We start from the raw sequence: 72,089 nt of genomic DNA, 5'->3' as shown, positions 1-72,089 counted from the left end.
TTTGTTGTACGTTATTAAAATCTATCTAGAGTTAATTATATGTATGTTTTAATAATCCCAAAATTTATTTTTAATTAATTAAATATAGATTTAATTAATTTAAAATAATAAAATCCCTAATATGATTAGGGTAACTTGGATATAAAAGGATTATTAAATTCTAATTAATTAAATATAGATTTATTTAATTTGAAATAATAAAACCCCCAATATGATTAGGGTAACTTGGCTATAAAAGGGTGTGTTAGGTCTAGCAACCGTTTTAGAGAACACACACAAAACCTTCAGCCGTTTTTCTCTCAAAATGGTTTTGGGGAAGAAAATTATTGCTCTCAACCGGGTGAACTAAGTAGAGGACGAGACGTGATTTCGTGGAGGCTTACGATTCAAACTGATATACTCCACCATATTCACTATTGTTCTTATGTTTTCAAGGAACCCGTGTAGGTATTTGCATCCCTTCCTCCCGATTTCAGTTTTTCGTTCTTGGATCGCTTGTGAGACTGTCGAGCTTTGTTTCGCTGCGCCATGGGGTGTGTCGACGGTCCCAATAGAAATATCAATAATCAGGTAAAATCAATTCATCAGTATATCATGACTATTAAATAAAAATTTATTGTTTTAAAATTATTATAAGTTCTTTGGGGTGCACACGTAGTGCTGATACGTTCATTCATAAACTCATTATGAATTCTGTGGGTTGCATACTTAGTGCAAATACAGTCGTTCATAAACTCATTATGAATTCCGTGGGTTACACACTTAGTGCCGATAAACTTATTATGATTTTCGTGGGTTGCACACTGAGTACCGATACGGTCGTTCATAAACTTATTATGAATTACGTGGGTTGCACACTGAGTGCCGATACGGTCGTTTATAAACTTATTATGAATTTCGTGGGTTGTACACTTAGTGTCGATAGTACACATAATACTGATATAAAAATGCAACACATGCATTTAACAACATGAATCTATAACACTTAATGTACATAATAAATGCACTCATCTGGTATGCCTCGCTACAATGCTATAAAGATGTCCGATTATTCGACAACTTTATCCTTGCCCTTTTTTTGGCTTGACTCTGGAGCTTGGTTACGATCTACACAAGCATCCATTATTACACATAACATACAAATGTTAGTATACTCTCTAACATTTATACTTTAATAATACTCAAAAGTAAATATTATTTTCAATTTTATTAAAATTCATCCTATCTAAAACATTTCAGGCTCAATAGTATCGGTACCCCTAGTATTGTATCGATATTTCTATGCTATGGTACCAATAATCTCTTCAGTATCGATACCATTTCTTCATTCTGGAATCCATGTTATCGATACCTTCCTCTTAGTATCGATACTAATTGCATCAGTATCGACACTGTTTATCCTATTTCCCCAAATTTAAACCTATAGTATCAGTACTGTTCTTCCAGTACCGATACCCTTACCCATATTTTCCAATTTTCAACTTGATTTTTACCCAAATTTCATTAAATTCTCTTACTTTTACCTCTAACAATACTATTAAACTCATCATTACTTAACCCAACTAACTTTCCTTCATTAATCTTCCTATACCATCCAAATTCTCTAAAGAACACTCCTAACCAAGAATCACACTACTTTTTCCAACATGTTTTAATCACATCCAAGGCTTCCAATATCTCACTTACTTCTATGACAAGTCAAATTTACTTGTAAACCTCAATAAAAACTCATATTTCACTATATCACTCAAAAACCCATTTTCTTCAATCTCAAATAATTCACTAATCACTTAGTTTTAATCATCCTTGAACCTTTCTTAAACCTCTATATCACTTAAGGTTTCAAAACCAGCCCATAAACTAAAAGAAAAACCAACTTGAAGAAAACTCACCTTTGGCTATGGAGGAGAGCACGAGACGAGCAGATGGAGAAGAGAAGATGACTTAGTTTTCCCCCTCAACTTATCCCCTTTTCTCCCATAAATATATCTAATAAACTAAATTTTAAAATCCATTTCCCTCTAAAGGACCAAAATGTACCTTTCATTATTTCATTCTTACTAATTGGTCTTAAACACAATTTCTAAATCAATTCTTATACTTGACCATTTATTCAATTTAATCCTACAAATTTTAAATCCTTTCAATATAGTCACTGACCTGATATTTGGGGTATTACAATTCTCCCCTTAAGAAAATTTTTCCTCGAATTTAAAGAAGTACCTGATATAAAGAGGTGTGGAAACTACTTCCTCAAGTTCTCTTCTCTTTCCCAATTAACTTCTTCTACCTTATGATTTTTCCAAAGCACTTTAACTAAACGGATCTTCTTGCTATGCAATTCCTTGTTTTCTCTAGGAAAGATCAGCACTGGTTCTTCCTCGTAAGTTAAATATGGTCAGATCTCTATTTCTTTGGGTGTGATGACATGGGATGGATCTGATCGATACTTTATTAGCATCGACACGTGAAAAACATTGTGGATCTTGTCCATATCAGGAGGCAAAGCTAACTGATAAGCTACTGGTCCTACCCTTTTCAAAAACTCATAAAGTCCAATGAATCTCGGACTCAGCTTTCCTTTGTGCCCAAACCGTAATACTTTCTTCCAAGGCGGTACCTTTAGAAATACTTTATCTCCCATTTGATATTCAATCTCATTTATTTTTAGATCAACATAAGATTTCAGTCGATCAGAGGCTATCTTCAGATTATCTTGTATAATTTTCACCTTCTCCTCCATTTCTTTCATCAAATCTGAGCCAACCAGATCTCAATCTTTTAATTCAAACCAATTTAATGGTGTTATGCACTTTCTACATACAAGGCTTCATACGGGGCCGTCTTAATAATCGATTGAAAACTATTATTATAAGAAAATTCTTCTAAAGGCAAATACCTTTCCCATGACCCTGTGAACTCAATCATACATGCCATTAGCATATCGTCCAATACCTGAATAGTTCGCTCGGACTGCCCATCTTTTTGCCAATGAAAAGCCGTTTTGAAATTTAATCGGGTACCCAATGCCTCGTGCAATGACTTCCAAAATCTTGAAGTAAACCTTGGGTATCGATCGGACACTATCGATATAGGCATTCCATGCAGTCTAACTATCTCTTTTATATACAACTCTGTATACTTATCTATCGAGTAATCTACTCGAACAGGAATAAAATGAGCCCTCTTGATCAATTGTCCACAATTACCTATATCTAGTCCTTTTTACTGGGGGTCCAAGGTAGCCCTGAAACAAAATCCATTGTAAATCGCTTCCTCTTCCACTCAGGAATGGATATCGATTGTAAAAATCTGGAAGGTACTTGATGTTCAACTTTTACTTGCTGACATGTCAGGCATTTAGCAACAAAATCTGATACAGGTCTTTTCATGCCAGTCCACCAATAACGACTCTTTAAATCCTGATACATCTTATTCTCACATGGATGCATTGTCAAAGGACTATAATGTGCATCAGAAAGAATATCTTTCTTCAGTTCATCATTATCGGGAATGCAAAGTCTTCCATGATAATATAAACATCCACCAGTCCTCATTTCAAAGCCTTTAGCCTCACCTTTTTCTACTTGCACAATTTTTGCCAAGCATTTTACATCTTGTCCCTGTAGCTCCTTTACCCGATCCAAAAGCATCGGTTTTAACTTAAGCTCTACAATCAATGTACCATTTTATTTAAAATACATACGTACATCCAAAGCTCGTAGAGTTGAAAAAGACTTTCGACTAAGTATATCCGCTACTTCATTAGCCTTCCTTGGATGATAATCGATGATCAGATCATAATATTTTAAAAGCTTGATCCATCTTCTCTACCTAAAATTCAGTTCTTTTTGAGTCAACAAATACTTTAGACTCTTTTGATATGTATATATATGGCACCCCTCACCATACAGATAATCACGCCAAATTTTCAAAGCAAACATGACCACTGCCAATTATAAGTCATGTGTCGGGTAATTTCTCTTGTGATTCTTTAGTTGTCTCAAGGTATAAGCACACACATCCCAATCCATTATGGGATGCACCTCTAAAAAAGACGTAATCTTTAACCGACTCAGGTTGTAAAAGCACTGACGCCTCTGTTACAATCCTCTTTAGCATTTCAAAACTTTCTTGACATTTCTCTAACCAAACAAAAGACACATGTTTCTATAGTAACTTAGTTAGCGGCAAAGCTAACATTGAAAATTCTTCACGAACCTTTTATAATAACCAGCAAGCCCCAAGAAACTCTAAACTTCAGTAACATTCTTTAGAGGTTGCCAATCCATTATGGTTTAAATCTTTTAAGGTCTACTCTTATGCCTTCTGAGGAGACTATATGATCAAGGAAACCAATCTTAGCTAACCAAAATTCACACTTGGATAATTTGGCATACAACTTCTTCTCTCGAATAGTCTGAGAAAAACGTGAAGATGGGCATCACGCTCTTATCTTGACTTGGAAACACCAAAATATCATCGATAAATACCATCACAAACTGATCCAAATAAGGTTGGAATACTCGGTTCATCAAGTCTATAAATGCTGCGGAGCATTAGTCAATCTGAATGGCATCACCACAAATTCATAATGTCTATACCGAGTTCGAAAAGCTGTTTTTGAAATATCATCCTTTTTAATATTTAATTGGTGGTGCCCCGACCTCAGGTGTATCTTAGAGAAAACTGTTGTGCCTTTCAGTTAATCGAATAGATCATCAATCCTCAGCAGAGGATACTTATTATTTATGGTTACTTTATTTAACTGACGATAGTCGATGCGTAATCGCATAAACCTGTCATTCTTTTTCAAAAAGAGTACATGTTCTCCCCAAGGAGAAACAATAGGTCCGATAAATCCTTATCAAGTAGCTCTTGCAATTGGGATTTTAATTCTCTTAACTCCGTTGGAGCCATTCAATACAGAGCCATAGAAATAGATTCAGAACCCGGGTAAACCTTAATCTAGAATTCCACCTCGCGGTCTTGAGGTAATCTTAGTAACTTTTTAGGAAAAACATTCGGAAATTACCTAACCATGGGAATAACATCTACTATCGCTTCCGATACTCGAGTGTCTATCACGTTAGCTAGAAAGGCTATACACCCTTTTGACGTCATTTTCTTTGCAGTAATGGTTGATATCACATTGGATGGTGATTTCACTTTTTCGCCAATAACTACTATTTTAGAGCCTTTCGCATCCTTAAAAATAATCGCTTATTGCGACAACCAACACATTCATGATGTGGAGACAACCAATCCATGCCCATAATGATTTCAAAACACGTCGAAGGGCAAGTCCATCAAGTTTATTGGGAACACAACCCCTTGAATCTTTATCGGGCATTTTCTACACACCCGCGTTACTCTCGCACTATGGTCTATAGGGTTTACCGCTATCATCTCGCTAAAATTGGTTCTAAAGGAATTCCTCTACCTCTAACCAACTTTGTACTAATATAAGAGTGTGTAGAATCAGGGTCAATCAAAACAAATACATGTTCATCAAAAAGATGAAATGTACCTGTTAAAATCTCCGGGTTATCACGATCTTTATTGGTCTTAATATTATAAATTTGGGCCACTCCTCGAGTCTCTTGTTGTTGGTTTGACTCAGATTGACCGCTGGATCTTCCTCTTGCTCAACTTCTACTAGATGCTGCTACTGATCTCTCAGTTTGTACTGATCTATTTTTGGATCTCTGTGGACAATTTCGAACATAGTGACCAGTTTCTCCATAATGGAAACAAGTTCCAAAGAGCAATCTACATACTCCCCGGTGAACTTTTCAATATGTCTAACATGGATTAGTTCTTTCTCCATATGCTCTACCCGAGGTAGCAACAAAAGATTGTGATTATTTAGTTTTCTGAGAAGTATTAGCAGAACTATCTCTATCAGTATACTGGGAACTCGAGCCCTTGCCTCTCTTGGCATGATGGGAAGTTGAAGGCATTCAAACTCTTTTTCTTGTCTGCATACTCTGCTCTGCTGCTAGAGTCTCCTCTTGAGCTCTTTCAATAGCCTCATCTCTTTCATCTTAGGCCTCAAACCTTCATTGAACCAATCACAAAGGGCTTTATCATTGGAAACTACCTCAGTAGCATAACGACTAAGTTTGTTATATTCAGCCTCACACTCATGCACTACTCAATCACCTTGTTTCAAATTAAGAAACTTCAATAGTATTGACCACATAAACTGCTTCCCAATGTACTTGTTCTTAAACTCATCTTGAAAGAATTTCTAGGTCACTTGCTCAGGTGGTGCATACGTTGTAGTGTTGGTCCACCACACTCGAGCTAATCCCCTAAGTAAAGATACAACTCCGCCCAACTTTTTAGGATATGAGCATTGAATAATTTCAGGCATCATCATAACGTTGTTTAACCATAAATTAGTATCCATCGGACCTTCACCCTCTTCTCCCCGGAACTCAAGAGCCCCCAAACTTCTCAATCTTTTGGATTAACATCCTCGGTGCTGAAGGAATAGGGGGAGGCGGAGGAGGTTGAAATCTAATCAAGATTGCATCAAGAGCCTGCATAAAAGCTCCAAACTTTGGCATTGACAAACCCTGATGTACCGATGTACTAGCATTTTCGGACGGAATCGGATGCTCACTATTAGCTTCATAGCTCTCACTACCCGACCTTCTCTAATTTCTTGACCAGATGCTCTTCGTGAATTCGTAGAATCCGATTTAATACAACATACATATGGATCACACTTAAGTTATTAAGGAGTGACATCAATCCTATTCTAACTATACCCTATCAATAACCTTGACATCTTAGTGGTATATAACCCTTTTTACAGTAAAATACACCCAATTTCAGTCGAGAATTGACTAAACCTGTAGCTCAAATACTAATAAATGTAACACCTAATTTCCCGTATACGTTTTCATACAATAGTCATAGATGTCACATCACTTTTAAAACTTTCAACTTTTGAAAAACAATAAAAATTTGTTTTCAATCATAAAACATTTTAATTTAATAAACTAAAACATTCATTTACTTAAGATATGTAAATAGATCTTAAGGGTTCGAACATCTTTAAGTTTTTACATCATCCTAGTTTAAGAATACTTTTTAGAGCATTATAATAAATCTATTACATGCCAGATAACAACATCAAAAGTGGACATAATTGTCTTACAATTACTGATGAGGTGACCCTTGAATGACAATGTCATATGTACTCCTTACTATGCTCGCTAAAACCTACAAGTGAAATAAACACACGTTAAGTATTTACTTAGTGAGACCATATCACTAATGAGGTAAAATCAATACATCAGTATATCATAATTATCAAATACAAATTTATTGTTTTCAAATCATTATAATCTCTTTGGGGTGCACAAGTGATACCGATACGGTCGTTCATAAACTCATTATGAATTTCGTGGGTTGTACACCTAGTGGTTGTTCATAAACTTCTAATGAATTCCGTGGGTTGCACACTTAGTGCGATACGATCGTTCACAAACTTATTATGAATTCCTTGGGTTGCACACTGATTGTCAATATGGGCGTTCATAAGCTTATTATGAATTCCATGGGTTGCACACTAATTACCGATATGGTCGTTCATAAAGTTATTTTGAATTCCGTGGGTTGCACACTTAGTACCGATAGTACACATAGTACTGATATAAAAATGTAACATATGCATTTAACAACATGCATCTATAACACTTAATGTACATAATAAATGCACTCATCTGGTATGCCTCGCTAGAATGCTGTAATGATGTCCGACTACTCAGCAACTTTATCCTTGCCCTTTTTCTTGCTTGACTTTGGAGTTTGGTTACGATCTACACAAGATATATTATTACATATACCATACAAATGTTAGTATACTCTCTAACATTTATACTTCAATAATACTCAAAAGTACTATTATATTCAATTTTATTAGAATTTATCATATCTAAAACATTTCAGACTCAATAATATCGGTAGTATGGTATCAATACTTATATACTATGATACTAATACTCGCTTTAGTATCGATATCATTTCTACATTCTGGAATCCATGGTATCAATATTTTGCTCTTAGTATCGATACTAATTGCATCAATATCGACACTGTTCATCCTATTTCCCCAAATTTAAACCTATAATATCAGTACTGTTCTTCCACAATAGATACCCTTACCCATATTTTCTAATTTTCAGCTCGATGTTTACCCAAATTTCATTAAATTCTCTTACTTTTACCTCCAACAATACTATTAAACTCATCATTACTTAACCCAACTAACTTTCCTTCATTAATCTTCCTATAACATCCAAATTCTCTAAAGAACACTCCTAACTAAGAATCACACTACTTTTTCCAACATGTTTTTAATCACATCCAAGGCTTCAATATCTCATTTACTTCTTTGACAAGTCAAATTTACTTGTAAACCTCAATAAAAACTCATATTTCACCATATCACTCAAAAACCCATTTTTTCAATCTCAAATAATTCACTAATCACTTAGTTTTAATCATCCTTGAACCTTCCTTAAACCTCTATATCACTTAAGGTTTCAAAACCATCCCATAAACTAAAAGAAAAACCAACTTGAAGAAAACTCACCTTTAGCTATAAAGTAGAGCACGAGATAAGAAGGAGGAGAAGAGAAGACGACTTAGTTTTCCCCCCTCAACTTATCCCCTTTTTCTCCCATAAATATCCCTAATAAACTAAATTTTAAAATCTATTTCCCTCTAAAGGACCAAAATGTGCCTTTCATTCTTCAATTCTTACTAATTGGTCTTAAACACAATTTCTAAATCAATTCTTATACTTGACCATTTATTCAATTTAATCCTACAAATTTTAAATCCTTTTAATATAGTCACTGACCTGATATTTGGGGTATTACAATTCTCCCCCTTAAGAAAATTCATCCTCAAATTTAATGAAGTACCTGATATGAAGAGGTGTGGAAACTACTTCCTCAAGTCCTCTTCTCTTTCCCAAGTAGCTTCTTTACCTTATGGTTTTTCCAAAGTACTTTAACTAAAGGAATCTTCTTGCTACGTTATTCCTTGTTTTCTCTAGCCAATATGAGCACTGATTCTTCCTCGTAAGTTAAATCTGGTCGGATCTCTATTTCATCGGGTGTGATGACATGAGATGGATCTGATCGGTACTTTCTGAGCATCGACACGTGAAAAACATTATGGATCTTGTCCATATCAGGAGGCAAACTAACTGATAAGCTACTGGTCCAACCCTTTTCGAAAACTCATAAAGTCCAATGAATCTCAGACTCAGCTTTCCTTTGCGCCCAAACCACAATACTTTCTTCCAAGGCAGTACCTTTAGAAATACTTTATCTCCCATTTGATATTCAATCTCCTTTATATTTAGATCAACATAAGATTTTAGTCGATCAGAGGCTATCTTCAGATTATCTTGTATAATTTTCACCTTCTGCTCTATTTCTTTCATCAAATCTGAGCCAACCAGGTCTCGATCTTTTAATTCAAACCAATTTAAAGGTATTATGCACTTTTTCCCATACAAGGCTTCATACGGGGCCGTCTTAATAATCGATTGAAAACTATTATTATTAGAAAATTCTTCTAAAGGCAAATACCTTTCCCATGATCCTGTGAACTCAATCATACATGCCATTAGCATATCGTCCAATACCTAAATAGTTCGCTCGGACTGCCCATCTTTTTGCCAATGAAAATCCGTTTTGAAATTTAATCGGGTACCCAATGCCTCGTGCAATGACTTCTAAAATCTTGAAGTAAACCTTGGGTCTCGATTGGACATTATCGATATAGGCACTCAATGCAGTCTAACTATCTCTTTTATATACAACTCCATATACTTATCTATCGAGTAATCTACTCGAACTGGAATAAAATGAGCCGTCTTGGCCAATCTATCCACAATTACCTATATCGAGTTCTTTTTACTAGAGGTCGAAGGTAGCCCTGAAACAAAATCCATTGATCTCGCTTCCACTTCAACTCAAGAATGGATATCGGTTGTAGCAATCCAGAAGGTACTTGATGTTCAGTTTTCACATGCTGACATCTTAGGCATCTAGCTACAAAATCTGATATATCTCTTTTCATGCCAGGCCACTAATAACGACTCTTTAAATCCTGATACATCTTATTCCACCTGGATGCATTGTCAAAGGACTATAATGTGCATCAGAAATAATATCTTTCTTCAGTTCATCATTATCAGGAATACAAAGTCTTCCACGATAATATAAACATCCACCAGTCCTCATTTCAAAGCCTTTAGCCTCACATTTTTCTACTTGTACAATTCTTTCCAAGCATTTTACATCTTGTCCCTGTAACTCCTTTACCCAATCCAAAAGCATCAGTTTTAACTTAAGCTCAGCAATCAAGGCACCATCTTCCTTAAAAGACATACGTACATCCAAAGCTCATAGAGTTGCAAATGTCTTTCGACTAAGTGAGTCTGCTACTACATTAGCTTTCCCCGGATGATAATCGATGATCAGATCATAATCTTTTAAAAGCTTGATCTGTCTTCTCTACCTCAAATTCAGTTCTTTTTTAGTCAACAAATTCAGTTCTTTTTTAGTCAACAAATACTTTATACTCTTGTGATATGTATAAATATGGCATCGCTCACCGTACAGATAAGGACGATAAATTTTCAAAGCAAACACGACCGTTGCCGATTCCAAGTCATGTGTCAGGTAATTTCTCTCGTGTTTCTTCTGCTGTCTCGATGTATAGACGAAACTTTCCCTTCTTGTATTAGCACATATCCAATCCATTATGGGATGCATCACTGAAAATGGCGTAATCTTTACCCGACTCAGGTTGTACAAGCCCTGACGCCTCTGTTACAATCCTCTTTAGCATTTCAAAACTTTCTTGACATTTCTCCAACCAAACAAAAGACACATCTTTCCATAGTAACTTAGTAGCGGTAAATCTAACATTGAGAAGTTCTTCACTAACCTTCTATAATAGCCAACAAGCCCCAGGAAACTCCAAACTTAAGTAACATTCTTTGGAGGTTGCCAATCCACTATGGCTTAAATCTTTTTAGGGTCTACTCTTATGCCTTCTGAGGAGACTATATGATCAAGGAAAATAATCTTAGCTAACCAAAATTAACACTTCGATAATTTAGCATACAACTTCATCTCTCAAATAGTCTGAGGAATAACGCGAAGATGAGCATCATGCTCTTCTCTTGACTTGGAATACAACAAAATATCATCGATAAATACCACCACAAACTGATCCAAGTAAGGTTAGAATTTTGTTCATCAAGTCCATAAATACTGCAGGAGCATTAGTCAATCCGAATGGCATCACCACAAATTCATAATGTCTATACCAAGTTCGAAAAACAATTTTTGAAATATCATCCTCTTTAATCTTTAATTGGTGGTACCCCGACCTCAGGTGTATCTTAGAGAACACTGCTACGCCTTTCAGTTGATCAAATAGATCATCAATCCTTAGAAGAGGATACTTATTCTTTATGGTTACTTTATTTAACTGACTATAGTCGATGCATAGTCGCATAGACCTGCCCTTCTTTTTCACAAAGAGTACAGGTGCTCCCCAAGGAGAAACACTAGGTCTGATAAATTCCTTATCAAGTAGCTCTTTCAATTAGGATTTTAATTCTCTTAACTCTGTTAGATCCATTCAATACAGAGACATAGAAATAGATTCATAACTCGGGTAAAATTTAATCTAGAATTCCACCTCGCGGTCTGGAGGTAATCGTGGTAACTCTTCAGGAAAAATATTTGGAAATTCCATAACCATGGGAATAATATAATCTCGCTTCTGATACTCGAGTGTCTATTATGTTATCTAGAAAAGCTATACACCCTTTGACATCATTTTCTTTGCATTCATGGTTGATATCACATTGGATGGTGATTTCGCTTTTTCGTCAATAACTACTATTTCAGAGCCTTCCGCATCCTTAAAAAATAATCGCTTCTTGCGAAAATTAACACATTCATGATGTGAAGACAACCAATCCATGTCCAAAATGATTTCAAACTCGTTGAAGGGAAACTCCATCTAGTGTGTCGGGAACACAACCCCTTAAATCTTTATCGGACATTTTCTACAAACCTGCGTTACTATTGCACTATGGTCCATAGGGTTTACTGATATACTCTTGCTAACAATTGGTTCTAAAGGATTTCCTCTACCTCTAACCAACTTTATACTAATATAAGATGTGTAGAACCAGGGTCAATCAAAACAAATACATGTTCATCAAAAAGATGGAATGTACCTGTTAAAATCTTCGGGTCATCACGATCTTTATTCGTCTTAATATTATAAATTCTCGGACCACTCCTCGAGTCTCTTGTCACTGGTTTGACTCAGATTGACCGTCGGATCTTCCTCTTCCTCTACTTCTACTTGATGTTACTATTGATCTCTCAGTTTGCACTGATCTATTTTCGAATATCTGTGGACCATTTTGAGCATAGTGACCAGTATCTCCAGAATGGAAACAAGCGCCAAAGAGTAATCTATGTACTCCCTGGTGAAATTTGCAACATGTCTGACATGGATTAGTTCATTCTCCATATACTCTACCCAAGCTAGTAACAAAAGGTTATGATTGTTTAGTTTTTTGAGAAGTTGTAGTAGAACTATCTCTATCAGTATATCGGGAACACGATCCCTTGCCTCTCTTTGCATGTTAAGCAGTTGAAGACATTCTAAATCTTTTTCCCATCTGCATACTCAGCTCCACTGCTAGAGTCTCCTCTTGAGCTCTTTCAATAGCCTTACCTCGGTTAATAACTTTTTACAAGCTAGGCAAGTTCAAAGCCAACATCATCTCTTAAAACTTAGGCCTCAAACCCTCATTGAACCAATCACATCGGGCTTTATCATTGGGAACTACCTCAGTAGCATAACGACTAAATTTGTTATATTCAGCCTCACACTCATGCACTGCTCAATCGCCTTGTTTCAAATTAAGAAACTTCAATAGTATTGACCGCATAAATGCTTCCCGATGTACTTGTTCTTAAACTCATCTTGAAAGAATTTCCAGGTCACTTGCTCAGGTGGTGCATACGTTGTAGTGTTGGTCCACCATACTCGAGCTAATTCTTTGAGTAAAGATACAACTCTGTCCAGCTTTTCAAAATATGAGCATTGAAGACTTTCCAGCATCAACATTACGTCGTTTAACCATAAATCAGCATCCATCAGACCTTCACCCTCTTCTCCCCAAAACTTAGAAGCCCCCAAACTTCTTAGCTCTTTTGGGATTAATATCCTCGATGCTGGAGGAATAGGGGGAGGCAAAAGAGGTTGAAGTCTAGTCAAGATTAATAAGAGCCTGCATAAGAACTCCAAACTCTGGCACTGGTATACCCTGATATATCGGTGTACTAGCATTTTCAGATCGAATCAGATGCTCACTATTAGCTTCATAACTCTCGCTACCTGGCCCTTCTCTAATTTCTTGACCGTCGCTCTTCGTGAATTCGTAGAATCCGATATTTAATAGAACATACATAAGGATAACACTTAAGTTAGTAAGGAGTGACATCAATCATATTCTAACTATACCCTATTAGTAACCTTGACATCTTAGTGGTATGTAAGCCTTTTTATAGTAAACTACACCCGGCTTCGGCTGAGAATCGGCTAAACCTGTAGCTCAGATACCAATAAATGTAACACCCAATTTCCCGTATACATTTTCGTACACGAATCATATATGTAACATCACTTTTAAAACTTTCAACATTTGAAAAACAATAAAAATTTTGTTTCTAATCATAAAACATTTTAATTTAATAAAATAAAACATTCATTTACTTATGATATGTAAATAGATCTTAAGGGTTCGAACATCTTTAAGTTTTTACATCATCATAGTTTAAGAATACTTTTCAGAGCATTATAATAAATCAATTACATGCCAGCTAACAACATAAAAAGTGGACATAGTTGCCGTACAATTACTGATGAGGCGATCCTTGAATGACAAGGTCAGATGCACTCCTTACTCTGCTCACTAAAACCTACGTGTGAAATAAACACACGTTAAGTATTTACTTAGTGAGACCATATCACTAATGAGGTAAAATCAATACATCGGTATATCATAACTATCAAATACAAATTTATTGTTTTCAAATCATTATAAGTTCTTTGGGGTGCACACGTGATGCCGATACGGTCGTTCATAAACTCATTATGAATTTCGTGGGTTGTATACTTTGTGGTCGTTCATAAACTTATTATAAATTATGTGGGTTGCACACTTAGTGCCGATACGATCATTCAAAACTTATTATGAATTCCGTGGGTTGCACACCGAGTGCCGATACGGTCGTTTATAAACTTATTATGAATTCCATAGGTTGCACACTGAGTGCCGATACGGTTGTTCATAAACTTATTATGAATTTTGTGGGTTGCACTCTTAGTGCCGATAGTACACATAGTACTGATATAAAAATGCAACATATGCATTTAACAACATGCATCTATAACACTTAATGTACATAATAAATGCACTCACCTGGTATGCCTCACTAGAATGTTGTAATGATGTCCGACTACTCGATAACTTTATCAATCCCTTTTTCTTGCTTGACTCTGGAGCTTGGTTATGATCTACACAAGCATCCAATATTACATATACCATACAAATGTTTGTATACTCTCTAACATTTATACTTTAATAATACTCAAAAGTACTATTATATTCAATTTCTATTAAAATTCATCATATCTAAAACATTTCAGGCTCAATAGTATCGATACCCCTAGTATGGTATCGATACGTCTATGCTATGGCACCAATACTCCCTTCAGTATCGATACCATTTCTACATTCTGGAATCCATGGTATCGATACCTTCCTCTTAGTATCGATACCCATAACAGTATCGATACTAATTGCATCAGCATTGATATTGTTCATCCTATTTCCCTAAATTTAAACCTATAATATCAGTACTGTTCTTCCAGAACAGATACCCTTACCCATATTTTCCAATTTTCAGCTCGATTTTTACCCAAATTTCATTAAATTCTCTTACTTTTACCTCCAACAATACTATTAAACTCATCATTACTTGACCCAACTAATTTTCTTTCACTAATCTTCCTATAACATATAAATTCTCTAAAGAACACTCCTAACCAAGGATCACACTACTTTTTCCAACATGTTTTTAATCACATCCAAGGCTTCCAATATCTCATTTACATCTTTGACAAGTATAAATTTCTTGTAAACCTCAATAAAAACTCATATTTCATCATATCACTCAAAAACCCATTTTCTTCAATCTCAAATAATTCACTAATCACTTAGTTTTAATCATCCTTGAACCTTCCTTAAACCTCTATATCACTTAAGGTTTCAAAACCATCCCATAAACTAAAAGAAAAACCAACTTGAAGAAAACTCACCTTTGGCTATGTAGGAGAGCACGGGACGAGAAGAAGGAGAAGAGAAGATGACTTAGTCTTTTTCCTCAACTTATCCCCTTTTTCTCCCATAAATATCCCTAATAAACTAAATTTTAAAATCTATTTCCCTCTAAATGACCATAATGGCCCTTTATTCTATTCTTACTAATTGGTGTTAATCATAATTTCTAAATCATTTCTTATACTTGACCATTTATTCAATTTAATCCTCTAAATTGTAAATCCTTTCAATATAGTCATTGACCTGATATTTGGGGGACACAGGAAAAAATTGAAGGAGGGAAATGAACATAAAAATGGGGTGGTAACAAAAACGAGAATGAAAAGGAAGGCAGAGAAAAAGGAAACAAAAATTAGTAACAAAACCAGAGAAATCAAGGCAGAGGAAAGAAACGAAAAAATCAATTTTTTTCATCAACCACATAAAGTAAAGAAAGAAACCTTAAAGTTTTTTTCTGTTTATACCGAATCATCAACTAACAAGAAAAAGACCCAAAAAAGAGAAACCTTACATTTCCAGTAGAAAAATCGTCATCACCGTCCTCTAAGAGCCGCCCAGGGTAATTTTTTGTGATTCCTAACCACTGTTGAGTAGTTTTTTGGGGTTAAGGGTTTGGTTTGGAAGAAGTTAGGGTCTCAGGATCTAGTTTTCTTAAGCGAGCTTTGGATGAGGTTGGTGGTAGGTTGGGTTTGGAACTATTAGCTCCTCATCGGAGCCCTCGGGGAGCTTGTAAGCCATGGTGGCTGATAGTTCTACTGGGTTGAGAGGCACAAAGAGGGAGAGTATAGAGAGAATGGTGGGGGTGGTTTATTAAAGGAAAAAGAGGCTAAAATTAAATGGGATTAGGGTTAGATTCATACCCAAAATAACTATATATACGACTGCCAGAACGTCATCATTTGAGCAGCTACCAAAATAGCAATATTTTGGGAAATAAGAGAACCCGTGTTTTGAAAAAAGGGTAATTGCGTGTGAGCTCCCTTAGTTCTTAAACTATTGTATTTCGGTCCTTGAAACGGATATTTCTGAGCCTTTTAATTTTGTCTTAATATTTCATGCGCTTTTTATCTTAGTCCTTTGTTAGGTTATTTTGACTTTCATTTTTTTTACATTTGATATGTAGTTTTTTGTTATTTTATTTATTCTCATGTATTTCCTTGGTTATATTACGTTTGCAGCGTCTAAGATTTAAGATTTCTTACACTTGCTATCCTATTGTTTGCTTTATTTATGATTTTGAATTTAAATCTGTCCCCTTAATATTTTAGTCAATATTTGAGGTCCTTTTAATGCTTATGTAAGTAGGGTTTGTTTAGATTTGTTTTTAATGTATGCCTGGCCACCCATCTTGTGAGATTAAAATATATGTAAAATCATCTTTTTGTTTGTTAATGAACGTACGATGAAAATTAAACTTTCTTAGGAATAAGATTATTCTATGTATACATGGGTGAGAAAACATGAGTGTAGGCTAATCACATGTTTGAACTATTATGATATGTATGCATGTACACATATTTATTTTAAGCATGTTGTTTGTACGCATATATTTAGGTGTAATTTATCCTTTCAAAATTGATGTGTGATATCTTCATGTGCATAATTCGACCCATATCAAATAATCGGAATAAGGGTAATACACTTCCATTTTAAAATCGTTGTGAGGTGATTGTCTTAACTTATAAGATGTCGCTTCCGATAACTTTAAACAGAAAGTGTATCCCGTTAAGTGAAGCCCTAAAATTTTGTTTTCACATAAAATTTGGGAACGAAAGAAAAAGAAATATTTGTTTGTTTAAATTCTTCGAGAAAAGATTGTTATAACTTATCTAAGGTCCGATCTCGACATCTTTAAAGAATTGAATATCCTTATTCTTTTTTAAAAAGTATTGGTAATTTTAAATTTATTTTGTTTTTGTGCATTTGAATATTACGATGGAACTGTAATATTTTTTATTTCGATTGGAGTAAGAACTGATTGCCTCAAGGTATGAGGGGTAATTTAATCTCAATAAGAAATAATTAAATATTATTAGGTTTCATTTTAAAATTCATAAAGTTTTGTTTTGTGGGATCATAAGCTAAATTAATTTCGAATTTGTGAATTTAAATGCAAAGACAATTAATTAATCGACTAGTATCGATTTAGGGCACTATGGGGGTGCTAATCCTTCCCCACACGTAACATACTCCTGAACTCAATTTTCTGGTATGCAACTATAAATTCTCGTTTTAATTAAAATTATTATTTTTATTAAAATAAAATATTGTTTTTGGGTGCCCAATCATACCCTAATCAAAGATTGGTGGTGACTCCTCAAACCATATATTTATTTTAAAAAGGAATCTCAAATTTTTCGAAGCGAGATTTTTTAAAATCACATTACTTTTTTAATTAAAAATAAATCAAAAGAGATAAATTAAAAATGTGTTTTTTAAAATCTCGAAAAGAAAGAAAAATCATTTCGACAGCTTGGTGACTCTGCGGGGACTTTTTTAGAGAGTCAGGCCGATAGTTGATTAATTAATTGTCTTTGCAAATGAAAGATACAAGTTCATTCTAATTTAGTTTTTAATCCCTTGTTTGATTTAATTAATTTTTTTGTTGGCAATTTGATTAACCACTAAATAGTTGTACTGACTTGTTTGTTAATATTTTCAAATTAATTGTGTTCTTTTGGATTTAAGGAATGAGTTTTGTGTGTTGTGTGATTGTGTGTTTTTCGCTTTTCGTATACACCATGCACTCGCATTATCATAACTTGAGCTAAAACCCCGCTCTATCCTATTTAAGTAGGAGTGAAGCTACTCCCTCGTGTGGCTTTTACCTCCGCATGGGATAGTGAATCGCTCCTGGAGCTCACGCCTTATGTTCCTCGTGATGGTATTCACCTCCGAACGGACATAAGGAGGTGTGTTCCCTCGAATTGAACTCAATCCAAAATCCGTGATGGGCCAGGGTTGAGGGTCTGGCAACCCAAGGGGCACCGAAAATGACAATTCGAGAACCTATTACTCTAGAGCCAAACCCAATATATAATAAACTAGAAATCTAGCCTAGTTAGAGCCTAACACAAACCTTAAAAATCCATGAGAAAGAGTATACAAGGAAAAGCTTTTTGAGTCATTTAATTTCACTTTCCGAATAAATGTATGCGAACTAGAAGATCATGTGGTTAGGTTTATTTTTCTCGAATAAGCTTTCAAACTAGATAGCATGAGGTTAGGTTTTCATATTCAAACAAAGCATGAGGGTAGATATCATGTTTGGGTAGGATATGCTAAAGCATGATTGGGTAGCCAACGTGTGAGGGTAGGATTCATTAACAAATTATTATCCTTGATTAATTTCTTTATGTTTACTAACCGATTTTCTTTTGTCTTTTCTTTATTTTGTTTTGAGAAAATCGCCTCAGTGACCAAAAATGTCTTATAATATACGATTTTAACCAACTTTTTTTGGATTTGCCAAAATGACCAACAAAATCGCAATGCGATCTCTAATTCGCAACGCGATTTTCAGTATCGCAAATTCGCGTTGCGATAGTTGAAAATCGCATTGCGATAGTCTACAGTGTCGTTGCGATTTTCATTTCGCGTTGCGATAGTCTACAGTGTCGTTGCGATTTTCCATTTCACGTTGCGATAGTGTACAGTGTCATTGCATTTTCCATCTCGCATTGCGATTTTCCATTTCGCGTTGCGATAGTCTACAGTGTCGTTGTGATTTTCCAAATTCGTTGCGATAGTCTACAGAAATTAAAAAAAGATTTTGTTTCTTAAGAATTTTCTCTAAAAAGATAGTATGCGTGCGGACGTGTCGAAGACACGTATTACCACGACCACGACCACGACCACGACCACGACCCGACCCGAGACGAGACGGCGGCGGCGGCGGCGCGCGAGAGTCCCCCTTGTTCTCTTTCACTCAACAAGGAAATGGGAAATTCAAGCCTTAAATACACTTCCCAATAGTGTTTCCAATACTATGTGGGATTGAGCATTACTCAACACTTCAAAGAAAATATAGCAATTTTTGTAGCATGTTTCCCACTTAATCCATATCTAAAACATTTTATCATTTTATCAAGAGAATTAAAAGAGTTGTAGATATCTACATTTCAATTCAAACTTATACATATAGTTTTAATATGATAAAATGTTTTAATATTTTTAGATATGGATTAAGTAGGAAACATGCTACAAAAATTGCTATATTTTCTTTGAAGTGTTGAGTAATGCTCAATCCCACATAGTATTGAAACACTATATGGAAGTGTATTTAAGGCTTGGATTTCCCATTTCCTTGTTGAGTGAAAGAGAACAAGGGGGACTCTCGCGCGCCGCCGCCGCCGTCGTCTCGTCTCGGGTCGTGGTCGTGGTCGTGGTAATACGTGTCTTCGACACGTCCGCGCGCATACTATCTTTTTAGAGAAAATTCTTAAGAAACAAAATCTTTTTTTAATTTACTGTAGACTATCGCAACGACACTGTAGACTATCGCAACGCGAAATGGAAAATTGCAACGACACTGTACACTATCGCAATGCGAGATGGAAAATCGCAATGACACTGTACACTATCGCAACGCGAAATGGATAATCGCAATGCGATTTTCAACTATCGCAACGCGAAATGGAAAATCGCAACGACACTGTAGACTATCGCAACGTGAAATGCAGCGCGAATTTGTGATACTGGATATCGCGTTGCGAATTAGAGATTGCATTGCGATTTTGTTGGTCATTTTGGCAAATCCAAAAAAATTTGGTTAAAATCGTATATTATAAGGCATTTTTGGTCACTGAGGTGATTTTCTCTTTTGTTTTTTTCATTGCACTATTCATTTCATGGTGTTGATTCGTGATTGATGTCCATATAGAAGGCTAGTAATATGGAACGAAGGGTTTAAAAAGAGGTTGAAGATAATGCAGATGGTCTGAGATGGTCTGAACAGTCCAAACTGACCAATGGAGATCATTTGATGCCAAGATACGTGTTAGATTTGGTTGGTTACACACATATCAATATACATCAAAACAATCTGAGCAAGCTAAAAGAAATTTGGGGAAGATGGAAGCAGTTGATAAGAAATTGTTTTATCCACTATATGGCGATATCTCTTATCTCTTGGATGTTCCAATTGACCGAAACATGTTTAGAGCCCTTGCGCAATTCTGGAATGTCGCTTATAGCTGCTTTACTTTTGGAAGAGTGGATCTAACGCCTACCATAGAGGAGTATCGAGATTTGATCCGTTGTCCGAGGTCCCAAATGGACAGAATATACACCAAATCACCAAACACTCATTCTTTCAATAAGAAATTTCTCTTGATGACTGGAATGAGTGAAGAATGGGTTGTTATAAACATCAAGAGGAAAGGGGATAGCGAGTGCATTACTTGGACTACTCTGAACGAAGTAATTAATCGTCATCCTGACAAGAGGGAGAAGTTGGACTTGTTTGCTTTAGGAATTTATGGGTTTGTCATTTTTTTGAAGGTGTTGGGGTGTGTGGATGTATCAGTTACTTGTTTGAGAGATTAGACAAGCACATAGATCATGTTCTAGCCATTTAACCAAGACATTTCGTTCTTTGAATTCTTGTAGACGAGAAAGATAATGACACTTTATAAGATGTGAGCCCTTGCTACTAGTATGGATCCTTAGTCACTTCAAGCATGTTGAAAGAGCACTTGGATGAGTGTTCATAGATGGTTTTCACCTTTGAAATATGTTCTTTCCTGAAAATGGCCTGGGGATTTTATCGAAGATAAATGGATGGCTATCTTGAATGATATCAGGGATTATGACATATTGTGGCGAGCTTCATGGAATGTCTCTTTATATAAAATATACAGATGTGGAGAGCGAGATTGGGTTCCTTTTCTAGGTATTTGGGGTTCTATAGGGTATGAACATTTGATAGTTTCTAGGCAGTATGAGTCAAGGCAATTTAATCTTGCAACATGGGATTTTTCAAGGTCAGAGTTTGCATTCAAGGGAAAAATATAAGAGTAAAGTTAAAGGTGTTGCTTATGCATGCAAACAGACGCGTCGTGTGAATCTCTTCAACTTTGATATGAAGTTATCTAAGGAGTACGAACAATGGAGAAGCAATCGAGTTAATGATAATATTCCGATGGTTAATCCCGAGAATATTCAGCCTATGGAAGAACATATGAGAGTGGTGCAATCCCCGCTACAGCTAGCTAAGCGCGACTTCTTGGTGGAAAGAAAGCAACGGAGAGAAACCATGCAAAAGTTAGAGGATGAAGTATGTCAAAAAGAGGTGGAGATTGATATTCAAAAGGGTCAGCTGATCAAATTGAAAAGTTGATAAGCAACTTCGACTAGACTTTGATGATCTTCGACTATCCTACCAGCGAGTGGTGAAGGCTCAGATGGCTTCCAGCTCAAGTAAATCACATGCTGAATGGAGACAAGAAGTGGCAAGCCTAAAGAGAGTCTGGAGAAAGTAAAGAAGAGCTCAAGAAAAGTAGACATCAAGTTAAGATTCTATCGAAGGAAAAGAGTTCTTTAGAGCAACGATTACAAGAGAATCAAGGCCAAAATGAGAAGCTGAAAGGGAAGATCTTGAGTTTAGAGGTTGCATTATGACGATACCGAAGACGAAAGGTAGCTCGATCCGTGGAGATATTGAAAGTCTGAAGAAAATGAATGAGTTTGAGGCTATGGTTTAAGATTTTTAGAGGAGGACAAATGAACTTCCGATAGTTCCTTACAAGGGGTTATACAGTGGCATTATCATTGAGCAGGCTCAGTCGAGAGTTAAACAAAGAGATGACCTCATCGCTAGTCACCTAGAGCATGCTCAAGGAATAACTCAATATTTGGTCAAACTGTCTCATGAATCTGTTGCTGTAAGTGAAAGAATGGAGCCCGAATTGAAGAAGCCCAGAGGATCATGGAACTTCTTGCACACATACATCAATTAGGAGAAATAGTGCAAATCTATCTATGATATTTTCAAACCTTGTAATCGAACTTCGTTTCTAATATAAAAAGTTATTCTAAAGAGTCGTTCCAGGATCAACACCTTTCATTTTACATACACATTTTTAGTTTTCGCAATGCATTTTAATTTCTGCACGACATTTTTATTCATTCATAGTCATAAAATCAAATTGATTAATAAAATATTAACTTTAACAAAAAAACTATGTGAAAAATACTGAAAACTTCCAAGCATCCATATAACACCAAGAAGAAAGCCATGGATGACAACCCAAATTGAGAGAATTCAACTATAGATACAAGAAAATATGAGAAAGATACAAGAAGACATGTTGAATGCTTAGAAAGAGATATTTGCTATGTTTGCTAGACTGCTTGAAGGAATGAATCCCACGTATGGAAAGAGGCCTGTGCCTGAAACTGTAACTGAAGGACCACTCTACCAATCTGGGTTCACCCCAGCTAAATTCTAGGCTGGTCAAGAAACTCCTATTCATACTGGGAAGGTACACATCAATCCAGTCGGTGCCTCAATGATCTTATATCTTGATCTAGTTCGCATCATGAGAACATCAATATCGCCAGGCTCCAGATCTTGATGAAGAAGGTATGGTGGAGTAAAACAAACAAGCGGAAGAGAAGTGGAAATAGTTAAAAGGGGAAATCAAAGATATGAAAGAAGATACCAGTGTTTATGGACTCAACGCCAAAGAATTTAGTTTAGTTCCTGACTTGGTGTTGCCCCTAAAATTCAAAATTCATGACTTTAAGAAATTTGATAGTACCAGGTGTCCCTATGCTCATATTACGATGTTTTGTAGGAAGATGATTGGATATATAGGGGATAACCATTTGTTGATACACTACTTCCAGGAAAGTTTGACAAGGTCAGCAATTCGATGGTATAAACAACTGAGTAGGACTAATATCATGTCGTGGAAGGATCTGGCTAAAGCCTTTCTTGAGCAATATAAACATGTGAAAGATGTAAGGCCCAACATAATTATGTTACAGAGCATAGAAAAGAGATCTAATGAGAGCTTGATAATACGCTCAAAGATGGAGGACGTGGATGTGCAAGTTCACCTACTATTAGAAGAAGAGGAAACAAACATGTTTTTTATCAAAACTTTGAGGGATCCTTTTATCACTCACCTCATTGGTATTTCTTCTAAAATCTTTGTTGATCTGGTTATGGCTGGGGAAATGATTGAAATGGCAATCAAAAGTGGAAGGCTCGATGGAGGTGAGTTTAACAAAAGACCACAGATAAAGAAAAAGGAAAATGAAGTCAACAATGTGAGGCAGTATGACTCTAATAACATCATTGTGTCCCGATCTCAAGGCATAAGGTCATCAACACAAAATACCAATAGGCAGGGGGCAAGGGAGCCAAGGAAAGTGAGAAAGGCCTCAATTCGATCCAATCCCTATGACTTATAAGGATATGTTCCTGATATTGTATGATAGACCTGTAGTGTCACCTTATCATGTGTCACTTCAAAAACCTCCCTACCCTATGTGGTACGATGCTAGTGCTCTATGTGAGTATCATGCAGGGGTTCCCGAACATTCTATTGAGAACTGTATTGCATTCAATAAAGTCGTCCAAAGCCTGAGAACAAAGAATATCATCAATTTTGTGATAACGAACAACCAAATGTGGCCTAAAATCCATTGCTGAACCACGTAGGAGCAGAGATTAATGCAGTTATTGAGGAGAAGGAAAAGAAAATTATAACGAAGGTTAGCGAGGTGGAATCGCCTATGTATTGGGTGTGGATTCAAATGATCAAGGCTAACCTATTGGTGCCCAGTCTGGCAGCTGAACAACTCAACAGTGAAATACATGCCATTACCACAACCGCGAATGACACATTATACAAAAGTGTCCTGATTTCTGAGCTTTGGTACAAAATATAATGGATGATAAAGAAATTGAGTTTTTCAAAGAAGTTGTAGAAGAAGAAGTAGAAATGTGTGCCTATGAGGGTTCATATAGAGGGGTTTACAACACTAATTGTCCTTTAATCATTATGCCAAGGACTCGCGTATCAGAGCAAACAACTCCAAAGGTTGTCATCACACCTCCATTCTCGTTCCTGTACAAAGATAACAAGTAGGTACCATGGAAGTATGACCACAAGATAGAAGAGATAATAAAAGAAAATGAATAAGTAGATGAGGTTAGACATTTTACTAGAAGTGGAATATGTTACTCTCTTAACCAACCTAAAGAACCTGAGAACAAGGCTATCGTTGACAAATGAAAGAATGTTAATTTGCAGTTAAGAGAAGATGAACCTATCATCAATGAGCCAATAACTAAGAAGGAAGTAGTGGAATTCTAAATTTTTGAAACACAGTGAATACAATATTGTGGATCAATTACATAAGTTGTTTGCCCGTATCTCGGTCTTGGAACTTCTACTGAGTTCCGAGGCACATCGAAACACCCTGCTAAAAGTTTTAAACTAGACTTTTCTGCTGAAGGAGTTGTCATAAACAAGTTGGATAGATTAGTTGCAAATATACAGCTGACAACTTTCTTTCTTTTTTCCGAGGATGAGATCCCCTCTGGGATAATCGACAGTCATAAAGCCCTACACATCAAAGTTAAGTGCAAAGGACATATTCTGTCTAGAGTGTTAGTTGATAATGGATATTCTTTAAACATAATGCCATTATTGAGTTTGAAGAAGCTTCCAGTTGACAGTACACTCATAAGAAACTGTCAGAGTGTTGTCCGAGCTTTTGATGGAACCAAAAGAGAGGTGTTAGGAAATATCGACATTCTTTTAACTTTTGGTCCAGCTACATATGAAGTGGAGTTCCCAGTGATGGATATCATGCCCACTTATAATTGCTTGTTGGAGAGGCCATGGATTCACAGGTAGGCTCAGTTCTATCCACACTTCAGCAAAAACTAATTTTTTTAATCGATAGAAGGATGATGTATATTAACACTGAAGAGGACATCATCGCTTCTATCTCTACCACTGCTCTGTATGTTGAAGTGGACGGGCAAGCTATTAAATGCTCTTTTAGATCATCAGAGTTTGTTAATGCCACATTCGTGGCCGAATACAAAAAGATACTTAAGCCCAGATTGTCAAATTGCACTAAAATGGAACTCAAGCTGACCCTCGGAGATGAGCAAAAGTTAAAGAGATCGCTTCAGTTTGGGATATCAGTTAACTCTAAGGGAGAAGCTTAGAGGCATCAGAAAGAGACAGGAAATGAGGAAAACAAGGTTAGCTGGTGAAGACCTTAGCTGGGAACCCATGACCTTTTTATGTCCGAAGAACATATATTCCAAGGAAGTCAATGAAACAAGGAGATGATTTTTTAGAATGCCTTGGGGGAGCTATGCATTAATGTTATAGTGGATGATGAATCTGAAGAAATGAAAGTTATGGACATTTACCCCGCACCACCAGCCTTTGTGTTGAATAATTGGGCTGCGGAGGAACTACCTGTAGTTTACAAGTCTTTTTTAGAGTAATACACTAGAACTTTCCCTATTGTTTATAACCGGGGCAATAGGTGATTTTATGTAAAGGGTTAAGGTATATTTTTTCTTATTTTAATGAAATATACATTCTTATTAATTCAAAATGGCAATTATTCTCCCATGCATTTTTTTCCATTCTTTATTATATGTATATATTAATTCTTTCTATTTATTTTGATATAGAATAAGACTCTCCTATATATCTATATGTATATATATCCTCTCGTTCGTTATTCTTTCTGGAACTTAGATATCAATAACATGAATGATGATGACACTGAGCCGAAAATTGATTTCGAGCTGCCAATATGTCAAGGGGAAGTTGAGGATTATGATGATGATGAGGGATGTGACTTACCTTCTGAGCTGTTAAAAATGGTGGAAAAGGAGGAAAAACTGATTCCGCCTCATCAAGAGCTTATTTAGATCTAAAATTTGGGTTCAGATGAGGATAAGAAAGAAGTAAAGATTGGTACCACTCTGTCTGTTGTAAGACAACAAAATTTGATAGAACTGCTTCATGAATACAAGGATGTATTTGCTTAGTCATACGAAGATATGCCAGTTTTGGATACAAAATTAGTGGTACACAAATTACAGATAAAGCCTGAATGTAAGCCTGTGTAACAAAAGCTGAGAAGAATGAGACCTGAGATACTGCTAAAAGTTAAAGAAGAAGTGAAGAAACAATTCGGTGAGGGGTTTCTTAAAGTGGCCAAGTATCCTGAGTGGATGGCAAATATTGTCCCAGTATCAAAGAAGGATGGGAAAGTTCGTATGTGTGTTGACTACAAAGACCTTAATAGAGCCAATCCGAAGGATAATTTTCCTTTGCCACGTATAGATACCTTAGTGGATAACATTGCTAAAAAAAATTTGTTCTCATTCATGAATGGTTTCTCTGGCTGCAATCAAATTAAAATACACTCTGAAGATATGGAAAAAATGATGTTTATCACTATGTGGGGAACGTTCTGCTATAAAGTGATTCTGTTTGGATTAAAAAACGCATGGGAAATATATCAACGGGACATGGTAACATTGTTTCATGACATGATGCATAAAGAAATAGAAGTTTATGTCATGATATGATTTCAAAGCCAAAACAGAGAAAGAGCACATTGAGAATTTAAGAAAACTTTTTCAAAGGCCAAGAAAATGACAGTTGAAACTTAACCCAAATAAGTGTACTTTCGGGGTGACATCTGGGAAGCTCTTGGGATTTGTAGTAAGCAAAAAAATAATTGAAATAGATCCAGATAAAGTCAAAGTTATTCAAGATTTACCACCCCCACGAACGCAAAAAGAGGTTTGAGGATTCTTGGGGAGATTGAATTATATAACTCGATTTATCTCGTAGTTACTAAAAATGTGATCCCATATTTTGCCTCCTTCGCAAGAATAACTCAGGGTAATGGAGTGATGATTGCCAAGAAGCTTTCGAAGCGGTTAAGCGATATTTTCAAATACCCCAATCTTAGTGCACCTATCTCAGAAAACCCTAAATTCTTTATTTGTCAGTTTATGAATACTCAATGGGGTGTGTACGAGGACAACATGACTAAACTGAGAAGAAAGAAAGGGCTATTTACTATCTCAGTAAGAAGTTCACTGAATGTGAGGCAAGATACTTGCCAATCAAAAAATTGTGTTGTGCTTTAGTATGGGCTACCCGAAGGATCCGACAGTATATTCTATATCACACCATTGGCTTACCCATTGAGGTAGAAATCCCCTCACTTCGAGTTTTGTCAGAGGTAAAGTTAAATGAGGCAGAATGGGTACAAGCCATATATGACCAATTGAATTTGATTGAAGAAAAGAGATTAAAAGCTATTTGTCACAGTGAGATGTACCAGAAGCGCATAATACGAGCACACGATAAAAAAGTTCACCTCCGAGTGTAATACCCCAAATATCAGGTCAGTGACTTTATCGAAAAGATTTAAAATTTGAGGATTTATTTGATTAAATGATAAATGATGAGAAATGATTTAGATTAGTGATTTAGATTAAATTATAACAATGGAGGATTGAAAGGGCATTTTGGTCCTTTGGAGTTAAATGAATTTAAAAACTCAAATTTTTATAGGGGTTTATGGGAAAGTTAAAAGCAAAATAGGTTAAGTTATTTACTTTTATTCTTCTTCTTATCGTGACTTTGTGCTCTTCTCTATAGCCAAAGGTAAACTTCATCTAATTAGTTTTTCCTTTCGATTATGGTTTGTTGTTGCGACCTTAAGTGATATGTAAGCTTAAGGAAGGGTTAAATAAGATTAAAACTAGGAGATGGAGGTAATATTTTAGATTAAGAAAATGAGTTTTTGAATGTTATTTTAGAATATGAGTTTTTATTGATGTTTATTAGTATATTTGACTTGTCAAAGGAAGTAAATAAGAATTAGAAGCATTGGATGGGATTAAAACATGTTAGAAAAAGTGGTATGATTCTTAGATGAAAAATGCTCTTGGGAGATTTTAGATGTTTAAGAAGCTAAATGAAGGAAAGTTAGTAGGGATAAGTAAAGAAGAGTTTAATAGTATTGTTGAGGGTAAACATAAGGAAATTTGACCAAATTTGGGTAAGAATCGGGCTGAAAAATGGAAAATTTGGGTGATGATGAATAGTGCCGGTACTAATGCAATTAGTATCGATACTGATAGGGTATCAATACCAAAAAAGAAAGTATCGATACCATGGATTACAGAATGCAGAAATGATATCGATACTGAAAAGGAGTATCGTACCATAGTATATAAGTATCGATACCATGATAGGGGTACCAATACTATTGAATCTGGAAACTTTAATATAGAATGAATGTTGATAGAAATTGAATATAGTAGTACTTTTAAGAATTATTAAAAGTGTAAATGTTAGAGAAGTATACTAACATTTAGTATGGTATGTGTACTTATTGGATGCTTATGTAGATCATAACCAAGCTCCCGAGTCAAGTAAGAAAAATGGAAAAGATAAAGTTGCGGAATAGTTGGACATCCTTAAAGCATATTACCGAGGCATACCAGGTGAGTGCATATATGGTAATTATATTGGTTGAGGGAGAATCACAATAAATTCACCTCAAATGTTTAAATTAATGTATGTTTTGCCTAATATGATATATGTTTATAATGGGCGTGGAATTGATACTATGAATAATCTTTAGGGTATAATTTGTGTTAAATACCTATGAGTAAAAAGATTAATTGCCTAGCTATGCAATTGACAGAAATGTGTCAATCATGCCAGTTAGATGAAAGGTTAAATACCTTTGAGTAAAAGATTAATTGCCTAGCTGTGTATTTGACAGAAAGGTATCAATCATGCCAGTTAGATGAGAGGTTAATAAAAGATTATTTGCCTAGCTGTGCATTTGGCAAAAAGATTCCAATAATGCAAGTTAGATGAAAGGTTAAATGCCTTTGGCATGAAATGAGGACATAAATAAAAATGCGTAATAGTGTATTATCGGCATGAAAGGATGCCATAAATGAAAATGCATAATGGTGCATTATATACATGAAAGGATGTCATAAATGAAAATGTATAACGGTTCATTATAGGCATAAAATATGCCATAAATGAAAATGTATAACGGTACATTATCGACATAAAAGGATGCCATAAATGAAAATGCATAACGGTACATTATCGGCATGAAAGGATGGCATAAATGAAAATGCATAACGGTACATTATAGGCATGAAAGGATGCCATAAATGAAAATGATTAACGGTGCATAATTGGCATGAAAGGATGTCACCAATGAAAATACATAATGATATATTAACGGCATATAAGGTGACACTCATGGTGATTATAAAAGATAAATGACCATTTGGCACTTTGATGCAATACATGTAGATTACTTTATCATTTAACATATAAAGAACAAGCAAATAATAATTGAAAAAAATACAGTAGGATAGGTATGTTGGGCATACTAAGAATAATTTCGATAAGTATATGAAACAAATCTGGTTTAACTGAGAAGGATTTATTTGATCCTTATGGAGAATGCAATTTAATTCATCATTAAATAGCCATGATATACTTATGTATAAATTACAGTTTCTTTACAATATTATGTCTCACTAAGTAAATACTTAACATGTGTTGATTTCACACGTAAGTAAAAGCAAAGACTAGCTGATTAAGGGGTGCAGTAGCAACTATCATCAATCTAAGGTTGACTCTCATCCGTAACAGTAGGACAATCACGTTTATTTTGAAAATTGTCTGGCATGTAATCAAAATTAAGAAAATGTTGTGTAATGTATTCAAAGTGATAATTTTGGTAATATGTTTCAACGATTGTTTTATTGTTGTGCTAAAATGTTTTCTTTTAAATTTTCGAAACAAAATTTTATGTGTTTTACAAATGGGTGAATGTTTTAAAAAGTCATGCGACACATATGACTTCTGTACGGAAATGTATATGGGAAATAGGTGTTTCACCGAGAGTTTCACGAACGGATCTGGTGCTTAGAAAGATCCCACCTATTCAAAAGGATTTCCGAGGAAAATGGATGCAAAATTGGGAAGCACCTTATGTTGTAAATAAACCCTTTTCTGGAGGAGCTCTGGTTCTTACTGAGATGAACGGGTTAGAATTACCCTACCCAGTGAATTCTAATGCGGTTAAGAGATATTTTGCCCGAGGATAAAATAAAAAAGAAGAAGAAAAACAAATAAAAAATAAAAGGAAAAAAGAAAAAAGGAAAAAAAAAAGAAAAAATAAAAAATAAAAAATAAAAAATAAAAAATAAAAAAAAAATAAATGGGGTTCAAGATGAAAATCTAAAAAGGGCGTCTTGAAACCAAAGGAGATATCAAGTTGAAAACCCGCAAAAGGTGACTTGAGTTTTGTTTAAATTCAGAATTCATGCATGGTGGAGGTTCTTAATTGATTTTGAAGTCGAAAGATCTCCTGATATGGGTGGTAATAATGTCTGATGGTGATTAGGGTTGGGACTAAAGATTAATGAGTCTCGATTGAAACAACCAGGAAAGAAATTGAATGCATATGAGATTCAATACTAGTTTATAGCATCTAACATATGGAGATTTGCTAGTTTACAAGGAGCTTCACATCCTTACGCATCGTCACAACTTTCGAGATCCTTTTAACAGAAGCTACACTGAGTCACTTTGCGGCGTGCCAGTTCAAAAGCATCTGTATTATTGATATATGAGGATGCATACTTCCTTTTTTTTTTACTTTTTCCAGTTAAAAGTTTGTCATGTAGTTACTCAAAAATTCTATACATTTATATAAAAAAGAGGTCTTTTCTTGTTAATATCCTTTTTGCAAGCATCTTACTTTGAAGATTAAAAACATATAGTTTAACTTGAAGTACATGAGATCATTGTGTATTATTGTGCAAAAAAGTTTTGGAAAAATGCAGGTGTTATGAAGTTGAGAATGGTTTTAACATGTAAACTTGCATGGTTACGGGAAACTAGAACCTTGGAGTACAAGAAGTCTCAGCCATTAAAGGATGACCCAAAATATTCGTCGCTAATCGAATAGTTGGTCATGGGTACTGACGGGTTTCAAGAAAAAAGGAAATCAAGGTCATGTTTGACCGAAGAATATTAGATCAGGATTGTCAGCTAGGGTGAATCGGTCGTGTTTTCTATGCCTAAGATGAAACTGAGTCACGAGAAGACCAACGAGAGAGGGTGCTCATTCTAGAAAGAAAATATACTAAAATTGCATCATTACACTCATTTTAGGCATAAATAGGGTCATCACATTCATAAATGCATGATGAATTAAGTAGTTACAGGTTTCCCAAAAGAAAGCCAAAGATTGAGGATATTGAAATATGAAGATAGGAGCAATTAATTCAAAATCCTGAAAAGAGATGTTCAAATAACACTTGAACCGAGGCATATTACTATATTGGTGGGTACAATAAGAGTTCCCACAAGAGAGATTAATTTTCAAAAAAATCTTAAATCTTAAACATTCGGGTATAATATTTTCAAATTACTCAAGCATACAATAATGATTCATAATATTTGATTTTCAGGTTCAATTTTTGAAACAAATCACATCTGCTTCAATCTTCCCTGAAGAGCAGAGAAGTGGATCAAAGTTTTCTCAAGTATGACCTCCCCTAAGGAGTAGCAGAGCAGATTCTTCTTCTTTCAGATTTGATCTTCTGAAGTGCAGTGAAGTAAATCATAGTCCGATTTAATCTTCCCTGAAGAGCAGTGAAGTGAATCAAAGTTTTCTCGAGTCTGACCTCCCCTAAAGAGTAGATGAGCAGATTCTTTTTCTTTCAGATTTGATCTTCCTGAAGAGTAGTGAAGGAAATCAAAGTCCGATTCAATCTTCTGAAGAGCAGTGAAATGAATCAAAGTTTCCTCGAGTCTGACCTCCCCTAAAGAGTAGCGGAGCAGATTTTCTTTCTTTCAGATTTGATCTTTCTGAAGAGCAGTGAAGCAAATCACATTCGATCCAATCTTCCCTAAAGAGTAGAGAAGTGGATCAAAGTTTTCCTCGAGTCTGACCTCCCCTAAAGAGTAGTGGAGCTGATTCTCTTTCTTTCAATTTGATCTTCCTAAAGAGCAATTAAGTAAATCACATTTGATTCATTCTAGCCTGAAGAGTAGCGAAGTGAATCAAAATTTTTTGAGATCTGAATTACCCGAAAGAGTGGAACATATCAAATCCGACCTACATTGAAGTTGCAATGGAGCAGATTAACTTTTCAAGTTCGTCATAGCCAGATAAATACGACCATCCTTGGATATTTGCTCTATTCTTGTTACACAACGAATAACAAAGAGGGCAGTTGTAGATGTCGTTTTGTCTGAGATTTCACTAGAGTTTTTATTTGAGTTTATATGTATATCACTAGGATTAATTATTATTATTGAGTGGTGTATGTGACCATCTATATATGTGTATATATATTGTCATTAGTTAGGTATATTATTAGTTATATGTGTATGTTTGATTGCATATGGGCTACATATTTAATCATCTATATTAGTGATACATGCGATCATATATATTAGTATTATGGGTGTATTTAACCATTATAATATATATGTATATACATATAAATAAATAAATAAATAAATACTAATTAAATGTTTTATTTTTACAGGACCCTAATTACAAAACAACACATCACTTGACCCAAGTAGAGACCCAAATTGGAGTAGGCCTGAACCAATTGCAGGCCCAAAGAATGCAACCCACCCGTGGAAACCCAAACTCAGAGTTTTTTGATGGAATACCCAGTGCCGCCAGAAGCCTCCACCGTCGTATTTGATAAAATCCAATGACCAGAACACGAAGGCCACCAGTTTCTAGCACCGCAGAGTAGAGACTGTTGGATCTGGTTCCAAGATCCAACAGTTTGCAGCATTCTGGAGGTACCCAAGTGGCACGTTAAATGCACCGCAGGCTCCTCAGCTACCCGAAGGACCAGATCGCACTTGTAGAGACCACACTCATTGCTCTAGATGTCATCCGAGCTTCCATGGGCCAGCTGTCCCGTTCGTACAACCGCCTTAGAATATACCAACAATAAAAAAATAACAAGGAAAATAAATTCCTTTGGGTACGTAAAAACCTCCAGCGAGGCAGGCGAAAACGAAAGGAGGGAAATCAACATAAAAAAGGCGGTACCAAAAACGAGAAAGAAAAGGAAGGAAGAGAAAAAAGGAAACCAAAATTAGTAATAAAACCATAGAGAAACCAAGACAGAGGAAAGAAACGAAAAAATCGATTTTTTTCATCAACCACAGATAGTAAAGAAAGAAAACTCAGTTTTTTTTTTCTGTTTATGACCAAATCATCAACCAATAAGAAAAAGACCCAAAAAAGAGAAACATTACCTTTCCAGTAGGAAAATCATCATCACCGTCCTCTAAGAGCCGCCCGGGGTATTTTTTTGTGATTCCTAACAACTGTTGAGTAGTTTTTTGGGTTTAAGGGTTTGGTTTGGAATAGGTTAGGGTCTCGGGATCTAGTTTTCTTAAGTGTGTTTTGGCTGAGGTTGGTCTTAGGTTGGATTTGGAACCTATTAGCTCCTAATCGGAGCCATCGGGGAGGTTGGAGGCCACGGTGGCTGTTAGTTCTGCTGGGGTTGAGAGGAACGAAGAGGGAGAGTGTAGAGAGAACGGCGAGGGTGGTTTAGTAAATGAAAAAGAGGCTTAAACCAAATGGGATTAGGGTTAGATTCATACCCAAAGTAGCTATATATACAATTGCAAGAACGACTTCGTTTGAGTAGATATCAAAATGGAGCATTTCGGTAAATGAGAGAACCCATGTTTTGAAAAAAGGGTAATTGCGTGTGAGCTCCCTTAGATTCTTGAACTGTTGTATTTCGGTCCCTGAAACGGATATTTCCAAGCCTTTTAATTTTGTCTTCATATTTCATGTGCTTTTCATCTTAGTCCTTTGTCAGGTTATTTTTACTTTCAATTTTTTTACATTTGATATGTAATTTTTGTTATTTTATTTTAACCCATGTATTTCCTTGGTAATATTACATTTGCAGTGTCTGAGATTTAAGATTTCTTATACTAGATATCCTGCTTTTTGCTTTATTTATGATTTTGACTTTAAATATGTTCCCTTTATATTTTAGTCAATGTTTGAGGTCCTTTTTCCTGCGTATGTATGTAGGTAGTTTAGATTTGCTTTGAAAGTATGTTTGGCCACCCATCGCACCCTATATCATATGACCATTTCTTGCGAGATTAAAATATATGTAAAATGCATCTTTTTGTTCGTTAATAAATGTACGATGAATATTAAACTTTCTTAGAAATAAGATTATTCTATGTATACATGGGTGAGAAAACATGAATGTAGGCTAATCACATGTTCGAACCATTATGATATGTATACATGTACACATATTTATTTTAAGCATGTTGTTTGTACACATAGATTTAGGTGTAATTTATCCTTTCAAAATTGATGTGTGATGTCTTCTTGTGCATACTCGACCCATATAAAAAATCAGATTAAGGGTAACACCCTTTCATTTTAAAATCGTTGTGAGGTAATTGTCTTAACTTATAAGAATGTCGTTTCGATGACTTTAAACTGAAAGTGTATCCCGTTAAGTGAAGCCTAAAATTTTGTTTTCACATAAAATTTGGGAACAAAAGAAAAACAAATATTTGTTTATTTAAATTCTTCGAGAAAAGATTGTTAGAACTTATCTAAGGTCCGATCTTGACATCTTTAAATAATCGAATATTCTTCTTCTTTTTAAAAAGGATTGGTAATTTTTAATTTAATTTGTTTTTGTGCATTTGAATATTACGATGGAACTGTAATATTTCTTTATTTCGATTGGAGTAAGAATTGATTGCCTTAAGGTATGAGGGGTCGTTTCTTCTCGATAGGAAATAATTAAATATTATTAGGTTTCATTTTAAAATTCATAAAGTGTTGTTTTATAGGATCATAAGCTAAATTAAATTCGAATTTGTGAATTTCAATACAAAGACAAAAAATTAATCGACTAGGTATCGATTTAGGACGCTGTGGGGTGATAATCCTTCCCCACGACTCCCGAACTCAATTTTCTGGTACGCAGACTGTAAATTCGTAGTTTTAATTAAAATTTTATTTTTATTAAAATGACAAATTGTTTTTAGGTGCCCAATCACACCATAATAAAATATTGGTGTCGACTCATCTAACCATACGTTTATTTTTAAAAGGAATCCCAAATTTTTCTAAGCGAGAGATTTTTTTTAAATCACATTACTTTTTTAATTAAAAATAAATCTAAAGAGATAAATTAAATTTTTTTTTAAATCTCGAAAAGAAAGAAAAATAGTGGATCATGTGTTACATTTATTGGTATCAAAGCGTTAGATTGAGTCTGTCCTAAGACCAACATCAGTGTGGTGTGCAAATACATGGATATGAGCCCATAGTCAGATTTACTCTCCTATGTTTGGGATTCTGATTGCTTTTTCCTTTGTCTTTATTAATGTAGAAAAGTATATAAAGAACAACAAGTAAACCTGATTGGAGGCAAGAGGCTTGAAATGAAAGTCAAGTTTCTCTCTCAAATGATTCAGAAGATGGGTTTATCTCAGATTACGGGAAACGTGACTTGAGGAGACGCCAGGGTAGTCATTCCTAAGGCCCAACCTACTCCTATTGTCCCTCATCCGTTTCCAACACTTGAAACTCTTGTGGAACACCTTAGAAGGTATAAAATTGTAAAGTTCTTCGGCTCTAGTGAGGATGATCCTATAGTAAAGTTCAATGGCTGCGTGAGACTTAGAGGACTCTAAGGCAATTGCATCTAATTCTAGAGGGTGATCTGGAATGTGCAGTCTTTCTTCTAAAAGGGGATGCTATTGACTGTTGGAAAACAATCAAATTGACTATACAACCTAAACAACCGACCTAGGAACTCTTCTGAACTTCTCTAAAAAATATATTGGATATGCCCACATGGATGACATACGGTTGCAATTCTCACAGTTGGTGTAGGCTGATCGATCATTATTAGAATATGAAAGAGATTTCCTTAGGCTGAGTCGATATGCTCCTAAGCTAGTGCCTATAGAAGCCTTGAGGTGCCATAGATTTTTGGAAGGATTAAATCTAGATATCCACACTTAGTTGGAAGAGGATCCTCCAAAAGTATTTTCTGAATTATTTAGGCATGTAAAGGCTATAGAGAAAGTATTGAATCTGAAAGTCAGATCGAAAGGGAGCTCTCTGTAGGTAGTAAGAGGATGTCAGATCCATTAGGAGTCTCTCGATCATCAATCAAGAGAGCTAAGAATTTTAAAGAGTTGAGGAACTCAGCTTCATTTTGTCTAGAAAGTCCAAACAAGGTTCTATTTTGGGCCAAAAACGAAGACCTCTCAACACCACATCTGTAGCAAGTTCAAAAGGGTCAGTTGGGGCCACTTCAATACTTAAATCTGAACTCTATAAGAGAAGACACTCGAAAGAGTGTTACCAGAAAAATCAAGGATGTTATGAATGTGGGTCTCTGGATCATTTTATCAGAGAATGTCCTAAGCTTGGAAGAGCCACACTAGTCGGTTCAAGTAGATCAAAAACTTCTAGAAAATGAGGTAGGGGAACAAATAGAGAAGTAGCTAGTGTCGAATCAGTGCAAGCAGATCGAGGTATGAGTAGATTGATGGATTATGGGCCGACTGATGTGATTTCAGGTATATTTTCAACATCTTCTGTAACAATAGTAGCTTTGATGGACACAGGTTCTTCGCATTCCTATATTATTAAGGATGTCTTAAAGGGACGAGAGTTTCTGAGCGAAAGTTTGAAGGTAGGGGTTAGAGTATCTAGTTCATCAGGTCTAGATGTGTTAGTCGATACAATGTATCCTTGTTTCCGATAGATATCTGAGGATATATTTTTCTTGTTGATTTAATGGAGCTCCATTTTAAAGAATTTGACGTGATTTTGGAAATTGACTGCTTGTCGGAATATGATACAAGTTTGTGATGTAAGATTAAGCAACTAAGCTTCGAAGACTTATGGGGTTGAAAGTGGTGGTAAACCGGAGGGAAAAGAAATACTATGTTCGAGTAGTTCCAGCTTTGACCGTTCATAAAATCTTGAGCCAGGGTGGAGAAGCATACTTAGCGTATGTATTAAATTTTGATGTGTCCGCTCCAAGCTTGAAAAGTGTACAAGTTGTAAAAAAAAATATTCTGACGTGCTTCTTGAAGAATTTTCGGGATTACCTACTGATCGAGAAAATGAGTTTGGAATTGAGGTATACCTAGGAACTTCACCAGTGTCTATAGTATCGGATGGCGATGATAGAACTTCGGGGATAAAAGACTCAACTTCTGGAACTTTTGGATCGAGGGTTCATTCGTCTGAGTGTGTCAACTTGGGGAGCCCACATGTTGTTTGTCAAAAAGGACGGTTCATTATGGCTATGTATTAAATATTGAAAACTAAACAAAATGACTATTAAGAACAAGTATCCACTTTCGAGAATAGACGATCTTTTCTATCATCTTAGGGATGCACTAGTGTTCTCAATAATTGACTTGAGGTAAGGATATTATCAATTGAAGGTTAAGGAGACAAACATTCCCAAGACTGTATTCTAGACAAGGTATGGGCGCTATGAATTCCTTGTGATGCTTTTCGAACTCACAAATGCCTCTGCAGCTTTCATGGATTTAATGAATTGCATTTTTTAGTATCACTTGGACCAATTTGTTGTGGTTTTTATTGAATATATCCTAGTATATTCTAAATTGGAGGAGGACCATGAGGTGCATCTTTGAATTGTACTTCTGACCCCTCGAGAAAAGAATCTCTATGCGAAATTTAGCAAATATGAGTTTTAGTTACCCGAAGTAAACTTTTTGGGGCATATAGTCTCCACGGAAGGCATCCGGGTAGACCCACAGAAGATCAAGGCAATACTAGAATGAGAGCCACCGAAAAACATTACTGAAGTCCACAGTTTTCTTGACTTGGCTGGCTATTATCATCGTTTTATTAAATGGTTTTCAACGCTAATGACTTAATTGCTTCAAAAGGGAATATCTTTCAAATGGGAAGCAGAGCAACAAAAAAGTTTTGATGAGTTGAAGAAAGTTTTAATGAAAGCCCCTGTGTTAACTCAACCAAGTAGGGGAGGGATTTTGTACTTTAGACCAATGCCTCCTTTAGTGGATTAGGATGTGTTCTCAATAGTTGTATTTGCATTAAAATCTAGAGACATTACTTATTTGGGGGAAATGTTATATCTTCAACAATCATAAAAGTTTGAAATATCTCCTCACCCAGAAGAAGTTAAATCTATGACAACAGAGGTGGATCGAGTTACGTAAAGACTATGATTGTGTCATTGAATAGCATCCAAGAAAAACAAATACAATGGTTGATGCCATGATTCGTAAGGCTATGACTTAGTTAAAAGCTATGTTTGCTAGATTAATATTAGGGAAGATGGGGTCTAGTGGTAAAACTAAAAGTGGAACCGATGTTGATGTAAGAAGTGCGAGAGGCCTAACGGTTAGATGGAAAACTGGTAGATAAACTCCAGTAAGTCAGGCATGATGGAATTATAGGGTACGAAGAACAAAATGTTAGAATAAACTCCAGTCAGTCAGGCAGGATGGAATTTATTATAAACCTATAAATTTGCACCCTTAGTGCTAATAGGGTAATTTACCAATTTTATTCATGTTCATTTATTAAGATGTACACATAGTGCCTATACGGTAGTTCATTAACTCATGATGAATTCTGTGGATTTGCACACATAGTGCATGTACAATTATTCATCAACTCATGATGAATTCCTTGGATTTGCACACATAGTGCCTGTACGGTTATTCATCAACTCATGATGAATTATGTGGATTTTACACATATGCTTGTATGGTTATTCATCAACTCATGATGAATTCCGTGGATTTGCACACATAGTGCATGTACGGTTATTCATCAATTCATGATGAATTCCATGGATTTGCACACATAGTGCTTATAGTACACTTAGTACTGATATACCATTACAACATATATTTTTAACAATATATATTTATAATTCTTAATATACATAATAAATGCACTCACCTGGCTTTCCTCGCTATGTATCCAAAACGAAAAGCTGATTACTCCAGTACTTTGCCTTTGCCCTTCGTTTTTCTTGTCTTGGGAGCTTGATTTCGATCTACTCAAGAATCCATTAAAGACACGTACAATGTCAATTGTTAGTATATTACCTAACAATTATACTTAACGAATACTCAAAAGTACATATTATTAACTTTCTATAAACATCTCATCCTATTTTTAACCTTTCTGGCTCAATAGTATCGATACCCCTACCATGGTATCGATACTACTATATTATGGTACCGATACTCTAATACGGTATCGATACCATTTTTGCATTCTGTTATCAATAGTATCGATACCTTCCTCACATTATCGATACCCCCTTTCAGTATCAATACTTCTTGCATAAGTATCGATACTACTTAGTTGTTCTTCCTATTTGAAGCCTAGATTATAGGTATTGTTCTATCAGAACCGATACTCGTATCCTTATTTTCTAGTTTTTAACCCGATTATTACCCAAATAGGGTCAAATTTCGTTATATTTACACACAACAATACTATTAAACTCTTATTTTCCTATACATACTGAATTTACTTCATTTAGCTTCTTAAAACATCTAAAATCTTCCAAGAACATTCAAATCTAAGAATCACACCACTTTTTCTAACATGTTCTTAATCCTATCCAATGCTTCTAATCTCTCATTTAGCTCTTTAACAAGTCAAATTTACTAGTAAACATCAATAAACACTCATTTATTAACATATCATTACAAAACCCATTTTCTAAAATCTCCAATATTTCCTTTATCTCATAGTTTTAATCCCATTTAATCTTTCCTTAGGCTTTTATCATACCCAAGGCTTCAAAAACCAACCAAAAACGAAAGGATAAACTAGCAATTTGAAAACTCACATTTGAGCTATTGAGGAGAGTTATCCACGGGGAAAGAAGAAGAAAAAAAGAGTTACCTTAGTTACTCCTTTTTCCTCTTATTTATTTACTTTAATACTTTATAAAGAATGAATTTAAAATTCATTCTATTCCAAATGACCAAAATGCCCTTTTTAATCATCTCTTATTACAATTTAGTCTAAATCACTAATCTAAATCATTTCTCATCTTTTATCATTTAGTCACGTTAATCCTCAATTTTTAAATCTTTCCAATAAAGTCCCTAATTCATATTTAGGGCATTACAATTCACCCCTCATTAAGAAAATTCATCCTTGAATTTAAAGAAGTACCTGAAACGAAGAGGTATGGAAACTGTTTTCTCATATCCTTATCTCTTTCCCAAGTAGCTTCTTTTACTTTATGATTCTGCGAAAGCACTTTAACCAACGAATCCTTTTGTTACGCAATTCCTTGATTTTCTTAGCCAAAATCTGCAATGGTTCCTCCTCATAATTTAATTACGGTCGGATCTCTATTTCTTCAGGAGTGATAACATGACATGGATCTGATTTGTACCTCCTAAGCATCGATACGTGAAAAACATTATGGATCTTGTCCATATCCAGAGGCAAAGCTAACTGATAAGCTACTTGTCCACCCTTTTCAAGATCTCATAAGGTCCAATAAATCTCGGTGTCAACTTTCTTTTCGCCCAAAACGTAATACCTTCTTCCAAGGCGATACTTTCAAAAATACTTTGTCTCCTTCTTGAAATTCGATTTTTTTCTTTTCAAATCAACATACGACTTCTGGCGATATGAGGCTATCTTTAGATTGCTCTGGATAATTTTCACTTTTTCCTCCATATCTTTCATCAAATTTGGGCCAACTAGGTCTCGATCTTTTAGCTCAAACCAATTTAATGGTGTTCTGCACTTTATCCCATACAAAGCTTCATATGGGGCCATTATAATACTTGATTGATAACTATTGTTATACGCAAATTTTGTTAAAGGTAAATAACTTTCCCACGATCCTGTAAATTCAATCACACATGGCCTTAGCATATATTCTAATATCTGAATAGTTTGTTCTGACTACCCATCTGTCTGTGGATGAAAAGTTGTGCTGAATTTCAATCGAGTACCCAATGACTCATGTAAAGACTTCCAAAATCTTGAACTAAACCTTGGGTCTCGATCAGAAACTATTGATATAGGAACTCCATGTAATCTAACTATCTCTTTTATATACAACTCCGCAAACTTATCTATTGGGTAATCTACTCGAACGGGATAAAATGAGCCGTCTTGGTCAATCTGTCTACTATTACCCATATCGAGTCCTTTTTACTAGGTGACAAAGGTAGCCTCAAAACAAAATCCATTGTAACTCGCTCCACTTCCACTCAAGAATGAATATTGGTTGTAGCAATCCAGAAGGCACTTGATGTTCAGCTTTCACTTGGTGACATGACAAACATTTTGCAACAAACTCCGTTACCGCCCTTTTCATACCAGGCCACCAATAACGACTCTTCAAGTCCTGATACATCTTATTCTTGCTTGGGTGCATCTTCAAAGGGCTATAATGTGCCTCACAAAGAATATTTTTCCTCAATTCATCACCATCGGGAATGCAAAGTATTCCACTGTAATAAAAAATCCATTATCCCTCATTTAGAAATCTTTGGCTTCTTCTTTTTCGACTTGCGCCAATCTCATCAACCATTTCTTGTCTCGACCTTGCAGCTCTTTTACCTATCCAGAAACATCGGCTTTAACTTTAATTCAACAATCAAAGCCTCATCCTTAAAGACATACGTGCATCTAAAGCCCTTAAAGCCGCAAAAGTCTTTTAACTGAGCGTATCGACTACTACATTAGCCTTTCTCGGATGATAATCAATAATTAAATCATAATCTTTTAAGAGCTCAATCCATTTCTCTGCCTCAAATTCAACTCTTTCTGAGTCAGCAAGTACTTTAAACTGTTGTGATCCATGTAAACATGGCAACGCTCACCGTACAGATAATGACGCTAAATTTTCAAAGCAAATACTACGACTACCAATTCTAAATCATATGTTGGGTAATTTCTCTCATGATTCTTCAGCTATCTTGAGGCATAAGCCACCACTTTCCATTATTTCATTAGCACACATTCCAACCCATTATAGGATGCATTACTGAAAACAACATAATCTTTTCCTGTCTCAGGTTGCACAAGCACTGGAGCCTCCGTTACTATCTCTTTAGCATTTCAAAACTTTCCTGGCATCTTTCCATCCAAATAAAAGGCACATCTTTTCGTAACAACTTAGTTAACGGAAGAGCTAACATTAAGAATTTCTTCACAAACTGCCTATAATACCCAACAAGCCCTAAGAAACTTCAAACTTCTGAAACATTCTTTGGGGGTTCCAATCAACTATGGCATGAATCTTTTTAGGATCTACTCTTATGCCTTCTGCATAAACTATATGACTAAGGAAAACAATCTCAGCTAACCAAAATTCACATTTAGACAGCTTCACATACAACTTTTTTCACGAAGTATTGAAGAACCACTCGAAATGAGCATCGTGTTCCTCTATTGACTTGGAATATACCAAAATATCATCTATAAATACTACCACGAACTGATCCAAGTATGGTTGGAATACTCTATTCATTAAGTCCATAAATGCTGCAGGAGCATTTATCAATCCAAAAAACATTACCACAAATTCAAAGTGTCCGTACCGAGTCCGAAAAGTCGTCTTGGGAATATCCTCATTTTCGATCTTTAACTGATGGTACCCGACCTCAGATCTATCTTAGAGAACACTGTTGCACATTTCAATTGATTAAACAGGTCATTAATCCTCAGAAGAGGATACTTGTTCTTTATCGTTACCTTATTTAATTAACGATAGTCAATACATAACCGCATAGACCTGTCCTTCTTTTTCACAAATAGTACAGGCGCTCCCCACAGAAACAATGGGTCTGATAAATCCTTTATCAAGTAGCTCTTGGAATTGTTCTTTTAATTCCCTTAACTCTGTTGGTACCATTCAATACGGTTCTATAGAAACAGGTTTGGTGCCCGAGGTAAACCTCAATCCTGAATTCAACTTCACGATCTGGAGGTAAACCCGGTAACTCTTCTGGAAAGACCTCTGGAAACTCCTTAACTGTGGGAATATCGAGCAACCTCACTTTCGGAACTCGAGTATCTATTACATTAGCTAGAAAAGCTACACATCCTTTTGACATCATTTTCTATGCTGTCATGGTTGATATTACATTGGAGGTAATTTCTCTTTTTCACCAATCACTACTATTTCAGAGCCTTCCGCGTCCTTTAGAAATAATCTCTTCCTATGACAATTCACCCATCCATGATGTGGAGACAACCAATCCATGCCCAAAATGATTTCAAACTCGTCAAAAGGCAACTCCATCAAGTTGGTCGGAAACACAACCTCTTGAATATTAATCGGATATTTCCTACACACCCTTGTTACCCTTGCACTCTGACCCATAGGGTTTACCGCTTCCATTTCACTAAATATTGGTTCTAAAGGAATACTTATAGTTCTAACCAACTTAGTACTAATATAAAAGTGCGTAGAACCAGGGTTGACTAGAACAAAAACAGGCTCATCAAAAAGGTGAAATGTACCTTTTATGATCTCTTGATCATCTCGATCCTCAATGGTCTTTATGTTATAAATTTGGGTTACTCCCGAGTCTCTCATCTTTGGCTAGCCTCAGATTGACCGCCTGATCTTCCTTTTCCTCTACTTCTACTAGGAGCTGCTACAGATCTCTCAGTTTGTACTGATCCATCCCCAGACCTCTGCAGACAGTTCCTAGCATAGTGACTCGTTTCTCCACAAACAAAACAAGGGCCAGAAATCACCTTATATGTTCCCAGGTGAAATCTGTCACATGTCTGACATTGATTACTTCTCTCTCCATAAGAGCTACCCGAGCTAACAATAACAGACTAGGATTGTTTATCTTTATGTGAAGTTGTAGCAGAATCAGCTCTATCTGTATATCGGGAACTTAAGCCATTGCCTCTCTTAGCATGGTGTGAAGATGAAGACATTCCAATCATTCTACTCATTTGCATACTATGTTCCGCTGCTAGAGTTTCCTCTTGAGATCTTTAAATAGCTTAACTCAGTTAATAACTTCTTACAGACTAGGCAAGTTTAAGGCCAACATCATCTCTTTCAACTTAGGACTGAGACCCTCAATAAACCAATCTCGTTGAGCTTTATCATTAGGAACCACCTCAGTAGCATAACGAATGAGCTTATTGTATTCAACCTCATACTCATGCATCGCTCGATTGCCTTGTTTCAAGTTAAGAAACTTCAACAGCATTAACCTCATAAACTACTCCCCCATATACTTGTTCTTGAACTCATCTTGGAAGAATTATCAGTTCACTTGTTCGGGCGATGCATACATCCTCGTATTTGTCCACCACACTCGAGCTGAGCCTCGGAGTAACGATACAACTCCTCCCAATTTTTCATGATCAGAGCATTGTAGACTTTCCAACTTCATCATAACATCGTTCAACCATAAAGATGCTTCCATCGGACCTTCACCTTCTTCTCCCCTTAACTCAGGAGCTCCCAAACTTCTTAATTCCTTAGGGATTAACATTTGTGGTGTTAGAGGAGCAGGGGGAGGCGGAGGAGGTTGAAACCTTGTCAAAATAGCATCAAGAGCTTGCATGAAAGCTCCAAACTTTGGAATAGGCATACCCTAAGGTATCGGTCTGCTGGCGTTCCTAGACGGAATCAGATGTTCATTATTTTCTTCATAACTTTCACTACCAGATCAATATCTACTCTCTCGTCCAGTCGCTCTTCTATAATTTATAGAATCCGACATCTAATATAACATTCATAAAGATAATACTCAAGTTAGTAAGGAGACACATCTTTTATATTCTTTCTATACTCTATCAGTAACTTTGACATCTTAGTTGCATGTAACCCTTTTTACATTAAAGTACCTTCGATTTCGATCGAGAATCGGCTAAACCTGTAGCTCTGATACCAATAAATGTAACACCCATATCTCATATACCTTTCCGTACATGATATATAGTGTCAGATCATGCTTTTAAAACAGTTCTTCATTTGAAAACCCATAAAAATTTGTTTCTTTTTATAAAACCTTTTTATTTACTAAAATGCTAAAACATGCATTAACTTAAATAGATAACAAAAGAGAAATGCTCACACTTCATCATTTTACATCATGTTAAATAATTTTTTTTAGCGTTTTTACTAAATCTAATACATGCCAACTAGATATCAAAAGTAGACATGAATGTCATACTATTATTGACGAGGCGACACTTGATGGATGATGTCCGATGATCTCCTTACTCCGATTGAATCAAAACCTACATGTGACATCAACACACGTTAAGTAATTTCTTAGTGAGGCATATTTAACCATAAGCAAACTTATAAACATAAGTGTAGCATAACAATTCTAATATCGAGTAACTCTTTTAATTAATTATAAACCTTATAAATTTGCACCCTTAGTGCTAATAGGGTAATTTACCAACTTTCTATTCAAGTTAATTTATTAAGATGCACACGTAGTGCCTATATGGTAGTTCATCAACTCATGATGAATTCTGTGGATTTGCACACATGGTGCATGTACAGTTAGTTATTCATCAACTCATGATGAATTCCTTGGATTTGCACACATAGTGCCTGTATGATTATTTATCAACTCATGATGAATTTCATGGACTTGCATACATAGTGCTTGTACGGTTATTAATCAACTCATGATGAATTCCGTGGATTTGCACACATAGTACATGTACGGTTATTCATCAACTCATGATGAATTCTGTGGATTTGCACACATAGTGCCTGTAGTACACTTAGTACTGATATACCATTGCAACATATGTTTTTAACAATATCTATTTATAATTCTTAATGTACATAATAAATGCACTCACCTGGTATTCCTCGCTATGTATCCAAAACGCAAAGGTGATTACTCTGGTACTTTGTCTTTTCCCTTCATTTTGCTTGTCTCGAGAGCTTGATTTCGATCTACTCAAGCATTCATTAAAGACACGTACAATTCAATTGTTAGTATATTTCCTAACAATTATACTTAACGAATACTCAAAAGTAAAATTATTAACTTTCTATAACCATCTCAGCCTATTTTAACATTTCTGGCTCAATATTATCGATACCCCTACCATGGTATCGATACCCCTACCATGGTATCGATACTACTATACTATGATATCGATACTCTAATACGGTATCGATATCATTTTTACATTCTATTATCAATGGTATCGATAACTTCCCCACAGTATCGATACCCCCCTTTCAGTATCGACACTTCTTGCATAAGTATCGATACTACTCAGTTGTTCTTCCCATTTTAAGCCTATAGTATCGATACTGTTCTATCAGAACCGATACTCGTGCCCATATTTTCTAATTTTTAACCCGATTATTACCCAAATAGGGTCAAATTTTGTTATATTTACACACAACAATACTATTAAACTCTTATTTACCTATACATACTAAATTTACTTCATTTAGCTTCTTAAAACATCTAAAATCTTCCAAGAACATTCAAATCTAATCACACCACTTTTTCTAACATGTTCTTAATCATATCCAATGCTTCTAATCTCTCATTTAGCTCTTTAACAAGTCAAAATTTACCAGTAAACATCAATAAACACTCATATATTAACATATCATTACAAAACTCATTTTCTAAAATCTTCAATATTTCCTTTATCTCATAGCTTTAATCTCATTTAATCCTTCCTTAAGCTTTTATCATACTAAAGGCTTCAAAAACCAACCAAAAACGAAAGGATAAACTAGTAATTTGAAAACTCACCTTTGAGCTATGGAGGAGAGTTATCCACGGGGAAAGAAGAAGAAGAAAAGAGTTGACCTAAGTTATTCCCTTTTTCCCCTTATTTCTTTACTTTAATACTTTATAAAGAATGAATTTAAAATTCATTCTTTTCCAAATGACCAAAATGCCCTTTTTAATCATCACTTGTTACAATTCACTCTAAACCAATAATCCAAATCATTTCTAATCTTTTATCATTTAATCACTTTAATCCTAAATTTTTAAATCTTTCTAATGAAGTCCCTAATTCGATATTTAGGGCATTACAAGAAGAGGCCACGTGGGAAACATAGGAGATGATGCAACTACAATACCCATATCTATTTACCTCAGGAAAATTTTGAGGACGAAATTCCAAATTAGTTGGGGAAAATTGTAATGATTGGATACAAAACCAAATTTAAAATTTGGATGAGAATGAGAAAGTTAAGAGTTGGGTTGGGTTATTAGGAGATATAAAATTGTAAAAAATCCCAAGTTTATAAGCTCAAAGCATTGAGATGTAAAATGTATAGAAATATGAGGACTAATAGGGTAAATAGCCCATTTGATTAAATTTTTCCACTTTTAGGAATAGAAATGGGAGTTCTTGAGAAAGAAGGAGGCTAACATTCTTCTTCTCTTTCACAACTTTCCTTTCATTTCTTTTGTTCAAATCAAGATGTTGAAGTTCAAGATTTTCTAAGCAATGTAAGAATCAATAAATCCTTATGTTGGGGATGTTATTGGATCAAGATGAGAGGGGTTTAGTGGTTAGGAAAGATTTGAGAGTTGGGTTAAAGGTTATGTTGCATATATATATATATTAGAGAAAGAAGCTAGTGGATCATCTAATTCAAAGGGCAAGGACAAGGACAAGGTTTAAGGTGTTGAAAGGGAGGAGCATACATCAATCACCAATTTGTTGGAGGTAATAAACTATTGTTCTTGCATTTCATGTGTTATAATAAGTTAAATTGTGTAAGATGCATATCTTTCATGAATTAAGTTTGAATGGAAGGAGTTATGAGACCCTAATAACGTTTCAAGCCCTTGAAAAAAAATGAAAATCTAAGTTTGAGTACCGAATAGATTTGTGGAGAATTTGGGCAAAAATATCATGACAGTACCAATACTTTGGGTTCAAGTATCGATATCGTTGGATGAGTATCGATACTTAAGCTACTACTATAGATACTCTATGGAGATTTTTGAAAATTAAGGGATCCAGTAAGAAATTTTGGTATCGGTACTCGCCATAGTACCGATACCAAGCTATTGTAGTATCGATACTCCTATGGGAGTACCGATACTATTGGGCTGAAAGCTTTAAAATGTCGAGATTATGTTGATAGAAAGAGAAAGAGGGAAAAGTAAAAAAAAAAAGTTTATATATATATATATATATATATATATATATATATATATATATATATATACACGAATCAGTATGAGGAATCATATGTATTTCAGGTGTCTCGCACAGAAGTTCTGAAGGGTTAGAACGACTCGCATGGGAGCGCCTAATCATGTGTATTCTGAGTGTCTCGTATGGGAGCCTTCAAGGGTTAGAGAGACTCGCACAGGAACACCTAATCATATTAATTTTGGGTGTCTCGTATGGGAGATCCGAAGGATTAGAGCGACTCATATGAGAGCGCCTAATCATATGTATTTCGGGTGTCTCGCGCGGGAGCCTCGAAGGATTAAAGTCTCTCACGGGAGCGCCTAATCATAATTCTCTATGGAAATGCATGTAGTATTCGGGAAATAGATGATGATGTTAGTAATGTGATAAGAATCATACTTTTAGTTGCTCATAAACATTATATCAGATGAACTGTTCAGAACACTAGTTCATTACTGGACACAATAGCTTATTATTTTTATTTCAATGGTTTTCTTTTCATGATAACAGTTGTAGATATTTATTTAGGAGCGCCATCATAGTGGAACCATGATGCTTGCTGTCGGTGTACAGTCCTGGATTCTTTTGTTGGGCTTGAAGTATCCATGTATGTAGTCTGTAGGTGTCTAAGTTTACTCTATTTTAAATTGTACAATGTGTTTGAAATTTGGGGTTTACTCTATTACTTTTGTATAATGATTAATATATTTATAATGATTATTTTTTAACTCGGTTTTATTTCTAAGTAAATATGTTTTTTGTGATTAATCAAGTTTGGTTCGTGCGAAAATTTATACTAAATATCGTATAGTGGCACTTTGACTCGTAGTGGGTCAGGTGTTACATTATAAAAAAGTATATTTATAATATTAAAAAATATTTATTGAATTTTTTAAATCATATTAATTACTTATTTGAAATAATATTATTTTTAAATTATTTTTTTAATTTTAAATAATTAAAATTTACTGTAAATTATGCGTTAGTATCCAACTATCACTTTGGTTCCATATAATGTTATTTTAAATTAAATAGATAATTTAAAAATAATATTATTTAAAATATTTAATTAATTTTATTTAAAATGAATAAATAATATGTTTTTAAAAATTAAATAAATATTTTAATATAAAAAATAATATTATAAATATAATTTTTTGAATAATTTAATATAAATTTTATAAATATATATAAATAATTATTTAATTATTTTTATTTCTAAATAAAGTGAAACATTATTCTTTAATTTAATAATGATATCAATAAGTATTAAGTTTGATATAATAAAAAATAGATTCGCATTATAGTTGAATGACTAAGCTTTCGATCATTAATTTAAAGTGTCACATACTCAAATTTTATAATCATCGAAAAATATTGATTTTGTGGTGATACTATTATAAGTTAAATACAAAATAGTGAAATAAATCGAATGACTAGCTTAATGGTTGAGTGCTTTGTGTATCATGTAAGAGGCCTAGGTTCAATTCATTCTAAGAGTAAGAAATTTTTTTATCACCTTTGGTGACACGTGTAATCATTTAATTGGTTGAATATAATTAATTAAAAAATACTAATAGAGAAATAGAAAGGTGACATGGAAATTAAAAATTAAAAAATTGACATGTCATGTCACATCAGCATTGTCGTTAATGATTTTGAAAAAAAAAACAAAGTATAGTTACTAAAACGAAATAAAAAATGATAGTATAAGTACTAAACATATAATTCACCCTTTTAATATTTACTTAATTAGAATAATTTAACTAATGATGTGTTCCGGTCTGTTACTTTAATCATGTATTGTGATATGCAATGTGCGTTGTACTCATCCATCATAATACCTTACTCTTTACATATTTTTGAAGCATATGAATTATATTAAAAGATACCGCTTCAAAACATTAATTATTTGTTTGATATGACACTAAATTTATTAGGTGATCCGTATATTTATTATCCTCAAAGAAGATTTGATGAACTTCCTTTACGCAACTCTCCTTGATAATCATCTCACAACCTTTTATAAAAAATGTTTGTTAGAGGATCCTCTACCACAGTTCTATTTAAAACATTTACACAATTAAAATGTAAAAAAAATATAAAAAAGTTGTTGGAAAAATTCGATAATTTTGGAGTTTTGAATAAGAAATTGATCTTAAAGTTGTTTAGGAAAATGTGAAATCAATTGTTGGTTTGTAAATATGCAGACGTACACGATGCAGGTAATGCGAATATCCGAACCGGTCGAACTCTCCGCGAACTTGTGGATATTTTAACCCCAATTTAGAATATTTTCCCTAAAAAACACATCTTTTCAAAAATCAATTTTGGAATTAATAGGATAAATATTAAAAGGTTCCTTTTAATTTAGACAATTATTTTGGAAATTACTTGTCATGGTTATTTGTTCTCTTTTATTAAATACTTCGTTAGGTCAATTTTTTTAATAGTTTACTATGTGAATCCTCTATAAACATTGTGTAAACCTGTTAGGTTAAATACAATTGAAACAACATTTTACAACTCAAAACCAATTCAAAAGAATTCTTTTCTTTTTCTAGTTTTATGGTTATAGATGAAGACAAGGAATAGTTCATGATCTCTACAAAATTGCAATTGTAGCTGATCATCTAGTTGTTGTATCTCTGGAGACAGACAACCAACGATCTCAAACACCATAGGAGTGATCAAAAATATATCTTAAGGAAAATGTGTTGTTGCAGGCCTCAACTTATTTCAATTTGTATATTTATTTTTATATTTTTTAGATTATTTAATCGAATATTTTCCATTTTATTAATCATTTTGTTTTGTTGTTTATTCACGAACTTTATGATGAGATTTGAATATCATTTGTCGCGACTTGTTTAAATAACCATGGAAACAAATTTTGAATCTACTCATGGAATTACTTGGTTTTATCCTGGCGTACAATTTACTTGACTTTAATCTTAGCCCAATTGATTTTTGTTGCATAATAAAAGGTGGCGTGAAATCTATTTTTTATTTAATATATTTTAATTATTATTATTGTTTTAGCATATCATTGTTATACTTCTAACGATCTTAAGATAAATTTTATCTTTTAACTTTCTGGAAAAAAATTGAGACGATTCTGTAATTGATTTTCCGGAAAATGAATTACTAGAATTTGAATTACTGGAAAATAAATTACTGGAATTTGAATTCTGGAAAATGAATTACATTTTTGGAAAATGAATTACATTTTTGGAAAATGAATTACATTTCTGGAAAATGAATTACATTTCTGGAAAATGAATTACATTTCTGGAAAACATCTGGAAAATGTTTTATGATGTTTGGAAGATGTTATTTAAACATTTTTCCACTAGTTGAATAGTTTTTTAAAAATTATTTATTACAAATATTAAATATAATAAATAATATTATTTATCATAAAACTTAATATTATTATTTTAAAATATTACAATAATTTATTTGTTATTAAATATTATTTTTATAATTGTATTAATAAAAATTTTAATATTGGTATATTTTAGTGAAATAAAATATTATAAATTATATTAATTATTTATTAAAGTAATAGTGTTATATTATATTTTAAAAATATTAATTAGTATATTTTAAATATCTTTACTAAAATATTATTTAAATATATAAATAATATTATTCATTATTAAATATATAAAAAATTTATTATATATTATTAAAATAAAAATATAATATCTTATATTATTATAATATAATTGATTATTTTATATAATATTAAAATATAATATTATATTATTATAAATATTAATAAATATATTTTAAATATTTTAATAAATAATATTTTGATGAAAATGATATTAAAATATTTTATTAATATTAAATTCTTAAAATAAAATTATTTTGAGTATTTTTTATTTGAAGTGAAAAGTTCAGAAAATGACTTACGAAAAATGAATCCGTAAGTCATTTTACATAAAACAAAAGGAAATTCTATTACTAGGAAAATGAATTACATTCGGAAAAATGAATTACGTGAAACAAACACGGGAAAACATTTTCGGAAAACGAATTACGTGAAACAAACACGGGAAAACATTTTCCGGAAAACGAATTACATGAAACAAACACGGGATTTCATGGAAAACCAATTCCGTAATTGGTTTTACGGCAAACAAACACACCCTAATTAGTTTTTAGGATTTTCATGCCGTTTTAACGATTTTGCTCAAAGTGAAAAAATCTATTTAAATAGAAATTACAGTTAAAGTAACGTTGGTTACTGATTTTCAGAATGTTGATTCTGTAATAAATAATCAATGTGATTCTTTCTCTGAAATAAATGTCATATGCGACTGTTGTCATGGGGGCAGTTAAAGAATTGATATGATTTTTTTATGTTATGGTATTATTTGGTAATATTATGATGATAAGATTTGACACATAAAAATACATGTAAGCATTAATAATGATATTATCATTATGGTACTATTACCAAATAAATTTTTTCCCTTTAATATGAAATATTAAATATCGAATGAATAAAGAATATCTTTAGTATTTATAAATATTATTAAATGTTATCATAATTTTTATTATCATACTAATAATTTCCTTTGAGAAATTTTGTAGATGCAAATGGATTCGGAGTTTAATCCAAAACTTTTGATTATTGAGTTGCGGAAATTAAAAATCAAAAGATTAATTCTTTTCGATTATTGGGAAGTGAAAATTAAAAATCAAATGATTAGCTCATTTTATTATTGGATTGTAAAAATTAAAATCAAAGAATTAGTTCATTCTGATTATTGAGTTGCTAAAATTAAATTATTAATTTCTTTTGATTTATGTTTGTTAAACATAATCGGATTACTATGATATTTTGTTTAGTGCTACTAATCTTGTCGTTTAACAGAATATATGAACTTAAAAAAAGGAAATAAATCACTCGATTTATTTCATCGTTATAATCTTGTGTTGATTTAACTTTGTAAGGAAAATTAATTGTTGAATTTATTTCCTTGAGAATCTTGAATGATTCTAATTTTGTAAGAAAAAAAATTGTTGAATTTATTTCATTTAGAATCTTGAATGATTCTAACTTTGTAAGAAAAATGTATAGTTAGATTTATTTCCTTGAGAATCTTAAATGATTCTAACTTTATAATGAAAATAAATAGTTTGAATTATTTCCTTGAGAATCTTGAATGATTGTAACTTTGTAAGAAAAATAAATTGTTTAATTTATTTTCTTGAGAATCTTGAATGATTCTAAATTTGTATGAAAAATAAATCGTTGAATTTATTTTCTTAAGAATCGTGGATGATTCTATCTTTTAGAAAGAAAGAAATTGTTAAATTTATTTTCTTGATAATTTTAAATGATTTTATAAAAGGAAATAAATTATTAAATTTATTTTCTTGGGAATCTTATATAAATAAATAATTATTGAATTTATTTTCTTATAAATCTTTAGTGATTCTATCTTGTAAAATGAAACAAACCGTCGAATTTATTTTCATGTTTTGTAAAAGGTAATGAATTGTTGAATTTATTTTCTTATTTTGAAAAAATAAAATAAATCGTTTAATTTATTTTCCTGGTTCATAAAAGAAAATAAATCGTTGATTTTATTTTCCTATTTTGAAAAAGGAAATCGTAACACCCTAGTCCAGTCTGACCTGAAGATCCATGAATTACGATGTCACACGAAACCATCGAAATGGCCAACTCAAAATTTCTTTAAAACATGATTGTAAAACGAATGAATAAAAACCATCCACATTAATAAAGTAAAACGTGACAATAAATCTGAGTTTACAAAATATGGGGAGCTCATAAATCATCCAAATAAATACACCGAGTTTAAATAAAAATAGAGTTACATCTGAATACATAAGAGTCTACAATAGTACAAGCCTTCTAACATAAATCAAGACGTACTCTAAAAGTCTCTATTGAGCTAGATTATCTGTTGATGGCGACGCTCCTGAACTGACCACCTAAGAACCTGATAATGGAAACACATTCCATACGATGAGCTTACGAGCTCAATGCCTCACAAATAAATGTATTGTACTATGTGCATTCACTAAATGAGCTGGCTAGAGGCACATGTATGAAAACATGCAAAATATTGATCTACTAAGTTGTGGCTAGCATCATGGTGCGACTGAGGATTTTGCATCTTGTAGCTCACGCACCCCTCCTGCCTTCTGGAATACCCTCAGGTACTCGGGGATAAGATCTGAGACTGCATTAGAAACGTACACGTGCTGACTTACTCCATCGAGTCTTGGGGTATCTGCGCCCAGTCGGCTACTGAAGTTCTTGGCACTGACGAAATATCCAACTGAATGCTGTGATATGCTAGAGAGGCTTAGGTGTCCTGACAGTTTCCTGAGTGTCAAGCAATACTAGTTTTATTTAATCCTAGTTGTTATTATTTCTACTGTTATGATATTAATTATTGTTCTTACTTGTAGTTGTATCTGTTGTTATAGTGATGTATTTGGGCCTCGTCAAGTCTGAACCATTAACCCTTGGATTACTTATCCAGAACAGTCTTTGGGTACCAATACTGACTCTTGAGTATCGATACGAACCCCGAGTATCGATACTCACCTATTGGTATTGGTACTGACTGACTGATATGGGATGATTTGGGTAAGGTTCTATCGTTACTTCTAGTAGAGTATCGATATTCTGATACTGGGATATTAATACTGGCTTGAGTATCGATACCAAAATTAGGTTCGATGTTTTGAAAAAATAGCTCGGTATCAATACTCCTACTGAGAGTATCGATACTCTACCCTAGGTATCGATACTCCCTTGAGTACTAATACCAAAAATGCATTCTGGAACCTGAATTGTATGGTACTCTCTAATGAGTATCGATACTCAATTCCTAAAATTTGGCTATTTTTACACTACCTGAAGACCATATCAGTATGTTCTTCCAGTGTCAATATCCCTGCTAAAAAATGCCCTGTTTGGCTACGAAAGATGCCAACTTTTTCCTTAAAACGTCCTATTGAGGGTCTCAATTGTTATTAGAGTCTTAAAACATCCCAATTGGGTAACTTTGGTAGTTAAACTCGTGCCCAAACATGGTATTTTTGGGCATCAATAATGGTACTGGAAAAACAATACCAATATTGTTCTTACGAGGGGAAAAAGTAAGAGATTTCTGTGTGAGTGGTATCGATACTCATTCATGGAGTTTCGATACTGAGGGCCCAATTTTGAGACCCACGGGATGGGTATCGAGACAAAAATTCCAATGTACATTTTTGGTATCAGTACTCATGGAGAGTAACGATACCCATTGTAGAGTATCAATACTCCCAATAGGTGTATCGATACCGAGGTATTTTTCAAAACATCGAATCCAAATTTAGTATTGATACCTTGGATATTATCGATACCCTAGCTCGGGAGTATCGACACTCGATCTGGGAGTATCTATATTACCCTTTTTCCCTGTTAAAATTAGTTGTAAAGTATCAATATCCAATGTGGAGTATCTGTAATACCCCAAATTTTAGATACTAACCAAAATACAAATTTTGAAAGTTAAGTGACCAAAGTATAAACTTTAGAAAAGTTTAGGGATCAAAATGGTATTTTTAAAAAGTTACAATTTGGCCTTCTAAATAAATAGTTTACCTCAAGAATGACGTTTTTGTGGGAATCAGAATTTTCGTATTGATTTTGTATTAAAAGTTATAAAGGATAAAACATGAGAAAAAATTTGGTAAATCAGATCGAATAGAAATTTCAGGAAAATCTGAAGAATGATAAATTAGACCTTAAATTATTATTTCCACTTTTAAAATGTTGGAAAATAATATAAATCTTTGGATTTGAGGATTTAGTTCCATGTTTATTTTAGATCGTTGGATTAAAGTGACAAGATTATAATGTTTGAGAAAATGAAAGGGCAAATCAGTAAAGTGTGCTTTTTTTTGTTCATCTTTGACTTTAGGAAGATGATAAGATTGAGGTGTCTTAGTTTTATGGTAAATGTGAAGTTTTATTAAGGGTAAATTGGTCTTTTCATAATTAAATGAATTTAATATTCATTAAAGATTAAATTAAATGTAAATTGGCATGAAATTAATCTAAAATTTTATGCCAATTTGTTCATCATCTTCTCCGTTGTCTTGAACCCTCCTAAGTTAAGAAAAAAAATTTGTTTTCCATTTTTGAGTAATTTCCTTTGGATTTCAAATTATGTCGTGAAATAGAAAATTACTCTACGCGAGAAACACTCTCTTTTGGTACCATTTATGCTTGCTAAACTTGCTTGATTTCGAAGATCCCAAATTCTAGGGTTTGTTTTCACACTAGGTTTCATGAAATTGATGATGAATCTTGAAGTTTTTGAGTTTGTAGATTCATTTTCAAGCTTGTTTGATGATTAAAACATGTTTAATCTTCCTAGAAATGCTTCTATGATTTTCGGTCAAATGAAGGTGTTGGGATTTACGGAAGCTCAAATCGACAACCAAAACGATTTGCAAAGAGGGGTCAGAATGGTTTTTGTGTTTAAGGAGTAAGGAGATTGAAAGATAGAAAATTTGCACATCAATTTATAGTGGTTTGACTTCTTAATCAAGTCTACATCCACTACCTTAGCTCCTCAACAAGGATTTTCCAACAAATTCACTAATTTGTTCTTTCTTTTTAAGGATAAAGAGATAACCTTTACAACTCCCTAGTTTTTCACGGGATAAACTAGAACCTTTCCCTAGCTTTTACACGGGCTTAGCTATAACCTTTCCCCTTTACAAAAGGATAAAAGAAGTAAACAAATAAACCTCTCAAAGGTAGGTGTTTACAATAATTAAGCTCACTAGAACAATATTTACAAGAGAATGAAAATAAGAATGAATAACTCTTCTCTTGTGTTTGAATGCTTGAATAGTTGTTCTTTTACTTCTTTAAGTTTCCTCGGCTTGTATTTATAGCTTTGAATTAGATTGAAGTCGTATATAGCCATTGGGGATGTTTTGGAGCTGTTTGGGGATTATTTTTCAACAAAAATATGCTGCCCAAAACAGAGTGTATCGGTACACTATCAAGGTGTATCGATACCCCTTTATTAAATTCAAATTTTATGACCATTTGGCTGTGTGAACAGTGAGTGTATCGATACACTATAGCTATGCATCGGTACACTAATTACATTCGATGTTTTTGAGCATCGGTACTGTTCATCAAAAATATTTTTGTGCTTAAATTCAAATTAAATGGACTTTGAATTTTTTTTTTGAAACATTTTTAAAACTTTGAATAAATTCAATTCAAGTTCAAAAACATTTTGCCTTTAAATTTGTTATATCTAAATATAATTCAACAATCTCCCCCTTTTTGATATAACAAAACATTTGAATAATTTTAAGATTTTCTTTGAAATCAATTTTGAAAATTACTCCCCTTACGATATTCTCCCCTTTTTTGTTAAATAAAAAAGACTCTAAAACGTTCTTAAACAATGTTTTTGAAAACTTAGCCAATTGATATTTAGAATTTTAAAGTTTAAGCTACTAAGAACACAATCAAGAGAAATGTTAGCCATTAGTTTCATAAATCAATATTCATAAATAATGTGCAATGGTAAATTGGTCATACTCTAAAAGATGTAAATGATGCAAAAATTAATAAACAATAAGTTCAAATTTAAAAATCAACCAAACCAAATATATAAGCATTCAAGTTTAAACATCCAATATCCATAACATCCAAAACATAAATCCAAAAACATTCAAAATATTTTAACAATGAGTCCGAAGTTCGATTCAAGAAAACAAAGCAAGGCAAGGTCTAATCATCCAAGGGTGGATCGGGAGGAGGAGGATAATGTTCTCAAATCTCGAGTGTAAGCGCATCTAAACGTTCGCACATCTTCCGTTGAAATTCCAATTGTTGAGCCCCCATAGCAGTTAGATGGGACTCTATGTATGCAAACTTTAGATCAAATGACTCCATAAACGATCGAAAGTATGGAGGCATTTGTTCCTCTTGCTATGTCGGCTCGTCCTCGGGTACATGATCGTCGATATCTTGAAATAGCTCTTGAAGCTCTAGATCATCATCCGTTGCCGGTGCCGGTGGAGGTGGAGCTCGTGAAGAACTAGCTCCCAGTGTTTTCTTAGTAGCTCGAACCCATTGATCAACTTCCTTTTTCCATCCCGATTTCTTTAACGATGTGAAGTTGATTTGGTTCTGGAGAGGGATGGAAATATCAAGCGAAACCTTAAGCCTGAGTTTGATAAACATATTCTGAGGAGACAGCCGTAAACTAAAGTTTCTACATTTTTGGATGGGATAACGTTTACGGTATCTACTAGCTCACCAAAAATAATGTGTGGCAAATTTATTTTATTGTTATGTTGGATACAATGTATCCACCATAAATCTAAGAATCTAAGGGAGGAGTACCCACCTCCAGATGGTCTAAACCACCAAGAGATCATCAAGTGAAGGAATCACTCGTGATGAGTTCTTAAGGTACTAACATTATCCTTAGCTTTATAGGGAGTAGCCACCATTTCTCGTTCATTATCTAGACCCTCGTTATCTAGTCCAAAATGGGTAGCAATTGTGTCGGAGTCAATAAAAATGAATTCACGTAAGAGATAAGATCGAATTCCTATGGTTTCAGTTTGACGCTCATTTTGGACACAAACCGTATTAGAGTAGAAAATGCGGACTAATTGGTGATAAATGATTGGTTGAATTTGAAACAGTTTATCAAACTTCCAAGAACGGAGAATATGAAGATATCGGAAGTTCATATCGACCATTGCTTGAATAGAGGGAATACGTTCTTCTCGGATTTTGTATGATTGGAAAGAATTAGCGCACCTATGATAGAGTTCTTCTCGACGACGACCAGGTTGATTGAAGAAAGAATTAAGAATGGTCATTTTGGGCTCGTTTGGATTTGGATTTTGAGGTTGAGGAGAAATGGGAGGTTGATTTTGACTCTAACGACTAGAGGATAACCTAGGGCGTTTAGGATTAGACATGGTTCAAGAAATCGGAATAAATAGATACCTGCAATTTTAAAACATATGTATGCAACATAATCAATCCCAAAACTTAATAAGAGTTCGCAACATTCAAGGTTCTCTAAACCGAATCCTAATGGGCAATTTTGAAAGCTATGTTTGAAAACGATGTTTGAAAATCAATATGAAGTTTTCAAAACAACATAAAAAATAAATTAAATTAAATTATTTTGAAAATTTTTTGTGTTTTTATGAAATTAGTTGTAAAATCTAGTTTCTAAACATTATACAATCAATGCCTGATACTTAGTTCAACCTAGAACTAATCAAAACTAGTCCTAAGTTCAAAAATCAATAAACCATGGATTTTAGAAAAATTACCTTGAAAATTCGGATTGAGTGGAATGTAGTGATGTTTTACACAATTTAATGATTGTTGGCAGGTTTAGGAGATGAAAGCTTGTTGAATTCTGACTTAAAGTGTTGGATTTGAGCAATTTTTGAGAGTAGGGTGAGAGAGGGGGGCGCACAGCTGAGGAGAGAGTTTAGTATGGGTTTTGATAAAATGAAAATTTAGGGATTCAATACCCAAAACCCGACGAGTGTATCGATGCATAGCATAGTGCATCGATGCACATTCAAGGAATGCATCGGTGCATCTTCATGATGTATCGATGCACATTCAAGGGATGCATCGGTACACTTTCTAGTGTATCGATACATTTTGCACAAAAATGTCAAAATCTGTTTTAAACACTTAAAATGCTAAATTAATTAGCTCTAGTGGTATTGGCAACTCATATATAAAAAATTAACAATTTTCAATCAATCAAATCTATCCTTAAACATTATTTGAACATATAATTAATTTTCACTAAGAATCATAAACTCCCCCTAACTAATAGCAAAGAATGCAATCAAAAGTTTTATTTTTATGAGCATTTTTCAGTTTTAATTAAAAGTGCTAAATTTATTTTAAACACTAAGTCAAGGTAGGTTGGTTAAACCTAATTCTCTCCTAAGTGTCTAAAATCTTTCTTTATCTAGAGGTTTTGTAAAAATATCCGCTAATTGATGCAAAGTATCGATATATTCTAGAACTATATCTCCTTTTGTGAAATGATCTCTAATGAAATGATGTCTAATTTCAATGTCCTTAGTTCTAGAGTGTTGGATGGGATATTTAGTGAGACAAATAGAACTAGTATTGTCACACTTGATAGGTATGGTACCTACTTCAATTCCATAATCTAAAAGTTGTTGTTTTATCCATAAAATTTATGCACAACAGCTACCGGCTGAAATGTATTCCGCTTCAGTGGTAGATAATGCAACATAATTTTGTTTCTTTGAAAACCATGAAATCAACATATTTCCTAGGAGTTGACAAGTACCGGAGGTACATTTCCTATCTATTTTGCATCCTCCATAATCCGCATCAGAGAAGGCATGCAAGTTAAAGCTAGAGTCTCTAGGATACCAATGTCCTAAACTAGGAGTGTCCTTAAGGTATCTAAAGATTCTCTTAACAGCTAGTAAATGTGATTCCTTATGGCATGATTGAAATCTAGCATATAAGAAAACACTAAACATAATATCCGGTCTACTTGTGGTTAGATAAAGCAAAGAGCCAATCATTGACCTATATAATTTAACATCCACACATTTACCTACTTCATCTTTGTCAAGCTTTGTTGATGAGCTCATTGGAGTGGCATGAGGTTTCCCATTTTCCAATCCAAATTTATTGAGCATATCCTTGACGTATTTTGCTTGATTAATGAAGATGTCATCTTTTCTTTGCTTGATTGATGAAGATGTCACCTTTTCTTTGCTTGATTTGGAGTCCCAAGAAAAATGAGAGCTCCCCCATCATGCTCATCTCGAATTCACTTTGCATTAGCTTAGAAAATTCTTGGCAAAGAACATCATTAGTAGAACCAAATATTATATCATCAACATAAATTTGAACTACTAATACATCTTTACCTTTATGCTTTAAAAACAATGTAGTGTCAACCTTCCCTTTTGAAAAACCTTTTTCAATTAGAAAGTTTGACAATCTTTCATACCAAGCTCTAGGAGCTTGTTTTAAACCATAAAGTGCTTTTGTCAATTTAAAAACATGATATGGAAATTTTGATTCTTCAAAACTAGGAGGTTGTTCCACATACACTTCTTCTTTTATAAAACCATTTAAAAATGCACTTTTAACATCCATTTGATATAATTTAAATTCATTGAAACATGTAAATGCTAATAACATTCTTATTGCTTTCATCCTAGCTACGGAAGCGTATGTTTCATCTAAGTCTATGCCCTCTTCTTGAGTATAGCCTTGAGCAACAAGTCTAGCCTTGTTCCTCACTATATTACCACTTTCATCAAGCTTATTCCTAAATACCCATCTAGTACCTACAGTAGATTTATTACTAGGCCTTTCAACTAATGTCCATACTTTACTTCTCTCAAATTGATTTAATTCTTCTTGCATAGCCATAATCCAATTTTCATCATCTAATGCTTCTTTGATATTCTTAGGCTCTATGCATGAAATAAATGCAACATAATTACATATATTTCTAAGAGAATATCGAGTTGTTACCCCTTTGGATGGATCACCTATTATTTCACCATCATTGACATAGTTGTATTTTCTTGGGTAAGATACTTCCCTTTCTTCAATGGTTGGATTCTCGAGAACATCGTGAGTTTCCTCATCTTTCGTTTCTTCCTTTGATGATGGTTCTCCAACGTCATGTCTAACGTCATTTGCTTTTACAATACCTACATCATCATTTGCACAAGAATCCTTCCTCGGAAGGGGATTATCATCGAAAACAACATGTATAGACTCTTCTATAACTAAAGTTCTTTTATTAAATACTCGATAAGCTTTAGAATTTAAGGAATAACCCAGAAAAATTCCTTCATCACTTTTAGCATCAAATTTGCCAAGATTATCTTTATCATTATTTAAAACAAAACATTTACATCCAAAAGGATGAAATAGATAATGTTAGGCTTTTATTTTTGAAAAGTTCATATGGAGTTTTCTTCAAAATTGGCCTAATCATTACTGGATTAATAACATAACAAGCGATATTTGTGGCTTCCGCCCAAAAATATTTTGGCAAATTGTTTTCACAAAGCATGGTTCTAACCATTTCTTCTAAAGTTTGATTTTTCCTCTCAACAACTCCATTTTGTTGAGGGGTTCTAGGTGCTGAAAAATTATGGCTAATACCATTAGAATTACAAAAATCAGTAAATCCAAAATTTTCAAATTTAGTATCATGATCACTCCTAACACTAGTTATGGAGTAACCTTTTTCGTTTTGGATTACTTTTGAAAACGTGATGATTTTTCTAATGCTTCATCTTTAGTACTTAAGAATAGAACCCAAGTATATCTAGAATAGTCATCTACCAATACAAAGCCATATTGTTTTCCACCCAAGCTAACAGTCCTAATTAGCCCAAAATATCTATATGGATCAATTGTAATGCTCTACTAGTTGATACATCATTAATGGACTTAAAGGAAGCTCTTTTATGTTTTCCTTTAGCACATGCATCACAGATTTTATCATTATCAAATTTTAGCTTTGGCAACCCTCTTACTAAATCTCCTTGAATTAGTCATTGTAAAACACTCATGCTAGTATTTCCTAGTCTCCTATGCCATAACCAACTATCATGTTCATCCTTAGCAACTAGGCACAAGTTAGTCATATTTATTGTATCTAAATGCACCATGTATATGTTTTCTATTCTATGACCAACAAGTATAATCTGATTACATGCAATGTCAATGACTTTACAACCATTAGTTTCAAACATGACATTGTATCCCTTATCACATAATTGATTAATACTCAATAGATTATTCTTTAATCCATTCACATATAAACATTTTTAATTTTTATTTTATTAAGGGGGAGTTTTGTCAAAATCAATTTTTCAAATGTTTTGTTATATCAAAAATATAATTCAACAGAATGAGTCATAGAACTTTGTGTTTTTGATGAAATTTGATTAGGTCTTTGACTATAGAAATGTTTTAAGGTTAGATGGAAGTAGATTTCATGCTTGAATCGAATCAAAATCGAGCAAAATCATGAAAAACCTACTTTTTGAGGTTTAAAGCATTCGACCATGGCATGTTTGGGTGAGAAAAATTATGGAAAAATTATGTAAGGGCTGAAAATGATGTAGGAAGTATTCTACAAGACGTAGAAAAATTTGGGGATTGTTCTATATTTTTTGAAAAGTTGGGGACCAAATCTGTAAATTTAGAAAAGTTATGAATGGTTGTGTAATTGTTTAATACTTGATATACTATGCTGGAAATTATTGTTTGGGAATTGAAAAGAGTGTTAAGATGTGAAATATGACCATTTTGGAAGTTTGAAAAGTTTGGTGATTTAAATGCATTATCCATATAGTTAGGGTACTTAAATGTAATTGTGCCTTTGTAAAAGTATTTAGTTGGTAATAATTTCAATGCTGGAATTTTGGTATTAAAAATTTAAGTGATAAAATGGTGAAGGACCATTTTTTTGTAAATTGAAAAAGTTGGTGCAAATATTAAAAGAATTATTAAATGTTGAAGTATTTTGGTAGAGAATATTTTTCAAGTATAATTATGGATTTCATTTTGGAAATGTGTTTATGTTAGTATAATACTAACATATGTATCAATATCAATTTGTGATTTTGTACAGATCGTGATTGATTTTCTTATCGAAGAAAATCAAGCATAAAAAGATTTAGTGTGGAGCATTGTGAATTTTGATATATAAAGTGTCAAGGTGAGTACAATACATGCATGACATTGTACATAGATGCTTTATACATCATCAGGAAGACTTGTGATAAGTCTACCTTGTTTATATCAGCATGATATTATGTCATTTTTCATAACTTCGACATGACATTGATATGTAAAAGTGTGAAATTATAATGGATTGATCACGAATTAATATGATATTTTACCATGGATGTTATTTTAGGTATTAACTGCCCTAATGTTAATTATATGGTCATACGATGCCATGGATGAATAAATTTACTATATGCCCAAGTAAGTCGTTGAAGGATAGGGTATAGTTGGCATGGCATAGAGTATAACAGATGCATGTTTAAATTAGCACTATAGTGTGTAAGGGCAATAAGTGTATTATGGTGGGCACGACCTTATGTGTATTATGGTGGGCACGAATTTACGTGTATTAGCACTTCGGTGCATATATTACTTGAATACCGAGGGTCTTCATAGGCTTACTTATGGGCTATAGTTATTGGTAAAAATGATCATATTTATATCATATCATTTTGATTATGGTAAAATATTGGACATGCAGGTAATGTGATCTTATGGCATTGGAAAATGACATTAAATTTCATGCATGAGTTGTATTGCGCTGTTTATTGTTTTTAATTACCTCACTAAGTATATACTTAGCGTGTGATGATTTTTCACGCGTAGGTAAAAAAACAGAAGTAGAGTAAAGAGTACAAAGCGACATTATAACACCCCAAACATCGGGTCAGTGAGTAAATTGTAAGAATGTAATGTTTGATGGTTTAATTTGAATTAATTGAATAGTTCAAGGACTAATTCTAGAATTTTGTGTATAGGACTTAAATCAAAGATTGAAGATTTGAAAGGGCATTATAGTCTTTTTAAAGGAAAGGAATTTAATATTCATTTTAAAGGAAATAAATCATGTGGGAAAATGGATGTAAAGAGATAGAAATATCTGGAAGCTTTTGGGGATATCTTTTCTTCTTCGTCCTTCTACTGTGACTTCATATCTAAGGTAAGATATATTTCAAGTTGGTTGTTTCTTTAAATTGTGGCTTTATTTTGAAGCTTTGAGTGGTATATAAGATGAAGGAAGCTAAAAGTTGAAGAGAAACTTAGTGAGTAAGAAATTAATGGTAAAATAGTTTAATGGGTTTTTAAGTGAATTTATGAAATATGGGTAGTAATTGGATTCTGAATGCATATTTGACTTTTCAAATATCTATTTAAGGTGTTTGAAGCTTTAGAAGTGATTTAAAACATGTTTGAATATTTAAGGTGATTTTTAGTTTGAAGTGTTATATGAAAAAATTAAGATGTTTCAAAGGGATTTATGGAGGTAAGTTAAATAGGATAAGTGTTAATGAGTTTGAGATTTTTAAGGGAGCTTAAAGTTTACGTTTTTGATGAAGAGTGTGTAAAATTCGAAGCGAACTAAATGAAATATGGGCAAGGGTATTGGTACTGGAAGAACAATACTGATACAATAGTGTTAAATCGAAGGAAATAGGTTGAATGTGATGAACAATATCAGTACTGATTGAATTAGTATCGATACTGAAGTGGGGTATCGATACCAAGAGTCAGGTATCAATACTATTGTTAAGTATGAAATTCCAGAATGCCAAAATGGTATCGGTACTGAAGGGAGTATCGGTACCATAGAAGAGAAGTATTGGTACTATAGGGGTACCGATACTAATGCGTCTGAAATTTAAAGTGAAATTTTTAGTTTTATTTTTGTAAATACTAATTGGTTATATGTTAATGGAAAGTTGATTTTGATATTGGATATATCTATGTGTAGATTTGGATTAGAAACGTATTGATCAAAGAGATATAACAAAGAGATTTAGCAAAAGCTAAAAGGATTCATTTAGAACTTACATGACTCAAAGGTGAGTGCAACTCATTATTTCATACTAGATTTGAGGACAATTTGTGATAAGCCAACCTCGAAGTTTTTGATCGAAAACTGTTTTATTTCTTTTATGCAATCTTTTATAATGTTTTATTCAAGTAATATTTCCAAAGTTATGTTTTTATTTATATACAATGTGAACATGTGATATGTGAATATGCTTTATACGTAAATATCCTACCTGAAAGTAAACTATGAGAATGTACTCCATGTGAATAAGACATACTTAAAATATTAAAATGAAAAATAATGATAAAGCTAAAGCCCAAGGTATATGTATGAGGATTAGAGGTATAATTGGCATGCCAAGAGCCGAGGGTTCTACTCGGTCAATCAGGACAAATATATATGATCCTTCGGGACATTTCTACGTGGTCCTTCGGGAAAAATTCTACGTGGCACTTCGGTGTAATTTATATGAGCAGTGGTGACTGCATTAGTGCACTATTCACATCATTGATTATTAAAAAGTAGGGAAAATTTTATTCGTATTAAAATGATGGAACCCTTGAAATAAAGCAAATAATAAAAAAACTCACATTAATATTTAAATAAACACTTAATAAATTATACAGAATACAAAAGTATAAGTTTACAAAATAGATCAGATCATTACAATTTAACTTGTAGTACATGCCAACAATTTACAATTTACAAGAAACCTACATTTAAAATTGTTCTGATCTGATCTTCGCGGGAATATGATGTCATCGCCTAACCTCAATCCTTAGACTACTTAAAACCTACGTGTCAAACAATCACACGCTAAGTCGTAACTTAGTGAGGCAAATACGAGCCAAATAAAACTTTGAAAATGAAATCTTTATTCATTTCATATAAACATTTTGTAAGGAATTCAAATTTCTTTTCATAACAAGGATGTATTCTTTTATACATTATTTGATTTATATAACTTTGTTTTCAAATGCCCAGTGTATACTATTGAGAACTCTAGGTATTTGAGTACATTAAGGTTGTGCACTAATGTTGTCACCATAACTCATATAATTTGCACCAAAGTGCCACATATTTGTCTCGAAGGACTACATAGTTTTATCCCGAAGGACCACATAATTTTCCCCGAAGGACCACATAGTTTTTTCCCTAAGGACCACATAGAACCCTCGACTCTTGGCATGCCAACTATACCTCTAATCCTCATACATATACCTTGGGCTTTTAACCACTTAATTATTCATCATTTCATAAATCAAAGGGTATCTTATTCACATAGGCACTTTCACATCGAGTGTTTTCTTATACACATAGTCACATGTCACATTTTTATAATCATGTAAACATAAACATAAAAGCATAGCTTAAGTAATATAACTTGAATAAAACATTGTAAAATATAACATAAAAGAAATTGAAATATTTTCAATCAAAAACTCTGAGGTTGGCTTATCGCAGGCCGCCCTCACATTGAATATAAACAAATGTGTTGCACTCACCTTTGCCTCAATAAAGTCCTAATCGAAATCCTTATTAATTTTGATCTATAATCTATAACGTCGAGTTGTCCGAAATTTGACTTTGTTCGATGTCTACATAAGAACAATAAAAAATACATATCACAATTCATATCGCTTAGAACCACACATAGTAACTTAAGCTGAAAGAAACACTTAGTTTATCATTTTAGGCGCCTTAGTATTGGTACTCCCACTACAGTACCGATACTTCCCTTCTATGGTATCGATACTCACTTTGGTATCGATACCATTTCGGCATTATGTAATTTCAAACCTGATAATGGTATCGATACCTTACTCTTGGTATCGATACTCCCCTTTCAGTATCGGTATCTCCCTCAATCATTACCAATACTGATCCTTGAACTCAAACTGATTTTGCCTTGAAGTATCGGTACTGTTCTTCCAGTATCGATACCCTTACCAAGAAATTACCAATTTTATTTCAAAATTTAACCAAAACTTACCTAAATCCTACTTTTATCTCCCTTTATGCCTTTAAACTCAAATCCATTCATCAAAACCAACTTTTATCACTTTAACACTCCTAACCTCCAAAATCCCACTAAAACACTTGAGACTAAAAATCATACCCTAATTTCAATCAGGTTCTAAATCATTTCTAATATTTTAAACACTTTAATTTGACTCTTGACAAGTCAAATATGCAATTGGAATCCACTTACTAACCATATTTCATAATTTTACTTAAAACCCCATTTTACTAATCCATTAATAATTCACTAATTTCTTAGTTTTAATCAACCTTAAGTTTTCCTTAAGCTTATATAATACCCAAAGACCACAACCAAGCTAAAAATTTCAATAAATCACCAACTAAAACTTACTCACATTTGAAATGGTTTCCACAAGCAAGGAGGAAGAAGATAACTAAGGTTTCTAGATTTTTCCCTTCTCTTCCACGTATTTTATATCCCTAAAAAGGAAAGATAAAAATCCTTTTTGTGGAAAGACCATAATGTCCTTCCAATAATACAATTTTGGTATAAAGTCCTACACAAAATTCCACCATAAATCTTTGTACTTTTCAAGTTATTCCAATGAAACCACTAAGTTTTGAATTCTTACAATTTGGCCACTGACCCGATATTTGGGATGTTATAATTCTCCCCCTTAAGAAAAATTCGTCTTCGAATTTTCATTGCACAAAGAGGTGGGGATATTCTCTCCACATATCTTCTTCATGTTCCCAAGTAACTTCTTCTACTTTATGGTTTCTCCAAATAACTTTAACTAGCGGAATCATCTTATTTCTTAACTACTTTATTTCATAAGCTAGAATCTGCATCGGTTCTTCCTCGTAGGTCATGTCAGATTGAACTTCTATCTCGTCTTGAGTTATGATGTGCGCAGGATATGATCGATATCTCTGAAGCATTGACACATGGAAGACACTATTAATCTTTTCTAACTCTTGTGGCAAGATTAACTAATATGCCACGGGTCAAACTCGCTTCGAAACTTCATAAGGTCCAATGAATCTAGGACTGAGGTTTCCTTTATGCCCAAAACGGAGTACTTTCTTCCAAGGTGATACTTTGAGGAAAACTTTGTCACTGACTTGAAATTCAATTTATTTCCTCTTTAAATTTGCATATGAATTTTTTATGTCTGATGCCACTTTAATATTGTGCTGGATTACCTTAACCATTTCTTCAACTTCTTTAATCAAGTTTGGGCCATGCACTTCCCGATCTTTTAATTTATACCAAATAAGTGGCATTCTACACTTCATTCCATACAATGCTTAATACAGTGCCATTTTAATGCTTGATTGATAGCTATTATTATATGCAAATTCCGCAAGCGACTGATACTTTTCCCACAATCCATGAAATTCAATAGCGCATGCTATTAACATATCTTCCAACATCTAAATCATCTGTTATGATTGAATATCAGTTTGAGTATGAAAAGTAGTATTAAAGTTCAATCAAGAACCCAAAGCTCCTTGCAAAGATTTCCAAAATCTTGAAGTAAATCTTGGATCTCTATCAGATATTATTGAAACTAGTACTCCATGCATTCAAACTATTTCCTTGATATATAATTCTTCATAATTGTCTATCGAATAATCCATTCGAACAGGAATGAAATGAGTTGTTTTGGTCAATCTATCCACAATAACCCAAATAGAATCCTTTTTGTTGGGTGACAAAGGTAACCCCGTTACGAAATCCATCGTAACTCTTTCCCATTTCCATTGAAGAATTGAGACCAGTTGCAATAATCCCGAAGGCACTTGATGTTCAACTTTTACTTGTTGAAAAATGAGACACTTTGAGACAAACTCTGAAATGTCTCTTTTCATGCCTGACCACCAAAAACATTCTTTCAAATCTTGATACATCTTGTTCTATCTTGGGTATATAGTTAAAGTACTACAATGTGCTTCATAAAGTATATCTCTTTTCAAATCGTCATCATTGGGAACACAAACTCAGTTTTTGAAGTATACACCCATTAGACTTTACTTCAAAGTCCTTAATTTCATTTTTTTCTATTTTCTCAAACCAGGCCAAACACTTATCATCCCTCTTTTGCAACTCTTGAATTCATTCTAACAATAACAATTATAACTTTAATTTGGCCATCAACACACCATTGTCCTTTAACGTAATTCAAGCATCTAATATACGCAAAGCGACAAAAGTCTTTCCACTAAGAGTAGAAGCTACTACATTGGCTTTCCCGTGATAATAATATATGATCGTATCATAGTCTTTGAGTAACTCAATCCATATTCTTTGTCTCAAATTAAGCTCCTTTTGAATAAACAAATACTTCATACTTTTGTGATATGTGAAAATATAACAACGCTCACCATATAAATAGTGGCATCAAATTTTCAATGCAAAGACCACTGCTGCTAATTCAAGATCATGAGTCGGATAGTTCTTCTCATGGGGCTTAAGTTGTCTTGAAGCATAGGCGACTACTTTTCAATCTTGCATTAATACACATCTCATACCATTATGGGAAGCATCGCTAAAAATCATAAAATCTTTGTTCAATTTTAGTTGTACAAACATCGGAGCTTCTGTCAAAACTTTCTTCATTGCTTCAAAACTCTTTTGGCAATCAGAGGTCCAATTAAAAGACACATATTTTCTTAACAACTTGGTTAAAGGTAGAGATATCATCGAAAAGTTCTTGACAAACCTTCGATAATAACCTGTGAGACCTAGGAAACTCCGAACTTCTGACACATTCTTCAAAATTTCCAACTCTAAAATAGCTTTTACCTTATGAGGATCAACTCGAATCCCCTCTGCAGAAACCATGTGACCAAGGAATGCCACTTCAGTTAGCCAAAACTCGCACTTAGAGAACTTAGCATAAAGCTTATTATCTTGTAATGTTTGAAGAATCAAATGAAGATGGGCATCATGCACCTCCATTGTCTTCGAATACACTAAAATACCATCAATGAAAACGACCACGAACTGATCAAGGTATGATTTGAAAACTCTGTTTATAATGTCCATAAACGCTACAGTCGCATTAGTTAACCTGAATGGCATTACTACAAATTTGTAATGACCATACCGAGTTCTAAACACCTTTTTTGGAACGTCTCTTTCTGGTATCTTCACCTGATGATAACTAGAGCGTAAATCGATTTTAGAAAACACTGCATCTCCCATGAGTTGATCAAATAAATCATCGATTCTTGGAAGAGGATACTTGTTCTTTATGGTCACCCTGTTAAGTTGTTGATAATCAATACAAAGGCACATCGAACCATCTTTCTTCTTTACGAACAATACTGGAGCACCCCAAGGTGACACACTAGGTCTAATAAATTCCTTATCCAAAAGCTCTTGTAACTGAATCTTTAATTCTTTCAGTTCCTTTAGGGTCATCCTATAAGAAGCCATTGAAATCGGTGTTGTGCCCGCCATAACTTCAATTTGAAATTCAACCTCCCTATCTGGAGGTAATCCAAGTAATTCTTCAGGAAATACTTCTAGGAACTCTCAGACCCTCAGAATATCTTCAAACTTTCTTTCATTAGCTCTAGTATCGATCACATTAGCGATATAAGCTTGACATCCTTGTAGCATTAATTTTCGAGCTGACATCATC

The sequence above is a fragment of the Hibiscus syriacus genome, unplaced genomic scaffold (genome assembly GCF_006381635.1).
Source record: "Hibiscus syriacus cultivar Baekdansim isolate YM2019G1 unplaced genomic scaffold, ASM638163v2 tig00003096_pilon, whole genome shotgun sequence".
Lineage (NCBI taxonomy): Eukaryota > Viridiplantae > Streptophyta > Magnoliopsida > Malvales > Malvaceae > Hibiscus > Hibiscus syriacus.
This window is presented reverse-complemented; position numbering follows the sequence as displayed.